This window comes from Schistocerca serialis, chromosome 3 (genome assembly GCF_023864345.2).
Source record: "Schistocerca serialis cubense isolate TAMUIC-IGC-003099 chromosome 3, iqSchSeri2.2, whole genome shotgun sequence".
Classification (NCBI taxonomy): Eukaryota; Metazoa; Arthropoda; class Insecta; order Orthoptera; family Acrididae; genus Schistocerca; species Schistocerca serialis.
The window spans coordinates 446,234,801-446,304,798 of NC_064640.1; the positions used below are offsets into that span (position 1 = coordinate 446,234,801).

Consider the following 69,998-nt stretch of genomic DNA (forward strand, 5'->3'; position numbering starts at 1 on the left):
AGCATACTTATTAATTCCATCACTGAGTTTGTGATGGAAATAGTAAAGAGCATTAGTTTCAGTGTTATTTAAAATGTGGATGTCATGTGAAAAAACAGTTAAGAGTACCCATAATGCCTATTTTCATTTTCACCTTAAATACAGATTCATATTCTAGGGTAACTTGACAGCAGTTAGGCGAGTTTTCAGAACAGAAAGAAAGACCATTAGAACCATAAAGGAAGTAAACCTAGAAACTCCTGTAATCCCCTGTTTAAAAGTTTAGGTATTCTACCTTTATTATGAATGTACACTTTGGAGACTCACATTTCTAAAAAAAACGAATGTTATGGGCAAGGAATGGCAGACTCTTTAAACAGTGCCAATCATCACCATAACAACCAATGTCTCGTTTGATGCAGCTCTCCACACTATTCTGAGCAAGCTTCTTCATATTCGAAAACCTGCTGCAACCTTCATCTTTTTATCTATTTACTGTATTTAAATTCTAGTAGTAGTAGCTTTATTCATTCATAGATCTCTTTTTACAAGGATATAGGACATTTCAAATTATTTACAAGTTTATATCAAATTAAAATAAGCTATTTTGTATACACATATATTTACAGACTTCTTGTTAAAGACAATCATTAGATTTACTCCTGGTATAAAATACTTTTTCTATAAATAACTTACTAAATAATTTAATGCCACACTGTTCACTCATATATCACTATCAGTCACTGCACACACTATACACACATTGTTTCATAACACTTCATTCACTACACACACACACACACACACACACACACACACACACACACACACACACACACACACTGGTGATCTCTGGGACATTTTCTGTACCGCAACTTCCCATTTGCTTATCTAAACAACTGAGTCAGCATCCCTCCATAATGAGTGAGATGTTAAGCTCACAAAGAGGAAGAGGTATTAGTATTGTGCTATACATAGCTTGGGGGTAAGTATTTCTAGAAAGGAAAGCAGAAGGATAAAAACGTAAAGTGAAGGTGTTATGTGGAATGTTGGATGTTTTATAATCACTATTATTATTATTTATCTGTATTACACTTTTTATCAAACCCCTCCTCTGTTTTATCTAAGTAATCTTTCAATGTACAAAATGTATTGCATAACAGGTACTTTTTAACTTCCTTTTTAAATAAGTGTATTTTTGCAATTTCTTTAATCTCTTTTGGTAATTTATTGTACCATTTTATTCCTTGGTAGAAAATGCTGTTTAGAGTTTTAGGTTTATTTTTTTCTTGGTAAATGTAAGTTGAGTCTGTTTCTTGTTGCATGGTCATGGACAGGGCTATTTGTGCAGTAATTACCAATGTTATTTTTGATGTGGACAACTGACTGATAAATGTATTCACATGGAGCAGTTAAAATCCCCAGTGTTTTGAGCAGATCTTTATAATGAGCTCGACTAGCATTTTTGGTTATTTTTCTTATGGCTCTTTTCTGGAGTTTGAAAATTGTGTTCATATTTTGCGTATTTTCTTCCCAAAAAAGAATGCCATAGCTATGAATTGAGTGTACATATGAATAATATACAACTAAAATACACTGCATGTTACACATGGATGATAGGATTCTAAGGGCATGACATGCTGATGACATTCTGTTTGCAAGTACCTTTGTGTATTGACACCACTTCAACTGAGAATCAATATTCATTCCTAGAAATTTTGCATTTGTTATAGAGGTGCCATCTACATGTAATTTAACACTGTCATTTTTCCTCTTCAAACTGAAATTCATGGCATTAGTTTTCTTTATGTTCAATGTCACTTTAATGCTTATTGACCAATCATAAACTTGCTTGAGAGTTTCATTTGCTTTCTTGGCAAGGAGTTCTCTTGTTTTCGCAGTGACTATAATATTGCTGTCATCAGTAAAGAGAATTTTTTCACCAGGAGTAACACTACTGGGAAAGTCATTGATGTATATCAGGAACAGTATTGGTTCTAATATGCTACCCTGCGGAACCCCTATATTAATGTATTTTGATTCTGATAAGTGTTTTACTAAAGGTTGAGATCTATTTTAAGTATGTGTTATCTCTACTCTTTGTGTCCTATACGTTAGGTATGACTGAAATCACTCATTAGGTACCCCTCTTATTTCTAATGCTTCTAATTTATTTAATAGAATCTTGTGGTCGTCTGAATCAAATGCCTTAGAAAGATCCAAAAATATGCCTGTGACACACTCATCTTTATCAAGATCATCAAGTACAACTTTTGTGAATTCTACTATGGCTGACTCCGGGTTGTTGCCACTTCGGAAACCAAATTGTGATTCGCTTAAAAGATTGTATTTCTTCAAGTAATTCATTAATCTGTCTTTCATAATTGCTTCTATTATTTTTGAGAATACTGACAGCAGGGAAATGGGCTGGTTATTTTCTATGTCTTCTGTATTACCTTTCTTAAGCAAAGGTACAACTCATGCCTGTTTCAACTGCTCTGGAAATGTCCCTGATGCGAAGGATTCATTTATTATATTTGTCAAGGGCCTTGTATAATCCCTATGCATTGTTTCAGTGCACACATTGGTACTTCATCTAAGCCTACTGACTTTTTACTTTTTGGTTTTTGAACAGTTTTATTGACTTCATTGTCTGTGGTTGGAAGTAACGTCATTGTATTTAGGTGCAACATTATTTACAGGTGTTGTGTTTGTTTTGGGGAATTTTTGCTGTAACTTCTCTGCTATACTTGAAAAATGCTCGTATAAATAGTTTGGTAAGTGTTGTGGGTCATTTATTACTTTATCCCCCTCCTTTGGCAATGGCCTTGTCGCATTGGATACACCAGTTCCTGCGAGATCACTGAAGTTAAGCGCTGTCGGGCGTCGTCAGCACTTGGATGGGTGACCATCCAGGCCGCCATGCACTGTTGCCATTTTTTGGGGTGCACTCAGCCTCGTGATGCCAATTGAGGAGCTACTCGACCGAATAGTAGCGGCTTCAGTCAAGAATACCATCATAACGACTGGGAGAGCGGTGTGCTGACCCCATGCCCCTCCTCTCCGCATCCTCCACTGAGGATGACACGGCGGTCGGGTGGTCCCGGTAGGCCACTCGTATCCTGAAGACGGAGTGCTTTTTTTTATCCCCCTCCCTTAGCAGTATGTTATTCTGCATTTGTTTGCCTCTCCCCATTTCCTTTTATATAACATCCCAAACTGCTTTGCTTTTATTCTCTGCATTATATATTATTTTGTCATTAAATTACTTTTTTGCAGCAATCAGCACCATCCTATAGATCTTTTTGTATCTATGATAGGAATTTAATAATTCTGGATCATTGCAAATCTTTTTCATGGTACTGAGGTGTTTAAGTGTTTGGGAGGACTTCTTAATGCCTGCTGTTATCCATCTGTTTTTGTGAGCTGTTGATACAGACATGCATACTTTTGGAAATGCCTTTTCAAAGTTCAGTTTAAACAATGTGGAGAATTCAGAGAATTTCATGTTCACAATGGTTTCCTCATACACTTCATACCAGCTTTGTTTTTCTAGTTCTTTTGAAAAATCTTTTATTTCGATTTCTGATAGATATCGTTTGTAGGCTTGTAGTTTAGGGAATGATTCGATGCCTGATTTTACTGTTGTTATTTACAGAGATGGTCTGATAGTCCGAGATCTTTTACAGCTACATCATATTTTTCACTGTCTATATTTATGGCCACATGGTCAATTACTGATGCAGTCGTTGTAGTAATCCTTGTTGCACTATTGACCAATAGAGATATGCCAAAACTTTAAAGGATGTTTATGAAGGTGCTGCTGGATTCATTTATGATATTAGTGTTGGTGTTAATGTCCCCACACTGAATTATGTTGACTTTTGTACCTGAGACTTTATCTAGAATTTCTGTTGATTTATTGAAAAAAGTGTCCACACTACTACTGGGAGATCTATACACACACAAAATGATTAATTTCTTGGCGATATCAAGCCCTGTTAATTCAATAGGTGATATTTCAAAGTGTTTATCTGCACTCACTGTACTGAAGTCATGTCTTGATTTGAACTGTGTTCCTTTTCTGACATAAATGCATGATCCTCCACCCCTTGAAGTAGTTCTGTAGTAGAGTTTGCCTTTTCATACGATGATAATACTACATGTTGGATTTCTGTGTCTCTACACCAGTGTTCAGTAATACAAACTACTGTACAGTTCAAAGATTGGAGCTCAACTTCTAATAGTTGTATTTTATTTTTTATTGATTGCGTGTTTTTATGGAGGACTTTTAAGTCTGTGAAATGCCCCATGTTACTCTTTCCAATGGTTTGTTTTTCTTTGTGTCATCTGGTGTATGTGATATTTGAAGTGTTGAAATCTGTTTTGTGGACGATTGTTTCAGTATTTTTTAAACTGCTGGAGATACTATTTAGGCATGGGAACCTGTTGTCTGTTCTTAATAGTATACACTGTATTTATAAAAGTAAATTCCAGCAGGGAATATAACACAGAAAACAAGCGAAATGGGAACAAGTAAGCTACATGGGAATAGGAAAGTGTAGCACACGTCTTAGCAGCAAGTTTTAGAACGGTAGACTGATGACCATAGATGTTAAGTCCCATAGCGCTCAGAGCCATTTTAAACGGTAGATTGGTGGAACACTTGCAGACAGGTGTTCTCTGAAGTCAGTCTCTGAAATATGATCATTTGACGTCTATTTCCAGCCAAAAGCGTCAGTGCAGCCATGCTGGTGTGAGACACTCTCGTACTCACAGCACCTCTATTTGTCTCAATCCAGGGTTCTTTGTGTTATCAACTAGTGCGGCGATATCTCGCAGGAGATTCGATGTATTACTTGTATGTCATCTCTGTCGTTTTTAAACGTCAGGATGTCGAAGTGCATTTCACGATATCTTCCCGCTGATTGTTTTGCTGTTATGTTACATCTTTGGAAAACACGGCCAGCATCATCTGCTGTCGCACGAGTGTGTCGTTTTGTAGTTGTAGAGTAATAGTGTAAATTTCTGTTTGTGTTGACTTTACAAGAAAGACAAAATGGTTTTAGCAGATCTAGGACGAAAAATCACCTCGGCATTGAGGTCTCTAAGCAATGCCACGGTCATTAATGAAGAGGTAACACTCTTTACTATAAAAACATTCATTGTTGATTAACAGCTGGCACTTTATTTGTGATTTACTGTTGTTTGAAATGACTTAGTTTTCTGCGCTAATAACATTATATAAGAAAATATTAATTAAAAGAAGGGTTACGTCACCTATACGAGTGATTCAAATATTTTTGTATTTACTTTGTGGGGGAAAGATTTTCTGAATATACATAATTTTTTTCCAATTGCTTGGGCAGAGACAGTCATAGAAGTATTATACCAGCGTTATGTTCCTCAGTCTCTTACCTTTAGTTGCTAGAAATGCTGTTGTTTTGGAATCTATCAAACAGCGCAACAAATTCTAGTTATTACTGGAGAGGTGTTCATCTCGAATTAATTGTTGAAGAACCTGTATTGAAATTTTCTGTGTGTATACCCACTGCTGCTAATGACTTGAGCGTATCACATAATAATTATAATCTGTGTTGTCAGAATTACCTAACAAAGGATTATGATAGAAAAATGTTATATTTTGTAGATTTTTATCACATTTAGTTCTGGATACAACTTTTTCCTCTGTTGTTATTTCCTTTCGAAACTTGCCAACAGTCATAATCTGAAAATAAAACACTGAAGTACAGTTTATTTCCTAAAATCACATCAGTCATATGACATCCTATTGAAGTAGCAAATAGTACAGTGTAATTTTTAAAATGGAGATTGCCCAGATATAATCAATAAATACATATGCTCTCTTTGTTTTCAGAGTTTAAAGACCTGTAATCTTCCTCTTAGACTACTGAGATTAGTTGTCATGATATGAAATCTCATTGCTTGACTCCACTTTTAAGTTTTCACTCGTGTGATTAAGTTTAATGGAGCATTGGCGGGTATTTTGTATGCATACCAACATATGTCAAATCAGTGTTAGTACAGTTTTTTTTAAGCTAAATGGAAGCTTTCTTAAACTATATGCCTCTCATAAAAGGTAATAATTCATGCTTGTTGCTCTACTCTGTAATTTTCTTCGCAATCTCCAGATAGTCTTCTGAGCTATATCCATTTCTGAAGCCAGCATATTCATTTCCTCATTAAAATCTGATAGTTTTTTTGCTGCAGATGATCATAGTTTATTGACAGGGTGTTAACAGAGCTATAGAAGTTGAATGGTTACTTCATTGTGCTTGTACCAGGTTTTGAGAATGGTCTTCTGGAGAAATTCCTTAAACGAATTTGAAAGTTCCTTTTTTTAATATTTTCCTTCCAGCTTTAACATTTTCTTTTGAAATGCCTTTATTTCTTTGCCCCTTAGCTCATGTCCCATGCTTTACCTGGCATTACTTCTGGAATTTCATTTTATTTATTTATCTACTAACTGTGTGTATGATTCATATCTTGAACCACACAGAGACATAAATAAATTTTAAAATGTTTGTAGGCTACAATTTTATGAGAATTGTTAGTTACTTTGTCACCTGTTATCTTATAAATATAGATACTTCATTCACCTTTGAATGTCTTTACGTGCAGTTGATCTCTTCAAAGATAATTATTATCTGCGAAAATATATATAATTTATAAAACAAATACTCTCAAAATTGTCACTAAGTTCAAGAAGATAATACAAGGTAGATGCACTGCATAATTAAGTAAATGACTCCAACAAAAAATAATTACATAACAGATCAACTACAAGATAAATGCTCTATAGAGCATGATGATATGATAAGTGCAAGATGATAGTAAAGTAGTAACACAAAATGGCATATGTGATTACATAATGAAATTGGTTGTTTATTTGTATTTCATTCACATCAGAAATGTAGGTAATTTGTTACATGCTCTTGAGCAGAGTAAAATCCTTTACGTTTTTTCCATTTTACTATTCTAGATTGAAATATATTTATTGGCACTCTGTAGACACTTGGGTAATTTTTTGAAGTGGACAGTGCCAAGGTAATATAGCTGTTAAGAGTCATTGGCAACCTAAAATATTCCATCTTAATTGTATGCCCACTTTTTGTGTTATAGTCATGGGTTTGACCTTAGGTCATTCATACTTAGGTTTTCTAACAAAAAGACAAGGCAGTTGTCGACATAAATGCTAGCTACTGTCATTCTATTTAGTTGTTTGAAATAGTCTTTACATGGCAGTACCTCATCTCCTATCTTCCAAACTTCGCAGAAGCTCTCCTGCGAATCTTGCAGAAGTAGCATTCCTGGAAGAAAGGTCCCGAGTTTGAGTCTTGGTCCGGCACATAGTTGGTCTGCTGGGAAGGTTCATGTCAGCACACACTCCGCTGCAGAGTGAAAATGTCATTCTGGAGTCTGTACATAATTCATATGGTCTTTCTTTTACCATGTAAACACTAATTTTCAGGCACAGATTTACTCCTTAGTAGCATTTCATAACACGTTGGAGTGGGAGAGTGCAAAATATGGATATAATGATAGTTCTTTATTGACAGTGCTCTTCAGCTTGTAGAGTAGATAGATGACAAGTATTAGTCAACGACATACTTTTCTCTTTCCGTGTGTGGGTATCTTGGATGTTGAAATGTGGTGTCTAGCCGTACAAGTGTTTTTGTCAGAAGCATTTCAGAATAGTTTCATTTGTTTCACTGTATTCTATCATGTTCCCATTATCATTTCCATCAAACTTTGGTGTTGGGTGCCTCTTTGAGTTTGTGATTATTTCCATCTGCTCTCTTGGTACCTGCAACTTCTTTTGGTTTTTGCGTAAGTGAAGTTGTTAAACAACAGCTCTTTTCATTTGGTAAGAGTTACTTAGTGCCATCCTCCTGGGATACTGAAAGAAATGTGCTTGAGGCTATATTTTCTAACAGTTGATTGTGCACTACCGCCATAATGCTCTGGACATCAGCTATGTCCCCGTGCCAGTATCCAGGATATTAAGGACCAGTTAAAACAGTTGTAGCCCAGTTTACCTCAGGAGAAGATGCAACGGCTTTATGATACACTTTCCAAAGTAATCAGTGTGTGCATACAGGTCGGAGGGCATATATCATCATACTGATAATGGGCTCATACTGCCAAGTTCTTTGAAATTTATCTGGATTTTGTAATTACTGAAGTAATGTCACATATATTCTCCACCCCTTGAGTTTCCTTTTGTTTTCTCCTCCCATTCTGGGTGCTTCGTTTTCTTCTTCAAGCAGGGTTGTATTATTCCCTGTAAGTGTTACAGAGATTAGCACAGTGAACTAATTTACAGTTTTTGATGCAAAGCTCCATGGTTCTGAAGGCAAAGGAATAGATGAAATGTAATCATACCACCAAAGTTCCTTCTTAGCTGCCCTTCAAGGTATCTGCTGCTTATTCTCAGCAGATGAATAACTACAGGACATTTATTTATGTATCACATTCTTTGGGATCATGCAAAAGACCATTGATCATTGAACCGATCAGTACAGAGTTTACAGAATGCTGATTAAAAATTTTATAACAGAGCAAGGTGGCACAGTGGTTAGAACACTGGACTCACATTTAGGAGGATTACGGCTCAAATTTGCACCCAGCGACCCTGGTTTAGGTTTTCTGTGATTTCCCTTGATGCTTCCGGCAAATGCCTGGATGGTTCCTTTGAAAGGGCATGGCTGACTTCCTTCTCCATCCTTCCCTAATCTGATGGGACAGATGACCTCCACATCAAAATGATCAATTTGACTGACACTCAGACTAGCTTGGCGACAATAAAATTTAACTTTTGATGTAGTTATGTATTGGGAACTGTATGCATTGCATTCTGTTCTCTGAAAGCCATTGCAGATGTTATTGACTACCATGTTAGCTGCATCATTTATATTACATATATTTCACAAAAACAATGGTGTCATTGACAAAGAAGAATTTTTTGTCATCTGTCACATTTAATGGCAGATAATTGATATATATCAAGAAAAGCAATTGGCACACATCAAAACTCTGTGGTATCCCCACTTCATGCCATCCTGTCACATTCAAACCTCTTCCCAGTTATATTAGTGTACAATTTTCTGCTTCCTACTTTCTGGATATGAAGTAAACCATTGTTGAGGCTTTCCCCTAATACTATAATGTTCCAATTTATGCAGAAGTATTGCATGCTTCACCAACGAAATGCTTTAGTTAAAGAAAATACTGTTCTCAACCTATCATTGAGGCCTGATAGTGTGTCTTGTGCAAAAGAATAAACTGTTTTCTGTACATACCTTTTCCTGAAGCCAAATTGCAAGTCTGACAGCAAACTGTGTGCACTGAGGTATGACATTACTCTCTCATTCATTGCTTTCAAAAAACTTTTCAAAGCAGAGGAAGCAAAAAAATTGTGTGGCAGTGGTCCACATTCCCTTTTTCATCCACATTCCCTTTTGCATCCTGTTTATAAAGTGGTTTCACTGAAGAATATTTCAGTCTCGTCGTAAAATTGACTGTGCCTGAAAGACACATTGCACAGGTGAATGAATACAGAAGTAATGTGTGGTGAGTGGATCTTCATAACCATACTTGAAGTTTCATCGTACCCATGGGGGCCCACTCTTTAATGATGTAATAATGGGTTCAATTACATCTTTTATTGTTTCCCATAATAATAATGGATTCAATTACTTCTTTGTTTGTTTCCTGTAACTGCATGTGATGTAGTTCTGTCAGAGCACGAGCTTCTAAGAGTTTGGCATATTTACCTGTACCAATAAATTTTTGATTTAACACGTTGGATAAGATTGATTATTAAATATTTTTCACATTGTTGACGGATCATCAGTAGTTCCATTCTCACACAAGATGGGTATAAAATGCCGAGTACCCACATTCTGCCCTGATACCTCATTCACAGTTGACCGTATAGCTTCAATTTTGTTCCGAGAGCTTTTTATTCTCTTCGTATAATGCATTGTTTTAGCCCATTTGATGACATTCCTCAGCATGTGTTAGTATTTTCTCTAGTGAGATTCTATTGCTGGGCTGTGGTGACTGCCCTTCATATTATAGTTCAGTCCCTATTTCCTCCTACATGAAATTTTAATGCCATTAGTAATCCAGACCAGTTTTATATTAGTGTTCCTTTTGGTTTCTGTAAAAGTTGTTGAGGCATCTGAAAGGGAAGCAGTGGTTGATAAGATAGTGAGACAAGGTTTTAACCTATCCCTGATGTTGTTCAATCCGTACACTGAGCAAGCAATAAAGGAAACAAAAAAGAAATTTGGAGAAGGAATTAAAGTTCTGGGAGAAGAAATAAAAGCTTAGAGGTTTGCCGATGACAACATAATTCTATCAGAGAAGGCAAAGGACTTGAAAGAGCAGTTTAACAGAATGGACAGCATCTTGAGAGGAGGATATAAGATGAACAATAACAAATGTAAAACAAGGATAACCGAATGCAGTTTTATTAAATCAGGCGATGCTGGAGAATGAGATTAGGAAATGAGACGGTTGGAGTAGTAGTGTTTTGATTGGTTGGGTTGTTTGGGGGAAGAGACCAGACGGCAATGTCATCGGTCTCATCAGATTAGGGAAGGATGGGGAAGGAAGTTGGCCGTGCCCTTTCAAAGGAACCATCTCAACATTTGTCTGGAGCGATTTAGGGAAATCATGGAAAACCAAAATCAGGATGGCTGGACGTGGGATTGAACCGTCGTCCTCCTGAATGCGAGTCCAGTGTGTTAGCCACTGTGCCACCTCGCTCGGTGTGTTTTGGTATTTGGACAGTAAAATAAGTGATGATGGTCGAAGTAGAGAGGGTATAAAAGGTGGCCTGGCAATTGCAAGAAAATCTTTTCTGAAGAAGAAAAATTTGTTAACATTGAATATTGATTTAAGTGTTAAGAAGTATTTTCTGATGGGTTTTGTCTGGAGCATTGCCATGTATGGAAGTGAAACATTGATCATTGCCAGTTTTGACAAGAATAAAATAGAAGCTTTTGAAATGTGGTACTAAAGGATAATGTTGAAAATTATATAGATAGATAGCATAAATAATGAGGAGGCACTGAATAGAATTGGGGAGAAAAGAAATTTGTGGCACAACTTGACTGGAAGAAGGGATTAGTTGATAGGACACATTCTGAGCCATCAAGGAATCACCAATTTAGTATTGGAAGGAAATGTGTGTGTTTGACTACATAGGCTTTCCCAGTGTAATAAGTTTTGAAAGTCTCTTCAGGTGTGCTGCCGGATCCTAAAATCAAGCAGCAAACCCGAAGAGACTTTCAGTGTGTGTGTGTGTGTGTGTGTGTGTGTGTGTGTGTGTGTGTGTGTAAAAGGTGTAGGTTGCAGTAGTTATTGTGAGATGAAAATGCGTGCACAGAAAAGAGTAGCTACACCAACCAAGTTTTCGGTCTGAAGATCACAACAAAATCAGTACTGCATATCTACCTGCAGTTGTTTCTATATGGAAAGAGCTAAAAAGAATGTGATAAAGGTTTTAAGAAATGTAATATATTTGTTCTTCAAACTGTAGAATTCTTTCCGAGTTGGCCCTTCGATATTGACTTTAAATGTGTGCATTGTAAATTGACTCATATCTCTAAACCTTTTGTTCACTACTTTAGGATATGATTCTGCCTTGAATCCTTTCTGTATTACAACACGTGCATCATGACCTGATAGGCCAGTGCTTGTTTTTCTCTCACTGACCCCTTCAAGTAATCTATGACCATTTATTTTATTTACCTATTCATCCATCTATCCATCCATTCAGGGATCATTACCCATTAATATAAAATTTGCCATCACAAGACAACAAAAATAATGATCTCCAGTACACATACACACAGAATATTTTAGTATGTTTATGAGGATACGAGAAGTGGTAAGCCATGGTCTTGCTGAAGGAACCTTTCCTGCATTTGCCTGAAATGATTTAGGAAAAACGAAATCAAAATGGCCAGAAAGAGCAAACTTAATCCTCTCAAATATGAAATCAGTGTCTTAACAACTGCACTTCCCCCCTGCAGGACTGGGGGTAACAATAGGTCTGAGGTATTCCTGTCTGTCATAAGAGGTGACTAAAAGGAGTCTCTCACATTTCAGCCTTTATGTGATGGTCACCTGTAGGGTTTGGCCTCCATTCTTCAAATTTTTTCCAAAGAGCAGTTCAATTGGGGAAGGGCACCTTACATCGTGCCTTGAGATCTGTTGCCCACTTTCTCGTCGTTGCATTGCAGTCCCGCCCATTCTCCATCTCTTGGGTGAGGAAACCTTCCTGGGTGCGTTTTCCACCACACACTTTGCAGTGTCGCTTTCTGTGCCGACGATGACCATGGACTTGTTTGCACCTGATATCCAGCATCGTAGTCAGCCTATTGTGGTGGGTCTGTCATGTATCCTATTGGTTGTAGCCCCCTGACAACACAGGGATCGCTCTGCTGAGCCTGCACCATTAACTCCCCACGTATGCCAAGGAGTAGATGCCTGTCACCCTGGGGCATCGGGACTCCCGGCAATGACCATCCTGCCAGGTGGCCTTTGCTGCAGCTGGGTGGCACCCGTGGGGAGGGCCCCTGGCCGGAGTGGGTGGCACGTCATCACTTGCTGGTGATCAAACACCAGCAGTCTCTAAGCATTCTAAGTTTCAGTAAAATGCAAGGAAATACGACTCTAAATCATTCCCCTCCTGGCCACACCATGGGAGGAATGCCAGGCTGAGGATGGCAGCAAACCTTATTCACCCAGGTACCTCGTATGTACGAGAACTGATGGGGACTCCTTTGTTTTGATGAAGCCACATTTTTTTAGACCATTTAGAGGACAAGTTTGGGGGAGGTGGAGGACCTGTCCAAAATGCGGTCAGTGTCAGTCTTGATAAAAACAGCATCCTGTGCCCAGCCACGGGCATCACTTGCTTGTCACAAGCTGGGGGATGTTTCCGTTACCATCACACCCCATAAGAGCCTAAATATGGTCCAGGGTATTATATTCCACAGGGACCTTCTTTCGCAGTCTGATGACGAACTGCGCGTCAATTTAGAGCAGCAAGGTGTTCATTTTGTCCAGCGCGTCCATCAGCGTCCGAGGGATAACCAAGTTGTGCGTTCATCTTGACCTTCGAGGGTGACACATTGCCCGAGAAGACCAAGGTGATGGTATACCGCTCTGATGTAAAGCCATATATCCCTGCCCCCTATGCAGTGCTTTAAGTGCTGGAAGTTCGGCCATATGTCTTCCCGCTGTACTTCCAGTGTCACATGTTGAGATTGTGGACGTCCATCACATGCCAATACTCCATGTGCCCTATCTCTCATCTGTGTCAACTGCAGAGAGCATTATTCCCCTTGCTCGCCAGACTGCAGGATTTTACAGTGTGAAAGGAAAATCATGGAATACAAGACCCTGGACAGACTGACCTACACTGAGGCTAAGAGAAAATTTGAGCATCTACATCCTGTGGCTATGACCTCCTCTTACGCCGCCGCTATGAGAACAGTTGTAGCCCCATCCATTCCACAAATTCCGGTCAGCTCTCTGAGCCAGAAGATTACACCTGCTCCCTTGATGGTGGGGGGCACTTCCCTCCCTGTTGCTCCCACACCACCTACCTTGGGAGCACTGCCCCCCCCCCCCCCCCCCCAACCATTGATTGGGGACGTCAGTCCCCACTTCTCAGCCGGAGAAGTCTTCTTTGGCACCTTTCGCTAGGAAGAGGTCACTCCCTTCCCAGGTTTCTGCTAGTGGGAAAGATGACTCCTGCCAGTGGCTGAAGTGCCCAAAAGTTGCTGGTCGTAGGGCTTCATGATCATCCTCAGACTGAATCAGTCAAGCCCTCCCAGCCAGAGAAACCCAAAGAGCAGTGAGAGAAATCCAAAACCCCCAAGACGAAGGGACTTGCGGTGGCACCCACACCATCACTATGTAGAAGCTTTGATGCTGAGGATGAGTTAGAGATTCTGGCGTCCGCTGAGGACATAGATCTCGCCAGACCCTCAGACACCCTGGCTACAGACTGCTCAGGAAATAAATAGGTGGCAGCAGGTGACCCTGGGGCGTAAACTGCCTCATTGAATGTTCCATGCCTTCCCAACCTCACGATTACGTTATCCTCCAGTGGAATTATGGCGGTTTTTTCCAACGCCTGGCTGAACTATGGCAACTGTTAAGCTGTACACCTCCTTTCTGCATTACCCACCAGGAAACCTAGTTCCCAGCAGTGCAGAACCCTGCCCTCTGTGGCTATAAAGGATATTACAGGAACTGTAGTTACAATAATCGAGTGTCAGGTGGCATTAGCATCTGTGTCCTGAACTCAGTATGCAATGAACCTGTGCCTCTTCAAACCCCTCTTGAAGCTGTGGCTGCCAGGATAAGGAGAACATAGGAAATAACTGTCTGCAATGTATATCTTCCTCCTACTTTTGGGAGATTTTAATGCTCATAACCCCTTGTGGGGTGGTACCGTGCTTACTGGCCGAGGCAGAGATTTCGAAAATTTACTGTCACAGCTCAACCTCAACCTCTGTGTGCTAAATACAGGTGCCCCCAAACATTTCAGTGTGGCACATATTCAGCCATTGATCTCTCGGTTTGCAGTCCTGGCCTTCTCCCATCTATCCACTGGAGAGCACATGACGACCTGTGTGGTAGTGACCACTTCCCCATCTTCCTCTCACTGCCCTGGCATCAGGCCCACAGACGCCTTCCCAGATGGGCTTTAAACAGGGCGTACTGGGAAACTTTCACCTCTGCTGTCACCGTTGAATCTTCTCCAATGGTAACATCGATGTGATGGTTGAGCAGGTGACTACAGCTATCGTTTCTGCAGCAGAAAATGCGATCCCTCGCTCTTTAGGGTTCCCCCTGCAAAAGGCAGTCCCTTGGTGGTCGCCGGAAGTCACTGAAGCAATTAAGGAGCACGGGCGAGCTCTACAGCGGCATAAGAAGCACCATTCCCTGGAGCACCTCATAGCCTTTAAACAGCTCTGTGCCCACATTTGCCATTTTATCAAACAACGGAAGCAGGAGTGTTGAGAGAGATACGTTTCAACCATTGGGTGCCATATGTCACCTTCCCAAGTCGAGGCAAAGATCAAACATTTTTTTAGGTAGCAGACCCCAACAAGTGTTCCCGGTGTTAACATAAATGGCGTGTTATCTACCAATAAAACACAATTGCTGAGCACTATGCTCGAGCCTCTGCGTCGGAGAATTACCACCCCAGCCTTTCGCACTCTCAAAACAGCGGCTGGAATGGAAACTGATTTTGTTCACTTCATGCCATGGTAAATCCTATAATGCCCCATTTACAGAGTGGGAGCTCCTCTGTACCCTGGCACTTTGCCCCGACACAGCTCCTGGTCCAGATCGGATCCACAGTCAGATGATTAAACATCTCCTTGTCATCTTCAACTGGATCTGGTATGATGGCATCTTTCCATCGCATTGGCAGGAGAGCACCATCATTCTGGTGCCCAAACCCGGTAAAAACCTGCTTGATGTGGATAGCTATTGAACTATCAGCTTCGCCAACATTCTTTGTAAGCTGCTGGAACGTACGGTGTGTTTGTGATTGGGCTGGGTCCTGGAGTCATGTGGCCTACTCGCTCCGTGTTAGGGCAGCTTCCACCATGGTCGCTCTACCACTGATAATCTTGTGTCCCTTGAGTCTGCCATCCGCACAGCCTTTTCCAGATGCCAACACCTGGTTGCTATCTTTTTTGATTTACGAAAAGCATATGACTTGACCTGGTGACATCATATCCTTGTTTCATACCAGCACACACTCCACTGCAGAGTGAAAATCTCATTGTGGTATCCTTGCCACATTATATGAGTGGGGTCTCCGAGGCCTGTTTCTGATTTTTATCCAGAATTTCCTGTCGCTTCATACTTTCCGTGTCCAAGTTGGTGCCTCCCATAGTTCCATCCATACCTAGGAGAATGGAGTCCCGCAGGGCTCCGTATTGAATGTATCTCTATTTTTAGTGGCCATTAACGGCCTAGCAGCAGCTGTAGGGCCATCCGTCTCACCTTCTCTGTTTGCCGGTGACTTCTGCATTTCTTACTGCTCCTCCAGTACTGGTGTTGCTGAGCACCGCCTACAGGGAGCCGTTCATAAAGTGCAGTCATAAGCTGTAGCCCACTGCTTCCAGTTTTGAGCCACTAAGTTATGTGTCATTCACTTCTGTCGGTGTCGTACCGTTCATCCGGAACCAAAACTTTATCTTACTGACGATCCACTCACTGTGGTGGAGGCATATCTATTCTTAGGACTGGTTTTCGATGCCTGATTGACTTGGCTACCTCACCTTTGTCAGCTTAAGTGGAAATGCTGGCAGCACCTCAATGCCCTCCGCTGCCTCAGCAACACCAACTGGGGTATATTTCGCTCTATGCTGCTGCAGCTCTACAGAGCCCTTGTTCAATCCTGCCTTGACTATGGGAGTGTGGTTTACAGCTTGGCAGTGCTCTCAGCGTTGCGTTTACGCGACCCAGTGCACCACTGTGGCGTTTGCCTAGTGACAGGTTCTTTTAGAACAAGTCCAGTAATCAGTGTCCTTATGGAGGCCGGAGTCCCTCCATTGGCGGTTAGGCGTGCACAACTGCTCACCAGTTACGTTGCACATGTTCGTAGTTCTCCTGCACATCCGAATTACTGTCTCCTTTTCCCACCCGTGGCAGCCTGTCTCACACATCGGTGGCCCAGGTCAGGGCTAATGATTGCGGTTTGCATGCGATCCCTTCAGTGTGAACTGGAGTCCTTCCTTTTACACTTATACTTGAGGTCCATTCATATACACCTCCATGGTGTACACCTAGGCCGCAGTTTTGCCTGGACCTTTCACGTGGCCCTAAGGACTCAGTTAAACCTGCAACTCTCCGCTGCCTCTTCCTCTTGATTCTCTGCAAGTACCAGGGCCATGAAGTGGTTTACACTGATGGTTCAATGGCCGGTGGTCACATTGGCTTTGCCTATGTTCATGGAGGACATATGGAACAGTATTCCTTGCCCAATGGCTGCAGTGTTTTCACTGCAGAGCTGGCAGCCATTTTGTGCTCTTGAGCACATCCACTCATGCTAAGGCAAGTCATTTCTCCTGTGTACTTACTCCTTGAGCAGCCTACAAGCGATCGACCAGTGCTACCCTTGTCATCCTTTGGTAGCGACCATCCAGGAGTCCATCTATGCCCTGGAACGGTCCAGTTGTTCAGTGGTGTTCGTCTGGATCACAGGTCACATCGGAATCCCAGGCAACAAACTTTCCGACAGGCTGGCCAAACAGGCTATGTGGAAGCTGCTTCTGGAGATGGGCATCTCGGAATCTGACCTGCATTCTGACTTATGCCGCTGGGTTTTTCGGCTTTGGGAGACGGAACGGCATAACAGTACACACAACAAACTGTGTGTCATTAAGGAGACTACGAATGTGTGGAAGTCTTCCATGTGGGCCTCTGCCAGCTCCACATTGGCCACGCTTGGGCGACCCAAAGTTACCTCCTGTGCCATGAAGACCCGCCTCAGTGTTGATGTGGCATGTGCTTGGCAGTGACCCATCTTCTGGTGCACTGTCCCACTTTGGCTGCCCAGTGACGGAATCTTCGGTTTCATGACTCGTTGCCACAAATTTTATCTGACAACGCCTCATTGACTGATTTAGTTTTATGTTTTAGTCGTTAAGAGTGGGTTTCATCATTTGATCTTAGTTTTTGCGTGTGCCCTTTGTCCCTCTGTTCCCTCCACCTTACTGCTTTTAGGGTGGAGGCTTTCATGTGTTGCAGAGTGGCTGGCTTCTCCTTTTTATTCTCGTGGTCTGCCAGCCATAGTCATCTGCTTTGTTGTTTTACTCTTTTCATCCCATTTCTTGCATTTCTGTGATTTTCTTGTCCCCCTTTGTCCATTTCCACATTTGTTGCCCTTCATCGTTCTTGTCATTTTTCCTTTCATTCCATTTTGTGTGTTCAGTCTCATTTGTTTTATTCTCACACTTGTGGCATTGTTTTCTTCGGGACAAGGGACTGGTGACCTCGTAGTTTGGTCCCTTCCCCTCTCTTGTAAACCAACCAACCAATCAAATGCACTGCTTTATTTGGCTGCTTCCTGGGCCACCCACATGTTGCTAAGGTTGCTTTGAGTATGTTGTAGAAGTTTTGCTGGGAAGCCCTTACAAATTCTCCATACAGTCCTGATCTCTTCTTATGCAATTTACATATTTTTAGGGCCCTGAAGAAAAATGTTTATGTGGGACGAATAGGTGAACGCCTAGGTGGAATCATAGTTCTGTAGGCAACCAAAACTTCTTTCCATGAAGGCATTGACAATCTTACCTCACATTGGGATAAATGTATGACATTTACAGCAGCTGCTTTTGAAACAATAAACAGTTTACTTACTTTTTTCCATCTGTCTCATTTTCATTTCACTGCCCCTTGTATTTTAGTAATTTTTTTTCATCTCATTGAGCAGATTGTTATATAATTTTGTTCCCTGTTAGAAAATGCAATTTTGAGTTTTCCCCCCTTGGTAAATGCTAGTTCAAACTAGCTTTTGTTAAATGTTTGTTTATAGAACTATTGCTGAAGTACTTACAATGTTTTCCCTCTCACACACAACATATTGATAAATGCACTCACTTGATGCATTAAGAATACCCAGTTTTTTAAACCGTTCTTTACAGTAAGCCTGACTCCTACTTTTGGTTACTAATCTTGTGGCCCTTATCTGAAGTTAGAGAACTTCATCCATGTTTTGCACCTTTGACCTCCAGAAAAGAATCCCATGGCTAAGAATTGAGGGCTTGGGGCACACCAATGTGTATGTGTTAATAAAAATTTATGCTCTACAGTACTGCTGTTTCCCTGAACATTTGTTGGAAAATATGTACCTGTTTGTAAGATTCAAGTAAATCCATCAACATTCTCTTCTCTGGGGAATCAGTCAGAAAGTTTATTTTGAAATCCTGATCCAAAATCAAGCTAGTGTCTCTCTTAAGAAGCAAGCTTAGCATAGCATCTAGTCTGGTGAGGAAAACCATGTAGTGTGAACTGGGGGCTCTGTAGAGGCCTACAATGAAAATTCCCCCCCCCCCCCCCCCCCCTTGAAAATTCAGACTCCTCTGCACAACCTTCAAAAATTTGGTATTTAAAATATTTCGACATGTCAGCTCTTTTGAATGAAACATTTTACTTAGCACAAATAGCCACTCCTTCTTTCTGCAATGAACTCCTTGTATAGAAATTGAGTAAGATGTACGCATCAAAGGAAGCCTTAATAATTTTTTCGCTGTGTGGATGGTGATGTGAGGTACTGATAATGTCAGTGTCCAGATCTGATAGCAGTTCACCTATTGTAACTTTAATTTCCCTGATATTTTGAGGAAACAAGCATACTGCACTTTCTGATCTGCATTCCTCATTGATTGCACCAACTTCCAGCATTAAAGTAGCCATTATCAATCATGGATACCCACTACCTGCCTCTATTCTAAAAAAATTGAGCTCGTCTCCCATGTCTACCTTTGGAGCTGGGAGATCTCATTCTGCTGGGTACTATAGTATGCAGGAATTCTGGGAAATTGAGCAATAAATGGAACCATTAAGAGTGTCTACATTAATAAAACAATGTCAGAATGTGTCATCCCCTTAGATGCTCTCACATTTATTGTTAAAACACAGAACCATGTGTGAGTGTGAAGAAAATTGGCTGATGTTAACAGTCCATTGAAGCCAACTTCTATGAAATTTCTCCATCCTGCTGCTTAACTGAGATGCTGCTTCTAAATGCACATCTCAGTAGGATGCAAGCATACAATTTGAACTCTTTATTTTAGCAGAAATGAAAGAAATGTTGTATGCATTTTAATATTTTGTGTTTTGTCAGATATCTTCCTTCCTAGTTTGGTGGGTAGGAAATTTTAGCGTGTTCTCAAGGTAATAAGCTTGTCCATTTATTTTGTAATTTATCATCCAGCCACATTCCATAAAATGTTTTAACCCTTATTCAGATGGCTATTCGTATTTTAAAACATATACTTTGTTAGAGTTTATGCAACTCATAGTGCCTGTGTAAACAGAAGAGACCATGGAAGTGTGTGTGGTTTTTGGTATTAGGCGGGTGTTCAGAATTAAAGCAACAAACTGCTATTTCCCCATCCTGCATTTAATTCTCAATATAATCATATAAATTGTCAACAGGTGTCATTACAACCGTGTTCTGCATGGAAGATGGCATTCCAATCAACAGACAACCATGACAGCAATGACAGTCAGGGCACGTATCAAGCGGGGTAGTGTTTGCAGAGTAGTCCCACCCACAGTTGCTGTGCAAAGTCACAGACAGTGCAGTATGGCACAGAGAATACTCCTACAGTCCCTCTGCTGTGGAGGGCCATCCGAAGAGTGAAAGCAGGAGAGTCGCAAACTTAATGTGAGTCATTCTGTTGTTTCTCGGATGAAGCAACAGTTTAGAGAGACCAAAACTGTATCCCAGAGACCAGGACAGGGCCAACATCATGTGACATCAGAAAGAGCGGACCATTATTGGTCTGTAGGGGCATGACAGTACCACCTTAATACTGCACTGCAACTGGCATCTGACCTTGCAGCATGCCGTGGACATATTGTATTGGAGCAGAGTGGCCTTTATTGTTGGAGACCTGCTGTCTGTTTACATCTGGTGTCTCTTCACTGAAGGGAGCATCTAAATTGAAGACGTCAACATGCCACCTGGATGGTCAAATGGTGGGTCGATGTTGTTTAGACAGATGAGTCCTGATGTGGTCTGGAGAGCGATTCTTGGCGGAATTGTGTGGGCAGGGTTGACCACTCAAACACCTCTTCATGGAATTGTATGGGTGAATCAGCAAGATTTAACTGCTGTCAGGTACCATGAGGAGGTCTTTGGGATCTCATGCATTGTTGTGAGAAGTGCTGCAAAGGAATGTTGAACATTATGGGAGCAGGGGTATTGGCTTAACTGCCTATATCATGAAGAAGGTACAACTAATGAGGGGAATGGGGGTTGGGGGAGGGGTGTGTGAATCACTTCAACCTCAAGGTGAGTTGTGTGCCATGAGGTGGATATTTCTTAAGTCAGAACAGTTGTTAGCAGACAAACTCTAGGTCATTTGTTGCATCACAGCTGTATCAGGCTTACTCAGTCTACAGGGCTCTGTAAAGTAGGGGGCGGGGTGGGGGGGTAAAAAAAACCCTCAGCAGAGAATGAGGAACATTGGTTAGTGCTAATACACAACCAATTATGATAACAAGTAAAAACTATTCTACAAAGCAGTTATTATTAATTGTAGCAAGATATGGCAATGTCTCAGACTATATTTTTTGAAACAGTAATGTCTGAAAGGGCCATTGGCTTCGCCAAAAAGAAAAATGTAGAATAAGTATTCAACATTCTTAGTTTGTACTAGGGTATTGTAACATGCAAACATCTGATGCACATCCCAGTATCAGACATGAAGGAGTAGTGCCTAGCAGAAAGTGTTTCAAATATATTCAACGTCAGGAAGAGAGAAAATGGAGTGTCACAAAGAAGTTGGTTTTCTTCTTTTCTTTTACACGCAGACATTATTTTAAATTTGTATTTAAAGGTAAGGTCCTGTATTCCAATTCCCATGCGTAACTATAATTCTCAAGAGTTTGGAGATTATATTGTTACATGTCGAGACAAAGCAAGATGCAAAAAATGTGTACCAGATCTGGTAAGCATTTGACGTGAAGCTGTATTATGATTGCTGAAGAAATCATATATTTTATTGTGAACCAAGAAAGTGAATACCACCCTAGTCTTTTGTATGTCATTTGCCTGAGCCTCCAAGAAAAATATAAAGTTGCATGGAGTCACAAGGACACATGATGGTACTGCATTGTGTACCCTGTGCACTTCCAAAGTAATATCCACTTCCAACATGATTAAAGCAGATGCCACCAGTGAATGAAAAGGCAGTTCCAAGTATAAAAATATACAGTTTCGCGAAGAGCCTTTATAAAATGCAAATAATGAATATCCATTGTTAACTACACCACATTCTCCAAGAAAAGAAAAGAGAGCAGGGAATGAAAAACTTGCATTAAGATGACAAATCCTTAAAATGTCAAAAGTTAAATCTCATACACGAGGTGGAGATGGCTGTGAAATAGCGCTCGACACACAGATCAAGAATAATAATGTCCTATGGCATCTCCTTTCGTCTTCATCATCACTCGGGTAGAAAGATAAGATCAAACTAGCCACTGAAATACCTCTATAATTCAGTGGAATATGAAGGTATCCAAGCTTCTTGTGGAAGAATTGAAGCTTCTTGCACATGCTTGTGTCCTACAGGAGATACATTTTAAAGACATTGACATACCTGTGCTGAAGAACTACAATCTACATAAAAGGCACGAACTTGTTGAAGACAGAGCCAAATGTCTGTCTACAGTTGGCTGTGTTTTCAAATGTTTACTACTCCTTACTGATCCAGCTTACTTGTTTCTTACTATTTTCAACAGAATCTGCACCTACACACATACTCTGGAAGCCACAGTATGGTGCATGGCGGAGTGTACCCTGTACCACTACTAGTCATTTCCTTTCCTACACCTCTCCCAAATAGGGTGAGGGAAAAACAACTGTCTGTATGCCTGCATATGAGCCCTAATTTCTCATATCGTATCTTCATGGTCCGTACGCTAAATGTTTGTTGGTGGCAGTAGAATCAGTCTGCAGTTAGCTTCAAATTCCATGTCTTTAAATTTTCTCAATAGTGTTCCTTGAATAGATCATGCCTTTCCTCAGGGGTTCCTTTTGAGTTCCCAAAATATCTCTGTAATGCTTGGGTGTTGTTTGAACCTTCTCCTTTACAGATAAACTACACTTTCCCAAAATTCTCCAAATAAATCGAAGTCGACCATCCACCTTCTCTGCCACAATCCTCACGTGCTCGTTTCATTTTATATTCCTTTGCATTGTTACACTCAGATACTTAAACGATGTGACGTGTGTGAAGCACGACACTACTAATGCTGTATTCGAACAGTTTACGGATTTGTTCTTCCCACTCATCTGCATTAAAATACATTTTTCTACATTTAGAGTTAACTGCCATTCATCACAGCAATTAGAAATTTTGTCTAAGTCATCTTGTCTCCTCCTACAGCCACTCAATGACAGTACCTTCCCTTACATCACAGCATCATCAACAAACAACTTCAGATTGCTGCTCACACTGTCCACCAGATAATTTATATAAATAGAAAATAACAGTGGTGCTATCACACTTCCCTGGGACTTTCCTGACGATACCCATGTCACTGATGATGAACACTCACCATCAAGATCAATCCATTACTTAAGAAGTCTCTGAGCCACTCACATAGGTGGGAACCTATTCCATATGCTCGTACCTTCGTTAACAGTCTACTGTGGGGCATCATGTCAGATGCTTTTTAGAAATCTAGAAATATGGAATCTGCCTGTTGTCCTTCATCCATAGTTCACTCTACATCATGTGAGAGAAGGGCAAGCTGAGTTTCGTACAAGAAATGCTTTCTAAAATGGTACTGATTCATGGACAGAATCTTTTTGGTCTCCAGGAAATCTATTTTCTTCGAATTTGGAATATGTTCAAAAATTCTGCAACAAACCAATGTTAAGGATATTAGTTTGTAATCTTGTGGATCCGTTCTTTTATCCTTCTTATATACAGGAGTCACTGATGTTTTTTTCCAGTTACGTGGGACTTTGCACTGGACGAAAGATTCATGATAAGTGCAAGATAAGTACGGAGCCAATGCCATAGAGTACTCTTTGTAAAGCTGAATTGGGATTCTGTCCAGACCTGGAGACTTAAGTTTCCAACTCTTTCAGTTGTTTCTCTATGACATGGATGCTCTATTACTATGTCGTCCACACGGGAGTCTGTGCAGTTGTCAAATGATAGTATATTTGTATGATTCTCCTGTGTTAATTATTTCTTAAACATTAGGTTTAAAACATTTTCCGCTGAAAAAATTGTTTGTTCTTTGTACCTGCCACATGCCACTGTAGACCTAGAGGCTCGTAGAGACTGTTGTAGACAATTCCCTAACCCAATCAACATCCTCAAAGAATTCAATGTACGTAATTTGATATGGGGCTCTATGAACATCTCAAGTGGTCAAATTATAGAGGACCTCATCCAAACTAAAGAAATTTGTTATGGGTGAAGGTTGCAAAGTAGTTAGCAAACTGAGTTTGTGTAGGTAGGTAGGTAATGTTTACTAGACACAATTCTCATATTTTTGTTTGTATCAGAAAGTAAATCGATTTTGTGACATTTTGTAAGTTCCTAACCAGGAGCAAATTATTTAGTCTCACCTGTGCACTTTGGTAATTTGGTTTTTTAATCTCTACATGTTAATCTAATTTATTAAACACAGTCCTTTCGTTTTTGGCAGTATGTACAGTAGAGTTCCACACTGCATGTTGGTAGTTCTTTGTTTGTCCATGTAGTGTAGTTTTCCATGGTCTTTAGTATGGATAGGGACTGTGATTGCTGTGTGCAGATGTGAGCCCCGTCAGTAACACTTTGCTCTCAGCTCCAGGCTGTGTGTTGCCTTTGGTTGCACAGCTTGAGGCTGCAGTAGATGGGCATTGCTGTTGTAGGATGGCAGTGGGGATCCAACAGACATCCAGCATGACCCAAGAGTCCAACGATTGGTCTGCACCAGTGGCCAACCCAGTTACTGCTTGCATTGAGGTTGACTCCTCGCCCGTGGTTGAGTGGGAGGTTGCCTAGAGGCGTGGCAAGCAGTGAAAGACTTCCCAGGGGATCGAACCTAAGGCCTCCCCAGTCAGTCTGACCAACAGGCTCCAGATGCTATCTGTGGCTAGATGCAGTCACTTCTCCTGTTTCAGAGGAAACTTCTCAGCCTGCAAGACCCGGGCAGTCACAGACGGTGGGATTATTGGTAGCTGTGAGCTCCAGTGTTAGATATGTTATGGAGCCCCTTAGGGATATGGCTGCTAAGGAGGGGTAGAAAGCCAGTGTGCACTCCATGTGCATACACCACCCGTGGAGTCATTCCAGATATGGAAAGAGTGTTCCGGATGAAGAACACGGGGTGCAGCCAACTGCAGATGGTGGCTCACTTTGGTACCAATGATGTGTGTCACTTTGGATTGGAAGAGATTCTCCCTGCTTTTTGAGCAGCTATCAGAAGTGGTAAGGGTTGCCAGTCTTGTTTGCAAGATGAAAGCAGAGCTCCCCATTTGCAGTGTAGTCAACAGGGCCGACTGCGGACCTCTGGTACAGAACAGAATGTAAGATCTGAATCAGAGGCTCTGGCAACTGTGCGACCATGTAGGTTGCAGATTCCTCAACTTGCACCATAGGGTGGTGGGGTTTTGGGTTCCACTAAATAGGGCAGGAGTCCATTACATGCAGGAGGCAACTACATGTGTAGCGGGGACTGTGTGGCATGGACTCGGCAGTGTTTTAGGTTAGAGGGTCTTGGGGAAACAAAAAAAAGGCTTCAGTCTCAAAGGGTGCAGTTTGAACCCAGGAATAACATTTATCTAGGATCAGTTGGTATAACAGCAGTAAATTGTCGTAGCTGTGTTGGGAGAGCACCAGAGCTCCAAGCACTAATGGAAAGCATCGTTATAGGCACTGACAGTTGGCTAAAGCTGGAGATAAGTTCAGCCAAAATTTTTGCAAAGGACCTAATGATGATAAAAAACAGTAGGCTAAACACACTTGACTCGTGTGATTTAGTTGGGTTAGAGGTCATTCTTGGCAACTGGAATAAAATAATAATTGGATCCTTTTACCGAGCTCCCAACTCAGGTGATAAAACACACTTTACCTCGTAGCAACAAATAATCCTGAGCTAATAATGAGCATCAAAATGTATACAGGGATTAGTGAACACAGGGTTGTTGTAGTGATACTGAATACCATAACACCCAAATCCTCCAAAAATAAACAAAAAATATATCTATTCAAAAAAGGAGGTAAAAATCCACTTGACAACTTCCTGAGAGAGAATCTCCACTCCTTCCATATTAACCATGTAAATGTGGATCAAATTGGCTTGAATTCAAAGAAACGGTATTGACAACAATTGAGAAATTTATACCAAATATATTAACAAATGACAGAGCTGATCCCCATGGTACACAAAACAGGTCAGAACACAGTTGAAAAAACAACCAAAAAAGCATGCCAAATTTAAACAACCAAGATTGGCCATCTTTTATATAATCTCAAAATGTAGCATGGACTTCAATGTGAGGTGCTTATAGTAGTTTCTACAATGAAACCTTGTCTCAAAACGTGGCAGAAAAGTCGGACAAATTCTGCTCGCATGTAAAGTATGCTAGTGCCAAGAGACAGTCAATGCCTTCTCTGCATGACAGCAATGGAAATGCTATCGATGACAGTGCTCCTAAACAAGAGTTACTAAACACAGCTTTCTGAAGTTCCTTCATCAAAGATGAAGTAACTATTCTGGAATTCAAATCAAGAACAGCTTCCAACATGAATAACTTAGAAGTAGATGTCCTTGGAGTAGTGAAGCAACGTAAATAACTTAATAGAAGCAAGTCTTCTGGTCCAGACAGTATAGCAATAATGTTCCTCTCAGAGAATGCTGATACAACAGTTCCATACTTCTAAGAATCAGATACAGCCGCTCGCTCAACGAAAGATCCGTACCCAAAAACATGAAAGTTGCGCAGGTCACACCAGTATTCAAGAAAGTCAATGGTTAATCCACTAACATACAGGCCCATATCATTAATGTCGATATGCAGCAGGATTTTGGAACATATATTGCATTCAAATATTATGTATTACCTCAAAGAGAATGGTATGTTGACACACAGTCAACACAGATTTAGAAAACATTGTTCTTGTGAAACACAACTAGCTCTTTACTCACACGAAGTGTTGAGTGCTATCGACAAGGGATATCAAATTGATTCTGTATTTCTAGATTTCTGGAAGGCTTTTGACACCATCCCTCACATGCAGCTTGTAATCAGATTGCATGCTTATGGAATATTGTCTCAGTTACGTGACTGGATTCATGATTTCCTGTCAGAGAGGTCACAATTCATAGTAATTGACAGAAAGTCATCAAGTAAAACAGAATGATTTCTGGTGTTCCCCAGCATAGTGTTGTAGATTCTCTGCTGTTCCTTACTTATATAAATGACTTAGGAGACAATCTGAGCAGCAGTCTTAGGTTGTTTGCAGATGGACTGTCATTTACCATCTAATAAAGTTATCAGAGGATCAAAACAAATTGCAAAATTATTTAGAAAACATATCTGTATGATGCAAAAATTGGCAATTGACACTACATAATGAAAAGTGTGATGTGATCCACAAGAGTGCTTGAAAGGAAGCTGTTAAACTTTGGTTACATGATAAATCAATCATATATGAAGGCTGTAAATTCAAGTAAATAACTCGGAATTACAATTATGAACTACTTAAATTGGAAAGTACACATAGAAATTGTTGTGAGGGAAGGTGAACCAAAGACTAGGTTTTACTGGCAGAACATCTAGAAGATCAACAGATCTACTAAAGAGACTGCCTACCCTACACTTGCCCGTCATCTTTTGGAGTACTGCTTCATGGTGTGGGATCTTCGCCAGATAGGGTTGACCGAGTACGAATCTTTAACATATTGCAGCCCGTCAGCAACTGTGAAATGTACAGAAAAAAACCATTTTTTCAGCCTTCAGTTGACCAAGTACATTGGGAAAGTTCAAAGGAGGACAGCATATTTTGTGTTACGAGAAATAGGGGAGAGAGTGTCATGGACATGGTACAGGATTTGGGGTGGACATCATTAAAACAAAAGTTTTTCTCTTTGCAGAGGAATCTTCTCACAAAATTTCAATCACCAACTTTCTCCTCTGAATGTGAAAATATTTTGTTGATGCTGACATACATAGGGAGAAATGATCATAATAATAAAATAAGGGAAATCAACAATCAGACAGAAAGATATAGGTGTTTATTTTTTCTGTGCACTGTTTGAGAGTGGAATACTTAGAATTATTTTGAAGATGGTTCGATGAATGCTCTTCCAGGCACTTAAGTATGATTCACAGAGAATCCCTGTAGATGTATACTATGTGATCAAAAGTATCCAGACACCTGGCTGAAAATAACTTAAAAGTTCGTGGCGCCCTCCATCGGTAATGCTGGAATTCAGTATGGTGTTGACCCACACTTAGCCTTGATGACAGCTTCCATTCTTGCAGGCATATATTCAATCAGGTGCTGGAAAGTTTCTTGGGGAATGGCAGCCTATTCTTCAGGGAGTGGTGCACTGAGGAGAGTTACCAATGTCGGTCAGTGAGGCATGGCACAAAGTCAGTGTTCCAAAACATCCCAAATATGTTCTATAGGATTCAGGTCAGGACTCTGTGCAGGCTAGTCCATTACAGGTGTTGTAATTGCGACCAGGACGGTCGCGGGGTAGCACTGGCGAAAGGCGCGGCGGGACCCGCGGAGAGGCCCGCGAACAACTACACAACGGAAAAGAACGGACACAACCAACGTAGGAGAGAATGAATATGACAAGACCGAACAACAGAGTCACAAGGAAACAAACTCATACACGAACCAGGAAGAAAGCAGTCTAGCGCAAGCGAGGTGCAAACCGACGTAAGCGAGATAAGACTGACAACGGAAAAGAACGGACACAACCAACGTAGGAGAGAACGAATATGACAAGACCGAACAACAGAGTCACAAGGAAACAAACTCGTACACGAACCAGGAAGAAAGCAGTCTAGCGCAAGCGAGGTGCAAACCGACGTAAGCGAGATAAGACTGACTTGATGTGCGAGTGGCCGGTGCTTAAGTACGCTCTCGGGGGTGCCGCTATTGGCCGCTGGGACCACGTGTTCCACTGGTGGCGCCCCCACACTAAAAGCAGGCCAGGAGGCGCACGCCGCCACAGCTTATGGTGCAGCGGCCTCTATGGGTCTTCGACGTCCATGACGTCTGGCACGGATCCAAATTCTGCGGCGCGCGGTACCAGAACAGGGATGTTACTATTGTGTACCACTCTGCCACAGGCCGTGCATTATGAACAGGTGCTCGATCATGTTGAAAGGTGCAGCCGCCATCCCCGAATTGCTCTTCAACAGTGGGAAGCAAGAAGGTGCTTAAAACATCAATGTAGGCCTGTGCTGTGCTCTTGCTGTGCAAAACAACAAGGGGTGCAAGCCCCCTCCATGAAAAACATGACTATACCGTAACACCACTACCTCCGAATTTTACTGTTGGCACTACACTTGCTGGCAGATGACATTCACCGGGCATTTGCCATACTCACATCATGCCATTGAGTTGCCACATTGTGTACCGTGATTCGTCAATCCGCACAATGTTTTTTCACTGTTCAATCATCCAAAGTTTATGCTCCTTACACCAAGCAAGGCAACGTTTGGCATTTACCAGCACGATGTGTGGCTTATGAGCAGCTGCTCGATCATGAAAACCAAGTTTTCTCACCTGCCGCCTAAATATAATAGTATTTGCAGTGGATCCTGATGCAGTTCGGAATTCCAGTGTGATGGTCTGAATAGATGTCTGCCTATTACACATTACGATCCTCTTCAACTGTCGGTGGTCTCTGTCAGTCAACAGACGAGGTCGACCTGTATGCTTTTGTGCTTCACATATCCCTTCATGTTTCTGCTTGACTATCGCTTTGGAAACAGTGGACTTAGGGATGTTTAGGAGTGTGGAAATCTCGTGTACAGACATATGACACGAGTGACACCCAATCATCTGACCACCTTCGAAGTCCATGAGTTCCGCGGAGTGCCCCATTCTGCTCTCTCATGATGTCTAATGACTATTGAGGTCACTGATATGGAGTATCTGGCAGTAGGTGGCAGCACAATGCACCTGATATGAAAAACGTATGTTTTTGGGAGTGTCTGATACTTTTGATCATATTGTGTATATATGCTAGGATGGTTCCTTTGAAAAGGCCAAGGTGAATTTCCTTTCCCATCCTTATCCTTTCCAACTTGTGCTGTTGTCTCTTATGCCTATCGTCAACAGTATGTTAAAACTTGTTCCTTTCTTCCATAAGGAAATGCGTCTTTTGTGCAGTGGGCAAGGGACACGCCTCAGCATTGCAACTGACAAGGGGAGGCCGCCAATTGTGAAATTCAGATTCGATTCATACTGCGCATAATAAAAGCTCATGGCCAGAGGTGTAATGTGGCAAAGCACCAAGATGCACTTCTCAGCCGTTGTCGAGAAATATGAAGACAATTAATAACATTTGTGAAATACAACTTTGTTTGCGGAAAACATAATGATGTTCGAAGTCGCCAGTTTTTCCACGACAAACGACTTTCAACAACTTATTATATGCATAATTGTTGCAACTGATTGCCGCGAATTTTATATATATATATATATATATATATATATATATATATATATATATATATATGAATTATAAAAAACAAATACTAAAAAAAAGGTTGCATAGCGTGAGATTCGATCCGGCGACCTTCGGATCACGAACCAGAACGCTTACCGCTGCGCCACGACGCTGTAGAGAATTATTAACCGTAGAGAGTATTTCACTGCAACGGTTTCTTTTAACTGTCGATTTTCTCAACAACGGCTGAGAAGTGCATCTTGGTGCTTTGCCACATTACACCTCTGGCCATGAGCTTTTATTATGCGCAGTATGAATCGAATCTGAATTTCACAATTGGCGGCCTCCCCTTGTGAGTTGATCTCAGCCATGGGCCTCTCCTCTTCCTTTTTCTTACTTGCTCTTGTGGATACTGTTCTTAGGTTATTGTAACCATTTGCATTCAAGTGACTACTTCCTTATGTTTACTTGCCTGCTTCAAAGGAGGTCATGAAGATACACACATTTCAGTGTGAAATGGATGCTGTTCGTCCAGCTGTCTGTATCAGAGTGATCCTCTAAGTCACTAAACCATTCATCAAAAAATCATTGAATCAGATTTGAAGATAGACTACCTTCTGACGTTAGGGACAAGCAGATTGCTCTGCAGAGGTCCAGATGCAAACTGTCAACGGAAGACATTGCAGTATTTCAAATAACAAGAGCAAAATCAAGTACAGCAACTATACAAAGCTGGAGATCATGATAGAAGTTAATAACATCAATCATTTGTTCCACACCAGCTACCACTGTATTGTAGTCTGTGGGATCTCTGGTAAAGGTAAATAAACATTGGTTGTTGCTGTGGCAAAATGAGGAAAACCAACCAGAAATAATACAGCTGTCACTTATCTATAAGGAATGTGAAATGCCTTCTAACATTGGCTAATGTTACAGTGCCAGGCCTAGAAACTAGAATGATGTATTGCAAAATCAACCTATAAAATCTGCAGGTATCCGTCTTGGACTTTTTAATTTTATTTGGCCTGAAAGAAATTACTTCAGCTTGTGACAGGAAGTCAGTAAAATATCTCTACTAAAGTGGGAAAAGGTTTCTATATCCTCTAGTATTGTAATGATTCTGTTGTTACCTGCTACATATGAAAGATTTTGGAACATGTGATGAACTGTCACCTAAGTTGTATTCTTGAACCTGTGTAACTCATCAGCCACTTCCAGACTGGTTTCAGTGAGTACTATTCAGTGCTGAACAGAGGCTGTGTGATACAGGAATTTTTCCCACAGAGGTTGCATCCTGTAGCCATCTTCTGCAACAGTCAAGAACTTACGATACAACATGAACATTTAACAGTTAGTGGGAGCTTTGCCAGTGAGGTTAGCATGGATGACTTTCAGCATATTTAGAATTCTTACCACTTGGATGCTGTAGAGTTAAGGCGGATAATGAGAATTACATCTGCCAAATAAGTATTAAAAGTTCAAGTACTGTGATGTACAGTGTAGTGTCTAAAATAAAGAGACACAATAAACCAACCAATGTATTACTGTGTGAGAACATAAAAGCATTTAATTCAAAGAATGGAGACAAGGGAGTAGCTGTCCAAAATCTTAAATGTGTGAGAAAGTGCTCTTGAGAGGGGAAAAACAAATTAGTAAATGCTGAACAACAGCTAACTGGAGGGAATATTTTTACGAACTAATTAACTGTTTAAATCCACAAGATACTTTCAGTATGACAATGGCCAAAACTGATATTTGAGGCAGGAACATCACCAAATGTATGATGAATGGCAACATGAATTTTTTTTAAAATTTAGCTGCCTGAAAATGATCAGACACCAGCAGGTATTAGAAGGAAGTTGGAATATACATGCACTCTTTAATCCATAGGCTTCACAAGTATGATATGTGAAATTTGGAGTTGGCTTGTGGAAATGAAACCTATTTAGAAAAGTAAAGGGTTGACAGCAAAAACTAGAAGGACCAATTTCTTAGCATAACTTACAAACCTCCTTCCCCATTTGCCCCTCAATCTCTGCTTTATCTTCTTGAAACCATACATTCCACTGCTGACAACAAAATTGTACCTTCAGCAACATTGGGTGTATAACAAAACTGTGCATTTCTTTTTCAATGATTTTTAGGGGGGGCGGTTGGGCATGGCAACATATGGTTGTTGTTTGTATAGAGACATGAATGTCTTTAACTGGCCAATAAAGTTTGCTAAGACGACTCAGTTGGACGCAAAGAGCTTACGAGTTGTAATCAAATTTTGAGGATCAACACTGTAAATTCTGTAATGAAGTAGGGTTATGAGATGTGGAGACAGTGGTTGGTTGTGGTTCTCCAACTGGATTGCATGGCATATAAATGTCTCATATATGCAGGTAACATAGTACTGCTAAGAAAGAAGGGTATATATTTTGTAAAATAATGTAATTCACAGTTCAAACATGCATGAAAGATTGAGTTAGTGACTAACCAAGATAAAATCAAATACCTAACACTTTCATAAAAATAAACTCAGTTAAAGCCTTAGAAATGGATAACTGCACAAGTGCCAATAATGGTGAACAGTTGTAATATCTTGGCAACTGGATTAGTAACTCAAGTGAAAGAATGGATTTAAATGGAAATGTTGTTGCAAGATCAAGATGCTTTTTCACTTTTAATACTTCAAGTTTAAAGCTCTGTCAGTTACCACCAGGGTAAAATATTGTATGTAATTGGCATGTGCCGGCAGCTGTGGCCAAGCAGTTCTAAGTGCTTCAGTCCGGAACTGCGCTGCTGCTATGGTCGCAGGTTTCAATTCTGCCTCGGGCATAGATGTTTGTGACATCCTTAGGTTAGTTAGGTTTAAGTCATTCTAAATCTAGGGGACTGATGACCTCAGATGTTAAGTCACATAGTTCTTAGAGCCATTTGAACCATTTTTTGTAATTGCCAAGTGTTCAGTACCAAAAGTACTTTGGACAGTTACCAAGTATGAAAAGGAAAAAACAGTAACTACTCATGGAATGTCAGTCAGCAGAATAGCTTAGTAAGTTGTTAATATTACCAAGATTGTGCAGAAATGATGTGCTTTCATTGCTTATTGTTTCAGGTCCTCAATGCTATGCTAAAAGAGATATGTGCTGCTCTCCTAGAAGCTGATGTGAATATAAGATTGGTAAAGAAACTTCGTGAGAATGTACGCTCGGTTATAGATTTTGATGAAATGGCAGGTGGTTTAAATAAGAGGAGAATGATACAGAGTGCTGTCTTCAAGGAGCTCGTTAAGGTTGGTTTTAAATCCCAGTGCATTACTGCCTCACACAGAGAGTGAGAATGGTACTTAACAAGGATAATCACATAATTTACCATGCAGGCTATTGTTATGTAAGAAATCTTTCATAATGTTCACATGGTGACATAAAATTAAATGTTTCATTAACTTAAGAGTCCCAGTCAAGTTAAAGAAGTAAACTATTATCATTTTGTGACAGAACATTATATTTTATTTATTTATAGTAATTATGTTCAATATTATTTAGTTTCCTTGCAGAAAAAAGTGGATTGTAAAATCAAAGTACTCTTTCTGTGTGGTGACTTAAGCAGATGAATTTGCATTGAAATACCCAGTATTTTAAAAATCTGTTAGTCAGCTGATACCAGAAGAGATTTCATCAGTGAAATTTGTTGAAGTAGCCACCATTGCCATATGTCAAAATTTTTTGTAGTGTTCATTTTTAAAAAGTGCAGTTTTCAGAATAAATCACATACAAAATCTTGTTCTCTGTTTCCATATTCAACAGCACTTTTTAAATCTAAGTTCAGATTTTCATTGTAATTTGACTGAAGCAGTATAACTGTCAGTGAATCCTCAGGTCCAACCGTATGTTGGTTTACATTCTTCTATTGAAAATGATTCACAAATTTTGTGTAATTTTCTTGAAGTTTGTATTCATTGTAATTACCTATTGGATTATATTACTGTCATGCTATTTGCTGTTTTCAGTTAGTCGATCCAGGTGTGAAAGCACACCAGCCTGTGAAAGGAAAACCGAATATTATAATGTTTGTTGGGCTTCAAGGTTCTGGAAAGACAACAACTTGTACAAAACTTGCTTACCACTATTTGAAGAAGAATTGGAAGGCATGCTTGGTTTGCGCAGACACATTCCGTGCAGGTGCTTATGACCAACTCAAGCAGAATGCTACAAAAGCAAGAATTCCATTTTACGGGAGGTAATATGTAAAACAGGTCTAAAAAGTTGATCTGCATGTAATTTTCTTTATTAGTATTTTCTTCTGTTTAATCAAATTTTGTTGCTTTCATTGAGAACCAACAAATAAAGAAGTATTGGGTGGATGTATGAGAACCATGATGAACCAAAAAAACATCCTCTTGTTTTAAATGGCTCTGCTTTGTCAGAAGGTGGTATTTGTGAAAATAGATTGTTCTCATAAGCTTTTATATCAGTGTCACTGAACTAGTAACATTCATAACATCAGTGATGGGTTTTCCAACTGGATAGATTATTTTTTGTTTTTAACTTATCAAAATGGGTGTTTTTACGATTGAGGAACTGCCGACCAAACATTATTTCATTAGTGAAACTGTCACATTTTAAAGAAATGCCTTAAAGTGAAAAGAAAAAAAAAACTGTCATTTACAACTCCCCCCCTCCACACACACACACACGTACAAAAAGTCTTAAACACATGGTTTCCAAATTTTAGAACAGAAAGACACTGGAGCTTCGACTTTTTAATACAACGTATCCATAAAGTACTGCTGTCATTTAAACAAATCATAACTTGGAAACTATTTAAGATAGAAAATCAGGGTTTGTTGTAAAAAAAATTAGCAGCTCTCATAGTTTTGTACTGCTGTGCCAGAATATCAGTGTGTGCCCCCACTCTCTCAAGATGATATTAGAGGTCTGCACTAGTACGAGTCAGCAAGTCAGCATTGCATCATCAATAGTTCTGATTGCAACATTTTATTTATTTTATTTAGATGTCAAGTTCCATAGGACCAAATTGAGGAGCAAATCTCCAAGGTAATAGAATGTGTCAGTATATGAAATTACAACATAAAAGTAATAACAGATAAAAATAAAATGTTTATGAACCCAAAAAAAGTTAGTCCATAAGTTCAAGTCAACGCAGTCAACAATACAACAAGAATCAGCTTAATTTTCAAGGAACTCCTTGACAGAATAGGAGGAGTGACCTGTGAGGAAACACTGCAGTTTCCATTTGAAAGCGCGTGGATTACTGCTAAGATTTTTGAATTCGAGTGGTAGCTTACTGAAAATGGATGCAGCACTATACTGCACGCCTTTCTGCACAAGAATTACAGAAGTCTGATCCAAATGCAGGTTTGATTTCTGCTGAGTATTAACTGAGTGAAAGCTGCTTATTCTTGGGAATAAGGTAATACTGTTAGCAAGAAATGACAGTAAAGAATGTATATATTGAGAAGCCAATGTCAAAATACCCAGGCTTGTGAACAGGGGTTGAACGACCCGTTTCTGAGCCAAAAATATCCTTTTAGAATGGGAAGAGTTACCCCAAAACATAATACCATACGACATAAGCGAATGAAAATAAGCAAAGTAGACTAATTTTTTTGTTGCACGGTCACTCACTTCAGATACTGTTCAAATAGTAAAAATGGCAGCATTAAGCCTTTGAACAAGATCCTGAATGTGGGCTTTCCATGACAGTTTACTATCTATCTGAACATCTAGAAATTTGAACTGTTCAGTTTCACTAGGCCTAATCATATGCCCATTCTGTGAAATTAAAATGTCAGGTTTTGTTGAATTGTGTGTCATAAACTGTAAAAACTGAGCCTTACTGTGATTTAGCATTGACTTATTTTCTACAAGCCATGAACTTATGTCATGAACTGGTCTATTTGAAACAGAGCCAATGTTGCACACAACATCCTTTACTACCAAGCTAGTGTCATCAGCAAACAGAAATATTTTAGAGTTACCCATAATACTAGAGGGCATATCATTTATATAAATAAGGAACAGGAGTGGCCCCAACACTGATCCCTGAGGCACCTCCACTTAAACGTACCCCACTCGGACCCCACATCAAAGCCATTCTCAACACTGTGAATAATGACATTTTGCTGTCTGTTGCTAAAGTAAGAGGTGAATCAATTGCGAGCTACTCCCCATGTTCCGTAATGGTCCAATTTCTAGAGCAATATTTTGTGATCAACACAACAAATGCCTTAGTTAAATCAAAAAATATGCCTAGCATTCAAAACCTTTTGTTTAACCCATCCAGAACCTCACAGAGAAAAGAGAATATAGCATTTTCAGTTGTTAAACGAATTCTAAAGGTGAACTGTACATGTGACAGCAAATAGTGTGATATAAAATGATCCATTATCCTTACATACACAGCCTTTTCAATAACTTTAGCAAACACTGATGGCATAGAAATAGGTCTAAAATTGTCTACTTTATCTCTTTGTCCCTTTTTATAAAGCAGCTTTACTACTGAATACTTTAATCGTTCAGGAAACTGACCATTCTTAAAGGAAAAATTTCAAATATGACTAAATACAGGGCTAACATGTGCAGCACAGTACTATAATGTTCTGCTAGGCACGTCATCATAACCATGAGAGTCCTTAGTCTTCAGTGATTTAATTATTGACCCAATTTCCCCCTTGTCTGTACCACAGAGGAGTATTTAAGACATCAGTCTTGGAAAGAAATTTGCCAAGAGAATTATATGATTCCCTGTAGAAACTAAAGTTTTATTTAAGTCATCAGCAATGCTCAGAAAATGATTGATGTATCTGATTTATCAGTAACAGAAATATTTTTACTATGAACTGACTGTATCGTCAACCTTGTGCTGCTGACCAGACACTTCCTTCACAACTGACGATATGGTTTTAATTTAATCCTGCTAATTAGCTATTCTATTTGCGTACCACATACTCTTTGCCTTCCTAATAACATTTTTAAGCACCTTACAATACTGTTTGTAATGGACTACTGTAGCTCGATTGTGACTACTTCTAACATTTTAATATAATTCCCTCTTTGTTCTACATGATATCCTTGCCCCACTACTCAGCCACCTGGGCTGCGTGTTACTGCTAGTACCCCGTTTAGAATGTTATAATGGAAAGCAACTCTGAAAGAGCATGAGAAATGTATTAAGGAAAGCATTACATTTATCATCTATGTTATCGGCACTATAAACATCCTGCCACTCTTGTTCCTTGACAAGGTTTAAAAAACTCTCTATTGCTGTTGGATTAACTTTCCTACACAGTTTGTAATTATATGTTACATTTGTTTGAGTACAATAGTGTTTCAGTGGTAAAATTTGTTCATCATGGTCTGAAAGGCCATGCACTCTTTTACTAACAGAATGCCCATCTAGTGATGAGGAATGAATTAACATATTGTCTATGGTGGTGCTACTGTTCCCCTGCACCCTAGTTGGAAAAAACAGTCTGCATCAGATCATATGAATTTAGGAGATCTACCAACATCCTTTTTCTTGCTCCATCATATACAAAATTTATATTTAAGTCACCCCATATAACTAATTTCTGGTACTTCCTACAACGTGAATGAAGAACGCTCTCTACCTTGATCAGCATCAATTAGAAGTTTAGTTTCACTAAATTCAACTGCTGCTGCACAACATTCAAATATCTATTCAGTGCAGTGCTGTGATACATCTATGGACTCAAATGGAATACTGTTTATAACGTACGTAGCGAATCCCCCACGAAGGACTGGTGTTGGCACATGTGATCCTTGATGTAACCCCACCAAATCAAGTCTAATGGTGTGACATCTGGAGAATGTAGGGGCATAGGGGCCATACAATGAGATCATAATGACCCATCCCTCTCCTAGGAAATATGTTATGTGGGGCATCCCACTCATTCAAATTCTGATGTTGTGGTACCCCATGTTGTTGAAATTCGATTTAAGGATATCTCTATGAAGAAAAATGGGCCTACCACCCTATTGCGCATTAGGCCATGCCAAATATTAAGCTTTGTGCTGTCACAGATGTGTTCATGCATGTTGTGTGGGTTGTTGGAGTCCAAAATCCCAATGTTGTGGTGACTCACATGTCCAGAAATGTGGAACATTGCTTCATCTGAAAACAGGCACTTTGTCAGGTAATTTTTGTGAGCATCTATAGAGACCACCATGGAAAACACAAATACCTACTGCAGATGGAGATCATTTGGCAACAATGCATGGACCATTTGCACTTTGTATGTAAAATGGTGTAATTGGTTACGTAACACGTAATGAGCAGTTGATCTTCTTTGCTGAAATTTGTGTGTTGCACAATGAAGTGACTTGTGCTGGCTGCATTTAAATACAAATTGTACTCTGTCAACATGTGCTTGAGACAAAGGGTAGATTCCACTTCGAGGAATGTCTTTGACACTGCTCATCTCTTTCAAATTTTTGCTTTTGCTTGCACTGCCCTCTGGTACTGGCATTGATAATTCTGCAGTACCGTTGTCACATACATGGATTCTGCGTGCCAAATGACACAGTGCATCTTCTCGTGGTTTATCACCATTTTCATTCACACTCATAAGTCAGATCTGCAACAAAGGGCAAACAGGAAAAAGTTTGAAAGCTCCTAAACATTTTACAACAAACATTTGTTCTCTATCTCTGATAGTTTCCAAGTTATGATTTTTTTGAAATGGTAGTGGGACTTAATCAATCCCATATATTTGTTTACAACAGAATGAGTGAAGATGGCCACTGTATAGTGGAGGTCTTCAGCAATAGGTAGGCACACAAACTAGGTCAAGAACATAGTAGTCCACCTTACCACCCTACAGTATTCCATCTTCCTTCAGATAGCAGCTGCTTGTCCTGCAAAAGTCTCTTCCTCTCTTCCTAGCTACTCCAGCCAATGTCCATCTAAACCTGCTTTATAATCAGGCCTCAGCCTCCCTCTATACTTTTTACCTTCCACACTTTCTTCCATTACCAAATTAACTATTCTTTCATGTGTCAAGGTGCATCATATCAGCTTTTCTTTGTCAAGTAGTCCCATACATCTCTTTTCTCCTCATTTTGTTTCAGTACCTCTTCATTGTTTATCCTAATGACTCATCTTATCTTCAGCATTTTTCTGCATCATCACATTTCAAAAGCTTCTATACTCTTTGCGTCAGCATTTTTTTATCATCTATGTGTCACTTCCACATGACACAACTCCAGGCAAATACTTTCTGAAAGTTTCTTGCTATTACCAGTCTACATTTTGTACCTGCTTTACTTCTGCCATTGTCATTTACTTTGCTGCCTAAAAAGAAAAACTCATCTATTGCCTTTAGTTTCTCATTTCCTAACCTAGTATTTTAATTTACTACATTTCCTCATCCCTCTTTTACTTTAGTTGATGTTCATCTCATAAGTTCTTTTCAAAAAACATTCTATTCTGTTCAACTGATCCTTCAAATCCTTTGCCATTTATGGCAGGATTACAGTGTTGTTGACAAACTCCAAAATTTTTATTTCTTCTCCTTTTTAAAATTTCGTCTTGGTTTCCTTACTGCTTGCTCAGTGTACAGATACAGTGATATCAGGGGTAGGCTACTACCCTGCCTTACTCTCTTCTCAATTACTACTTCCCTTTCATGTCTTTCAACTCTTAACAACAGTTTGATTTCAACATAAATTGTAGATAATCTTTCACCCCTTGTATTTTACCCCCACTACCTTCAAAATTTGAAAGAATGTACTTCAATCAACATCATGAAAAGCTTTCTCTAAATATACAAGTGCAATACATGTGGATCTGCCTTTCTTCATTCTACATTTAAAGAAAAGCTGTAGGATCAATATTGCCTCATGTGTTCCCATATTCCCCTTCACCCAAGTTTCTCCTCCCCAAGGGCAGTATCTGTAAATCATTCCATTCATCTGTTGGTAATACATGCCATTATTTTGCAGCCATGACTTATTAACTGATTGTTCTGTAATGTTCACATATGGAAGCACCTGGCTTCTGTGATACGGGTATTACTACATCCTTCTTGAAGTCTGATGATATTCCCTGTGTCTTGTATAACCTGCCTGCCTGGTGGAGCTATTGTCTGTGGTACGGGTATTACTACATCCTTCTTGAAGTCTGATGATATTCCCTGTTTCTTGTATAACCTGCCTGCCTGGTGGAGCTATTGTGTCATGGTTGGTTCTCTCAAGGATATTAATAATTTTAATGGTATATCATCTGCTCCAGGTGCTTTGTTTCAATATACATAAAAGTCATATTTATTTTTTTCTCATGTAGGTGGTTAAAAAACTTTCTAACTAAATGTGAAAAAGCACTGTATTAACTTTGATTACTACCATCTATCAAGCTGCTGTGCACTACATTTGTGACATAAATATGATCATAAAACCACATTTCCTTGTAAAAACCCTTGTTCTTTGATAGTTGCTTTTTATGCCATGGAAACTTATTGCGATTCTCAGATAAAACCTGTGACACATACTGCTTCTGTTCATTTTTTTTTTTTTTTTTTTTGAAAATTATTTACTGTAGTCCCCCATGAGCTAAATGCCTCTCTTATCTGGATCATTTACAACTTTCAGATTAATGACTGAAAATCTTTATTTTCCTGCCACTGTGAAGGACCTGTCTTACATAATTGTCACCCAAATCAAATTTGGTAATAAATACTACTGTTTTATTTGAAGCAAACTGTTAAATACCATTATTAAAATTTTCTGAGAGCTGATTGATGTCTACTTCAATTCTTCTAATATTTGCCTCTAAAGCAGTGCATATACCATTTCCATTTTTAACGCAGAAGATTAATGAGGATTAAAAGTGGCCAAAATGACAGAACAGGCGGGAGGTACCACAAAAGATTTTTCAGTTTTAATAATGCCATGTGTGGAATATAGTGGATCAACAAATGTGATTGTTATTTGGTTTTGGAAAAGGTACTGAAATCCAAATACACATAAATTGCTTTAACTTTTGAAGAGATGAGAATCATACTTCAATGTACACAGTTGTGAAAATATGCAAACTGCATTCTCTTCTTGTGGCCATAATTAATATTTATGACGGAACATACATATATTCTAATTATAAATGCATTTTGCCATCCACCCTGCATGATGGATGGCATCGGAGCATAGGTAAATACTCCACAAGATTCTGATTTGTTAAGACACATACCATCGAACTCTAAACCTTCCAAATAATACTCTGTTCTCACATTGTATCTCAAAGTAAAATGAGGATTCAAGACATATCAACTTGATCCCAGTGTTCTGTGACTGTCAGGACTGAATTGCGGTTTGGAATTTGTTAACGTTATTTGCTGACCTAATGTTTTGAATTGTTTTCAAAACTGATCTAGTCGGACCTGTGTTTCCACACCTCATCATTTCCACAAAAACTCTCCTAAGAATGATTTAATATATTTATGCCTGCAAGGTAGATACAAAAGGTCTTTAAAAAAATTCAGTCAAAGCACTTGCACCACTAAAAGTGCTTGTATTTGGTAGTTTTATCAGAAACTAATTCTTTAACATAGGACTAAAAACCTGATTCAACATGTTTTGTAGGCATTTTTTGTCTGCTCCTTTCCATAGTAAGTTAAGCAAGCAATATATGCATGAAAGTACCAACATTGAAAGAGAAGTGGTTTATAAGTGTTCTATAAGTTATAATATAAGTACATATATGCTGAATTGTAGAGATTCCGATTTGTTTCACTCTTGCTCTTGTCTTTTAAAGCTGTCGCTGCTTATTCAGAAACGCTTTTTCTCAAATGATTGGTAATCAGTCCCATACATTAACCTTGGCCCATCCTTCGGCCATTGAGTTATCAAAAATGGAGTATCCTTTTCATTATTAATGATGTACAAACTATTAACATTTGCTATTTCCTCAAGTTTTTTGAAAAACCCTGTTTCTTTTCACTTGTGAACCTGATTTTTTTTCTGCTTGTCTCCATCGATAATACAGAGCTTCTAATTTTGGTATTTAGTGTCATAGTGTCATTGTTGAAATTAATGCTTTTTCCCAATTAATCATCACATCTTGTATAGCTGGGACAGCACTTTGATGCTCAGTTAATTTGTACATGACAAATTATAAATGAAAACCATTCACATTTATTTGATATTGGCAGTTTATTTCATCAGAGTAATATCCTAGCAAATAAATTATGTACTATAAATGAACTATAGACGAATACATTGTACACTCTCCTCGGAGGTGAAAGACTGCTGGATTGGTCTAGGCTCGACCATCAAAAGGGGCAGCTCAGCACACTTACCAATGAGAATGCAATCAACAAAGAAAATTAAGTAAACAATCTGTCTATATTAGGTAATAATCAGAAGCAATATTTTGCAGAGGTTGATTTTTTGTGTGTTTACCAATTTTGAATGCCAAAATTTCACACTGCTCATTTTTACATAAGGTAGGAACAAACTAGGGGTGTAGCCCAAAAGAGTGCTAAATAAGAGCCACCATAAAGTTGCTGACTATAGCTGCTCTTAACATGGAACTCGTAAAATATTCATTTATTCTCTTCCTTAAAAGGCTGTAGATATCAGTGATGATTTTTGTTTGACATGCTATCTGTCAGATGACTATACTGAAGCCCTTGTTGTGCCAAATAGAAATAATTGTGGGAATTGCTGGGTTTGGGCCTAAACTTGGGATACAAAATTTATGGTAAAATAGTAACAAGGACATGAAATGTTTTAACATATACCATGATATTTAATTACCAACACGGCTTTTTAACTGGAAGGTCCTGTACAGGCTGTGTATTTAGTATGACACAATTATTTGAAAGACACAGATATATCCATAATCTTGTACATTTGTAGGCTTCGTAGATTATGTTAAAGCTTTTGACAAAGTGGTCAGACACAAATTGTGGAAGAGGAAGGAGCTTCAGCCCATCTACTAACTGTTTTTTAAAGCTGCTATTTAGGGTAAATGGGGGGGGGGGGACAAGCACATAACTGTGAGTAAAGGAGTCTGTATTATTTAACTTTTGTATGGACATCATCATTCACAACTGGAAAAAAGTTTTGCTCTGAAATATGATAAAGAGCTACCAAAGACAAACTGTTTGCAGATGATGTAGGTATTGTAAAAGATTCAGAAAATGATTTACAAAAGACAGTCCACAAACTGTATTTAATCAAAAAATTATATAACTTTGAATTATCTTTAAAAAACGTATATACAAGCATCTACAAGGAAATGTTTGGCAAAAGAAAAGCTCTTGATATGAGTCCAATATGTTGAAAAGGCAAGGTTTTAAATACATTGTGTACAGAGTGTTTCAAAAATACTTTTACAGTCTCTGGGGAGAGGTTGCTTACACCAAAACAAGGAAAAAAGCTATAAACATATGTCTGAAAATACTTTGTTTTCAAGTTATTAAAGAAAGTTAAAATTATAGGTGGTAGGAGCGCATAAGCATATAAACTCATAATAAATGCTCAAAACGTCCTCCTCTTGCTTGTAAACATGCATGCACTCATCAAATCATGGACTGTCGCACCATTTCAAATATTCTCTGATGGTTTTGAATGGTATTGCAGGCTTCCTTGTTGCATCAGTGAGGAGTTTCTGCATCCCGGTGATCTATTGCATAGACAGAACATGTGGGCCCTGGTACTGGCCATCTTCTACGTATCCATATGTCATGGTAGATACCAGCCAGTGCATCTCAAACAGTGAGACTGAAATGTGCTGGAATTCCATCATGCATAAATCACATGTTTGTTCTTGTGTGCAGGGGAACATCTTCTAGTAAGTCTTGGAGGATGTTCTGAGCAAAGTTCCTATAGGCAGCACTTATAGGACATGATGGGAGAACGTATGATCATCCCAGTCACCTATAATTCCAGCCCACATATTAATCGTAAACTGATGCTGATGTCTAGCCTGTACTGTAGCATGAGGATTGGTGTTGGACCATATTTGTTGGGTATGGAAAATGTTTTTCCATCTTTTCCAAATGTTGCCTTGTTTGTAAACAAAACTGAAGAGATAAGCAACGGGCTGGCAGTTCATGCAACAAACCATCAGCAAAAGGTCTCCATGGTGGGCGATTGGCAGGTGGAAGGCCCTGCACACTGTGTTGATGATATGGATACATAAGTTGCTCATGAAATATCCTCCATGCTCAACTTGAAGATGGTGCCACTGTTTCTGTCTCAGCAACACGATGATACGCAGCATCAAAGGTTGGATGACTCTGCTGTCTTTGGTCTGGAAACGCCATACAATACAGCCTTGCAGCCTGATGTCCATTACCATTTGTGTGGCTGCACATAAATATAATGTGTACCTGCCCATGAAATGAACATTCTGCCGTGTTTGAATGGAGAACTCAGAGTTAACTCACTACCTGTAGTACATGTGCAAAGTAACAACACAGCCCCATCTAGGATACTAGAAATCAAAGGGGTTCAGAGATAAGTGCAATTTTTGGGTTGTTCCTAGAAAGCCGTTGAAAGTCAGATTTCATTAACCTGAAAATGAGTGATGTTTTAATATTTGGAATATTATGTTTTTTTTCATGTTTTTCTGTAAGGAACCTGTCCCCAAAGTTTGCTAAAGTATTTCTGAAATATCCTGCATATTCCATTATCTTTCGGGCATGTGTCCAGTATATTATAAATTCTTGTTCCAATACGTCAGCTGACACTGTCAGCTATAATTTCAAGGTGAGTCTCTTACAAGGTTTTTAAGTTAACAATACTGTGGAGTAATCACGCATGTGTCAGAGATAACACTGTTAGTAAGAGGAGCGTAAGTCCTAGATGAAACTTTACACATCTGAAGAGTAAAACTAAGCAACTGCAGAGCCAGCAAATCCATGGTGCTTACAAAGTATTTGGTTGATTATTGTGAATGGTGTATTTTAGTATGCCAGGCAGTAAAGACTTGGAACAATATTTCCTTTTGAAGCACAGAGATGAAATTGTCTAGCTGGAAGCCTTCACCTCAGTTGAGCAGGTTGTCTGTTAATTATATTTCCATAGCTTCCTTAACCACTGAATCCCAGTAGGATGTGATTGGGGCCAGTCTCTTTACTTACCCATAATCCATGCAATAGCCAGTCAAATTACATTGTTTAGCCACTGCAGATTTATTAGCTGTAGAAGACGGATCTGTCACTGGTGTTCAATGTAACACACTTTTACAGTGCATGTATTTTGTCCTATGTACCTTTTACCTCACTCACAAGAAATTTCAGTGAGCACCTGAAATACACCCACCTTCTACAGACCAATAAGTCTGAAGTGGCTTAACACTGTATTTCCACTGCTCACTCCATGGATTATGAGAAAGTTAAGATACTGGCAACAGCCTCATCCTGCTGAGATCAAGTGGTCAAGGAAGCTCTTTAAATACAATCAGCAGACAACCTACTCAACTGAGATGAGGATTTCCAGCTCATCAAATTGCAGAAACTCATTCCATGTCATTTCACATCTGCACTTTCAAAAGAAATATTGCTGTAAGTCTTCATTGTGTAGCATCCCATCACATGCCATGTGTAATAATCAACCATATACTTCGTAAGAACTGTGTATTTGCCAAGTCTGCACTTGTTTTATATTACCCTTAAATGCATAAAATTTTGGCTATGACTGATGCTCTTGTTACCAACAGTGTTACCTCTGACATATGCATGATTACTGCACAGTATTGCGTAAAGTGATTTAAAAGTCTTGCAAGTGACTCACCCTCAGAACAGCTGAAAGGTTGTCAGTTGAAATGTCAGAAAAAGAATTAATAATATCCCAGATGTGTGACCAAAAGATGATGGAATATTTGATCTGCTGGGATAACCTAGTATATAATTAACATTTAGACAGTTTCAGAGATATTAACTTCAAAATAAAAGCATTCTATATCTTATGTGGCACAACTAAAACAAGTTCAAATGACAGTGCCAGTGTTGAGTTGGTGATGAAATTTTATAAAACTGTGGCAGTCCCTATAATCTTTAAAGAACAGAGTGTTACTTCTTAACAGTAAAACAAGAACAAAGGATCCAGGCAGGAGAAATAATTTTTTTATGTTCAATTTTTAGAACTCTGAAGACCTGATTGCCCCTGATATAAAGATACAGGAGTGAGATTAGACGTAAAGAGTAGCAACCAAAACACACCAGATGAAATGGCTAAACCTCTCAAAAGAATGAAGAGCAATAAATATTTTAAAACATTGCATTGCTATAAAGCCATCTGGTGACATATGTCATGGCAGTGAAGTGATGTGTACCTCACAATTAGTTGTATGGAAGCAGTTCAGTATGATGTGTAACGTGAAGACATGACAGAATGTCAGGAGGGAACTATCATGTTGGGATGCACCCATGATCACACCGTGAACGAAGCTACATGACTTTTTTTTGTCTATAAGAATGGTGTGCCACTAGCAGCCATCTAACATAGTGTAAGAAAGAGCAGTGGTTGTAAAAAGACAGTAATTGACAGGAACTAGAGGTGAGCGTCACAGCATGTCAGTGACAATCAGTATCAAACCTGACAGGAACTGCTGCTGTTAATGCATGCAGGTCAGTCTCAACCAGTTTCCAAGCAAACAATGAGGAGTGAACTACATGTAGTGGTCATTTGGAGTCGGGGTACCTCGCAAAAGATCATTGCTCATGTTAACTTCATTGAACCAAACAACACAGAAACTGGGCAGTACATGATTGGAAGCATGTAGTGTGATCTGATGAGTAACAATTTTGTGTCCTTTCAAGTGATGCAAGGTATCGAGTACATTGACAGCTCAGTGAGTGTGTGGAGCATCTAATTCAGACCAAAAGTGATTCTGTGAGATTTTGAGGTTGTTTTTCACACTGTGACCTTGGATCACTCATTCAGGTTACCGGGAACATAGGATGTTTATTTCAACATTCTTGGTGACCAGGTGTTGCCTTTCTGTAGTATTTTCATGGTGAATATGTTAACAACACTCCCATCTTCAGGGATGACAACAGCCCTGTTCACACGGGTGTGTGCATACATTCCATGTTTGACAAACACTCGGTCACCCTATCAAATATCGAATACCGTACTAAATCACCCGATCTTAATTGCATAAGACAGCCAATACATTATTTGCAGTTTGGTGCCTCCACAGGATTTAATTATCAATGGGTCACATCAGCTAGATGTAGCATACCTGATGAAAATTATGGACTCTCTTCCTTCCCAAATTCAGGCCGTTATCAAGTCTAGAGGTGGTGATAAAATGTGTTAGCAAGGTGTCTCCTGGTGGTGACAATTTTTTTTATCTGGTGTGCTTATATCCGTTTTTTTATTATTATCATAATTTTTGAAGATGTGAGTATTGTAATGGAAATAGTTACTTTTGATTCTCTAGTTGTTTAAATAATGTTACACTTTTTTAGTGGGAGAGTTGGGGGGGGGGGGGGGGGGCGATTGCTGATAGTCCAGGGCAAGTAAAAGATGGGAGAAAATGACAATCCAAACCTAATCCAATTTTTCATATAATCAATTTCATTAATAGAAAAATTGGAATATTCTCATCTGGCTTCAATCATGCTCATTGTCACTGGAATCTCATTAATATTAACAGTTGTTTTATAACAACTGCTGAGTGATTCACACAATAATTATTCATTATTTGGTCCACTGCATAACAGAATTTGAAAATGGTATATTTTGGAACTATTTGGGTTAGAAGAAGGTTAACTAACACAATGAACAGTGTGCCATATCAAAGGGATTTGTAACTGGAATTTCTCTAAAGCCATTTAGCATCATGTACATGCCTTACACTATTTGTACAGGTGTCTAAAATTAAAAAGGTCCAAAAAGCGTTTTCTGCATTTCATAACAATTGTGGTCATTTCCATTCGCTTCCATAAGTAGTAGTTCTCCTGTTGATTGAATAGTATAACTTATTTCACAGCAGGATTATAAATATTTTCTGGGCCAGTTTTATCTCAGCATTGTTGTTTGTGTATTGTAAGTCCTGCAAAGTTCAAAAAGTGTATTTTGCAGCATGCTCTTTTCTGTCATTTCATGTCTTCTGATGTCTTAGCATTGTTGTACCCTTTCCTATGATATCCCACTGAATAAATAATTTTAATTTTGATAAATATGTGCTTGGGTAGGAATCTAATGTTCAGATTTTTCAACATTTTTTCAGTATCACCTACTTAACTTTACCGTCACAGCAATTAGGAGTAAGTGGTTGGTGTAGATACTGTATTGTGGACTTTTCTTTTTTGCTGTAATGTTTATGATAGACATTCTTTTACTTGCTTGCAGTACTCCACAGGTATTCTTTGTTTGCTTTTCTTCAATGCGTGCAGGTGTCTAAAATTTGTTGAACTTCTGTTTCAGTGAGTCATCATCTCACATTACCTATTAAGTTAATCATTTATCTTTGTTTCTTTGATGCAGTTACACTGAAGTAGATCCTGTAGTTATAGCACAAGATGGTGTAGAAATGTTCAAGAAAGAAGGCTTTGAGATAATAATTGTTGATACAAGTGGACGACATAAACAAGAAGAATCACTTTTTGAAGAAATGTTGCAAGTTTCAAATGCAATTGTAAGTAATATTCTGAAACTTGTTGTTTGTTAATTATTTTATTTAACTAAACTCAACATATTTTTTATTCTCCTCAGAAACCAGATAATATCATATTCGTGATGGATGCAACAATAGGTCAGGCCTGTGAAGCACAGGCTCGTGCATTCAAGGAGAAGGTTGATGTTGGTTCAGTTATAATAACAAAGCTTGATGGACATGCTAAAGGTGGAGGTGCTCTCAGTGCGTAAGTGTTACTTTTATTTTGTAGATTTGTTGTCACTACCGTCTCAAATTGTGATAAATTTTCAGAGGCTTTCCTTTTTCTGTTTTAGTGTTGCAGCTACACAAAGTCCTATTATTTTCATTGGAACAGGAGAACATATTGATGACTTTGAACCATTTAAAACAAAACCGTTCATTAGTAAGCTTTTAGGGATGGGCGATATAGAAGGTTTAATTGACAAAGTAAATGAGCTGAAACTAGATGACAATGAGGAATTAATAGAAAAGATAAAACATGGGCAGTTCACATTACGTGATATGTACGAGCAGTTTCAGAATATTATGAAAATGGGTCCTTTTTCACAAATAATGGTGAGTTGCTTTCTAATAGTATATAAAATTTTCAAATAGTACAGAGCCGATAATCAGTGAGTCCTGTGTTTCCCACAGTCAGTATTTATCGATTGTCATTTCATCTTGTTTTAGGGTATGATACCTGGGTTTAGTACAGATTTCTTATCGAAAGGTAGTGAACAGGATTCAATGGCCAGATTGAAGAGGCTCATGACAATTATGGACAGCATGAATGATGGTGGTATGAAATAATTTTATTTTATTTCTATAAAAACCGTTTATCTGAAATAAAAATTGCCTTCACCCTAATTAATAATTCTCTATGTCTGCTCATTTTCCATGTGGTTTAATTTTATTTCAGAATTAGACAGCCGCGATGGTGCGAAACTATTTACAAAACAATCCTCAAGAATAGTGAGGGTTGCACAAGGTTCAGGAGTGACTGAAAGGGAAGTGAAAGAACTTATCTCACAGTACACAAAATTTGCTGCAGTTGTAAAGAAGATGGGTGGAATAAAAGGATTATTCAAAGGTGGTGATATGGCAAAGAATGTAAATCAAGCCCAGATGACGAAACTTAATCAACAGATGGCGAAGATGATGGATCCTAGGGTTCTTCAACACATGGGTATTTATTTTCATTCGTACATATTTATGTTTAACTGAATCTTCTCTTTTCTTCTTGGTGGTATATGTTGAACAGTTGTTGTAGTGAAGTGCACATGTAGAATATTGTTAAAAATTAGGCTTTCACTACATTAGTTAATTCACAAACAGAAATTGTTCAATATAATATCATCACTTCATCTTCAACAAAAAACATGTATTGATGTAGTGTATCTGAAGCTCTGCTTTTGACAACAGTTACATTTCATTATTTTGTGTTCTGTGTGATGATGATGCTTACTGTATTTTTTGAAACAGTTTGTAAATAATCACTGCAAAGTGCTTATAAGACACACAAAGACAAATGGACAGTTTATACACATAGTAAAGATCATAGTTGTATGTGTGCGGCAATAGCAACTGTTTCTCAAGTCATTGCCGCATACACAGGTCATGGGAGTAAATCATTGACCATGTGAAGCTCAAACAGTCCTGTTTATTTGTCCACTTAATCCTTTACTTTCTTTCTGTTGCCCTGTATCCACCTGATGCATGGTTAAGAATGATATGTTGCCTCTCCAATTTTGCGGAGAACCAGCCATATTTGTATTATTACCGTGGGATTGTCACTCCCAAAGGCATTTTGAAACTTACTGCCAGCCCCTCCTACCCCCACCCCCACCCTGCTCTTCCAGGACAGGAATCTGTGTACCCTTCAAGTGTGCGCATATGCCATGTGACAGTTTTTGAAGTGGTTGTGCATTGTGTAACTGAGGTGGGACATGGGAAACAGCCTGTTGTATATATAGAATGAAGTGGGAAACTGCCTAAAAATCATATCCAGGCTAACCGGAACACCAACCCCCCCTCATTAGTCAGCTAGGCAGATTTGATGGGGGCAATGTGCTCCATGGTCTCCTGGTAAGGGTCATATGATGCACTCGGCTATATGGATGTATTATTCATACACTTGCTGTGAACATCAAAAGGAAAATATGGTTCTTTGTTGCTAAGCTCAACATGAACAGGAGTTCAAAGATGTCAAATAGCTGAACATCAAGAAAAATCTAATAGTGCTTGGAGAAAGATGGAAGTAAGTTTTATGACAGCAGAGGATTTAAACTCTTCCAAGGCAGTGAACGCAGAGCTTCTAGGAAAGTGGCCATGCTTCACCAACCACTGCAGGGCACAAAAGTGGAACTGTGGGGACAATGCAAACCATTATAGAGCCCTGTCAATCTCAAGGTGTACTTTGTGTTTATGGGGTGAATGGCTGTTGAGGCAATTCAGTCAGGCAAGCTATAGGATAGTTTCCCCACATCTCAGCTTCATTTCACTTGCTTGAATATTTAGGATGTAAACAAATCACCAAATGAGGTAGCAAATAGTACACAAAAAATTCCAATGTCACAAAGACTAAACTTCAGGTCAAAAGCTAAAACGCTTAAAGACTATCTCCAAAAGTATCAGTGTGTTATATGCTATTTTTGTGTGACAAGAACCCATTTGTGGAAGACATGGAATTCCTTCTGAGGGACACAGGGAGTCATTTTATTTCCCTGTAACTGTAACACATATCTCCAAATATGTTGAGAGAAAAGAGGAGCACAAAAATACTTCACCAATAAAGTTGCTCCCATACTATTAATAATTCATGTGGAGGAATTGAGGCTCATGGCACAAGTGAGACTTGTATTGCCTTGTCTCTAAAAGATTAATTCTTAAACTACTAATGTCTCATTGCTAAAAGTTCTTAGCCTCTTGTGAAAGGGCCATCTCAGTGGAGGGAGAGCTGAATGTAGTGTGACTGACTTTACAAATGATGTAACTTCACATTTCACTCAAGTAGAAACATACGAGCAGTTCCTGCAGGTGTACATGTACCAAGTACAGTGATAATATGTTCCATTTACCTGCCCCCTAATGAGACTCCAGGCAATGAGCCTCTGCACAGATTTATCATACAGCTCTCCCAATCATTTCTCTGTGGGAAATTTTTAATTGCATTGTTCTGTGGTGATCTGCTACCGGCAGTCCTTAGGCTTGAGCTTCCAAAAGCTTGTTGTCAGAAAATCTTTCTTCCGAACCGAGCATGCATGTCAGTGCTTGCTATGAGACCCTTGTATGCTATCAGAATAGATGGTCATCAAGACTAAATAGATGCAGTATAGCACAAATATGATGTTAAGTTGATTCAAATGGTACAACACAGTCATAAAACATTTTAAACCAGCAGCATGATCTCTGTGTTGCAAAATGTATCAACATGCACTGGTAGTGCTTCTGCTGCTGAAAGCAGATAATCCCGTGGAAATGTTGTTGGCCTTCAAGTAGTATTTACAAACATTACATAGTTAAATTTCTTGAAACCAGGGTGCTCTGCTCAGCAGATGTAAATCAGTAAAATTCGGAACAATCCATGCTTAGTCTCCTCCCACTACACTTCGACATGATGACTGTGGGAGTAAAAGTTCTTTCAAATAAAGGTATCATGACTGATCACAATTGTTTTCAAATTGTTTTTTTCTGTGCATGCACAGCTTCATGATCATTATGACACCTTTGTGTGAACACTCATTGGATATGTTTTGTTGTTTGGCAATTTGTAGTGCTAGTTGACACCATTGCTCTCTTTCTGTTGCTCAAATGTTTCTGGCTTGAGTAATGAAACACTGCACCAGTTACAAATTTTTTCATGCTTAGCATGGCATGTTTCAAGAAGTTATTCTCATTGTCAAGTGCAAATATTTATGTAAGTGTTTTCTGGCATTTTTCACAAACAAATAGTGTGTGTGTGTGTGTGTGTGTGTGTGTGTGTGTGTGTGTGTGTACATGCAGTTTTCTGCATAATGGAGGAGGCATAGTATATTTTGTAACCTCATAAACATCATTACAGTGCAAGAGAGGCAGAACAACACACATACAATCAACCAAAATACTTAAGTACATATTTGCATTCAACCATGAGAGTAAGTTGTAGACACATCATGTTGAGCAGGAAAAAGTACATAACTGGTGTAGTATTTCATCATATAAGTAATGAATGAATGACACAGCTGCAGGCTTTCCAGAAACACCAATAATGTTTAATGAAATTTAGTCAAACATTTCAGCTTCCCAGACAGTTGCCACTTCCCTGTCAACTGCCACTTCCCTGTCAACTGCTAAACATAGTACAAAATTCAGATAACCTTTATTAGATAGTAAATGAGTCCCTGGCTAGGACTTTGATACCTATTATGTACATACAGGGTGTTACAAAAAGGTACGGTCAAACTTTCAGGAAACATTCCTCACACACAAAGAAAGAAAAGATGTTATGTGGACATGTGTCCGGAAACGCTTACTTTCCATGTTAGAGCTCATTTTATTACTTCTCTTCAAATCACAGGAATCATGGAATGGAAACACACAGCAACAGAACGTACCAGCGCAACTTCAGACACTTTGTTACAGGAAATGTTCAAAATGTCCTCCGCTAGCGAGGATACATGCATCCACCCTCCGTCGCATGGAATCCCTGATGCAGCCCTGGAGAATGGCGTATTGTATCACAGCCGTCCACAATACGAGCACGAAGAGTCTCTACATTTGGTACCGGGGTTGAGTAGACAAGAGCTTTCAAATGCCCCCATAAATGAAAGTCAAGAGGGTTGAGGTCAGGAGAGCGTGGAGGACATGGAATTGGTCCGCCTCTACCAATCTATTGGTCACCGAATCTGTTGTTGAGAAGCGTACGAACACTTCGACTGAAATGTGCAGGAGCTCCATCGTGCACGAACCACATGCTGTGTCGTACTTGTAAAGGCACATGTTCTAGCAGCACAGGTAGAGTATCCCGTATGAAATCATGATAACGTGCTCCATTGAGCGTAGGTGGAAGAAAATGGGGCCCAATCAAGACATCACCAACAATGCCTGCCCAAACGTTCACAAAATCTGTGTTGATGACGTGATTGCACAATTGCGTGCGGATTCTCGTCAGCCCACACATGTTGATTGTGAAAATTTACAATTTGATCACATTGGAATGAAGCCTCATCCGTAAACAGCACATTTGCACCGAAATGAGGATTGACACATTGTTGGATGAACCATTCGCAGAAGTGTACCCGTGGAGGCCAATCAGCTGCTGATAGTGCCTGCACATGCTGTACATGGTACGGAATCAACTGGTTCTCTCCATACAGTGATGTGGTCAACATTACCTTGTACAGCAGCAACTTCTCTGACGCTGACATTAGGGTTATCGTCAACTGCACAAAGAATTGCCTCGTCCATTGCAGGTGTCCTCGTCATTCTAGGTCTTCCCCAGTCGCGAGTCATAGGCTGGAATGTTCCATGCTCCCTAAGACGCCGATCAATTGCTTCGAACGTCTTCCTGTCGGGACACCTTCATTCTGGATATCTGTCTCCATACAAACGTACCGCGCCACGGCTATTGCCCCGTGCTAATTCATACATCAAATGGGCATCTGCCAACTCCGCATTTGTAAACATTGCACTGACTGCAAAACGACATTCGTGATGAACACTAACCTGTTGATGCTACATGCTGATGTGCTTGAAGCTAGTACTGTAGAGCAATGAGTCGCATGTCAACACAAGCACCGAAGTCAACATTCCCTTCCTTTAATTGGGCCAACTGGCGGTGAATCGAGGAAGTACAGTACATACTGACGAAACTAAAATGAGCTCTAACATGGAAATTAAGCGTTTCCGCACACATATCCACATAATATCTTTCCTTTATTTGTGTGTGAGGAATGTTTTCTGAAAGTTTGGCCGTACCTTTTTGTAAGACCCTGTATATCACACAAAAAAAGTTCCTTGAAAAGCTGGGCTCTACTGCATTATGTTTTTTGTTGTTTATATCAACAAAATGTGCTCTGGTGCATCCTTATTGTGAGACGAAACCCATTTTCACCATCAGAAGTAGAATGAAGTGGAACAAAGTTCAGAGCAGCATGTCGAGAGTTCTGCATGAAATTTCTCATAGCTGGTGAAAACTGGGAACTTACACATTTTCCATCATTCATTTCATAATAATTCTCCCCTTCCAAGATGTAAATTGTGGTTAATTTTGTCAAAAAAGTTTTATAATTCCCCATTGAAAATGATCAGCAAGCATATCCTGTGTGTCTCCTATCACAATAAATAAATGAACTGCCCCGAGTTTACTATAATTTTAATGGAGTATCTCTTAACACATGTTTAACTTTTTACAAGCTTTTCAAAATTTGGTTTGCAGGGTTTGTATAGGCCCAATTTTGGCTCCAATAATGTAGTCAGATTTTTGTGTACCTGATTACAAACCAAGCAAACATGAACTAATATCTCTCTGCAGACCCGGAGCTGTTGTTTAAACCAAGGAACATTGTGCTGCAATCAGCTTTTCAGATGAACAAGATGACAAATGAGCTATAGCACATTTGAATCAATGATCAAACTTAACTCTTAGTGATCAGTTAGTTGGTTTTGGACATAAGTGGCAGACTATGAGTTTTATGAGAGACCTCCTGCAGGACACAGTAAACTGTGTAAGCCTGGCAACCACTCGCAACATATACCAGACACTTCATTATGATTCTGTGTCGACAATAAGCAGACATACTAAAGAAATGTTATTAAAAAAAATCTAGATTCTTTGAGATCATGGTTAAAAATTTTGTCAACACAAAACAGGAAATGATTTGCACTTCGATAAGACTTCCTGTAATGTGGTATGTCAGGTGTACATAATAGGATTCTGTCATTGGATATTATATTTAAAGACTTGGTAACAACATAAACATAACACACCTTCAGTAAAGAATATGCGATAGCATGTATTATATCTGATATACTTTGTATTAATGAAATCACAAAATGAAAATTAATGTTACCTGTCTCTTTGTGCAAGTCTTTTTTATAAGTACTTGAAGAAATGTGCAGTAAGCTCCGGATTGTCCCGGTTAATACAAAACTCATGCTACAAAACATGGATAGTCCAAAATAAATATGTTTTTTACTGGGAACGGCAATTTTCTGTATCTAAGAAATAAGCCACATGTCATATTTGAAAGCCCACTGCATAGCTTACAGGTTACTCACCAGAAGCTGACAACTATTTTATAAAGTTACACTTAAAACACACTGTACTTTGTATCATCCATTCAATTTTGCAAAATAATCATCAGTTATTTTCTATTTCAATTCACATTTTTCCTGAAAATAGTTCTCATTTGCTAAAGTGCCTCCTTCTGGGACACAGGGAGGAATGCCAGCCCCAGATTGAATACTCGTGGATTAATGATATGGGGTGGTGTGCTGGTCAGCCTGGATGTTGGTTTAGATGGTTTTCCACATTCTCTTCAGTGAATAGTGGGTTGGTTCCACTACACACAGACAGTAGTAGTAGTAGTAGTAGTAGTAGTACACAAATTCCACCCCCAAGAGGAGAAAGGTAGCTGGCAGTAGCTTTAAAATGCCTTTGGGAGTGTTGTTGTTGTTGTGGTCTTCAGTCCTGAGACTGGTTTGATGCAGCTCTCCATGCTACTCTATCCTGTGCAAGCTTCTTCATCTCCCAGTACCCACTGCAACCTACGTCCTTCTGAATCTGCTTAGTGTATTCATCTCTTGGTCTCCCTCTATAATTTTTACCCTCCACGCTGCCCCAATACTAAAGTGGTGATCCCTTGATGCCTCAGAACGTGTCCTACCAACTGATCCCTTCTTCTAGTCAAGTTGTCGCAAACTCCTCTTCTCCCCAATTCTGATAAATACCTCCTCATTGGTTATGTGATCTACCCATCTAATCTTCAGCATTCTTCTGTAGCACCACATTTTGAAAGCTTCTATTCCCTTCTTGTCAAAATATTGATTGTCCATGTTTCACTTCCACACATAGCTACATCCCATACAAATACTTTCAGAAACGACTTCCTGACACTTAAATCTATACTCGATGTTAACAAATTTCTCTTCTTCAGAAATGCTTTCCTTGCCATTGCCGGTCTAAGTTTTATATCCTCTCTACTTCGACCATCATCAGTTATTTTGCTCCCCAAATAGCAAAGCTCCTTTACTACTTTAAGTGTCTCATTTCGTAATCTAATTCCCTCAGCATCACCTGACTTAATTTGACTACATTCCAGTATCCTCGTTTTCCTTTTGTTGATGTTCATCTTATATCCTCCTTTCAAGACACTGTCCATTCTGTTCAACTGCTCTTCCAAGTCCTTTGCTGTCTATGACAGAATTACAATGTCATCGACGAACCTCAAAATTTTTATTTCTTCTCCATGGATTTTAATACCTACTCTGAATTTTTCTTTTGTTTCCTTCACTGCTTGCTCAATATACAGATTGAATAACATTGGGGAGAGGCTACAACCCTGTCTCACTCCCCTCCCTACCACTGCTTCCCTTTCATGTTCCTTGACTCTTATAACTGCCATCTGGTTTCTGTACAAATTGTAAATAGCCTTTCACTCCCTGTATTTGACCCCTGCCACCTTAAAAATTTGAAAGAGAGTATTCCAGTCAACATTGTCAAAAGCTTTCTCTAAATCTACAAATGCTAGAAATGTAGGTTTGACTTTCCTTAACTTATCTTCTAAGATAATTTGTTGGGTCAGTATTGCCTCACGTGTTCCAATATTTGTACGGAATCCAAATTGATCTTCCCCGAGGTCAGCTTCTACCTGTATATGCAGATACGATTGGTTCTCCACACAACAGAAGCAGCATCATACCAGTCCCAACATGGCACTGACCAGATAAAGGGCACCAGACAGGAAGGAAGGAAGAAGGAAGGTAGCTTCTCATATTTTGGAGAGTTCAAACATCAGTGCAGTCAATCAAAATTTGTTTGGCTTACTGTAGTGACAGATAAACACATTTTTGTACTCCTATGTATGTGCTGATTGGCTTCCAGATGGCCGCATGTTTGCTCTCGTCTGTTACCGAACATGCTTTGTTCACTACATGCTTTGTTCACTACATCCATGTCACATATCGGCTCAGATCCAGGTTCAGAGACATTACTATTAAACCAGTCACACATTTATTCCTGATCTACTGAACCACCAGAAATTTATGTTCTAAATGAAAATATTGGTTCTGATTATAACAATACTTCAGACTTCATTTTTTTATTTTTCAAAATTTGTCAAACTATGCATGGATAATCCTCACCTTGAAGAACAGGAGCTTGCTGTATACGATGTGTACAACCATGTAATAATATTAGTTTCTTAGACAGAAGAACAAAATTTGAAGTTGAGAAAGTTACATACTATTGTATTGAGCTTGTGAATATTTGTAGAACTGGATGAAAACTGTAGATACACCAACAGTGCAAAATGTTATATGAAAATGTACTTCATAATGATGTAATGGCTGAATTTATTTATGCCACTGAGATATTAAAGAACAAAAATAGAGGCCACAGTCTTTGCTGTACTGAGAGTAAAATTTATTTATAATATGTTTCAGAAAGTGTCAAAGAGATTGATTGTACTGTCAGCTTTTAAAAATCTGCTCATTACTATATATTTTCTCTTCAGGCAAATATCGTCAAGAGTGTATTCTTTATAGAACATGCAATGATTTTAAACCCAAGTGTGATAACTATGAATTATGTAGGAATAAAGAAGACAACTCGCTGAAAGGCAGAAGCCCTGCATCATCGATAGGTACACAAATAAAAGGTAGAGAGCTTGGCTAGCTTTTGGAATGCACTTCCTTTTCAAAGCTTGTAGGGAAAACACACACGCGCACAAACGTCTCTCCCTAAATTGTGCTCAGTTGACTGCCAGCTCTTTCCCGTCCCATGGTGAGTGTACTGGGGTGAGGTGGGGTGAGGGATGGAGAGAGGCGGGATGGGGTTTGTGGGAAGCGCCTCGTGAGAGAGTGGGGAACCATCTGTGGGCCAGCTACCGCCTTGTTTTTGGCAACAGTTTGGCAGTGGCCATTCATTCTAGTTGACAACTGGTGGTTTGTCATATCAATGTAAAATGCTGTACAGTGGTTGCACCAGAGCTGGTACATAACATGGCTACTTTCACAGGTGGCCTTGCCCCTGATGGGGTAGAATAAGCCTATGATGGGTGGGTGGATTGGGCACGTCTTGCATCTGGGTCTTCCACAAGGGTATGATCCGTGTGGCAGAAGATCGGGGGTGGGATGGCATAGGGATGGACTAGGATGTTGTGGTGGTTGGGTGGGCAGTGGAATGCCACTTTGGGTAGGTTTGGAAGTATCTTGGCTAGGATGTTCCTCATTCCAGGGCATTGGGTGACAATGGGTGTGCTTATTTAAAGCATTCATGCAAGTAGTTCAGTAGCTAAGATCAGCAAGAAAAAGAATGTAAAGCTTGAGACTGTAACTGGTTCAGATAAGTTACAGGTATTTTCATTCTTACGAGCATATTATTTTGCATGTGTTTAAATTTTTAACATTTCCCTGTAGTAATTTACATTATTTTTTTCCTTTCTGCTTTAGGTGGAATGCCAGGACTTCAGAATATGATGAGGCAGTTGCAACAAGGAGCAACAGGAGGTCTTGGAAACCTAATGGGTTTTGGAAATAAGTGATAATAGGTTTAACAGTGATGACACATACTGCATATTTATTGTACATTCGAGTATGAAAATTGCAGTTTGATTTATTTATAACTTCCAAATAATTACTCAGTGCAAAAAAAGAAATGAAGAGTATTCTATCTACGATCTTAATAGTTACGAAATTTGCAGAATGGTATCTAGAATTTGGACATCTTTGCATGCCTGTTACAAAATTGAATGTCTTCTCAAATTTAACATTTGAAATGGTTTGAATGTAAATTGAGAAAATGAGAGTAAAAATAGCAAGAAATAAATTCAGTGGGCCTGCATGTACAAGTTGTTGATAAACTTTCAAAAGTATCACATACAAATTTTTCTACTAACTAAAATCCAGTAAAGAGAAGTGTACCCCACTCACCTGATTAAAATTTTGTGTGGCAGGCAAAATGAATTAAGTATATCTTTCTTTTGAAGAGACACACAATGTATGAAGTGAAAAGAAATTTACAGTCATACTGTAATTTAAGGGTATAAAGTGAGAGATTGGATCAATCCTCCATGATTTAGGTGAAAATGATGCCTTGTCTTGTAATTTTTTCCATTCAGATTTCATGTTCGAGATCTTTGTTCCCATTTCACAGTAATGACTTGTCATAACAACATGGATAGCTGGTCATCTTAAATATATTTTTCAGTGTGTGTGTAACCAAGACCCACAAATGCTGTGAGTAGATCTGGTTCATGAAGAATTGTTGTGGTTTTGTTACCACAGAGTTGTTACTATGGCAGGCACCTGACTGGTTCCCAGGAAGGAGACAATTTCTTCAGTATCCTAAGGCACTGTGGGAGTCTCGTAAAAAAAAAAAAGACACAGCATGTGTGCATTTCCTATGTTTCTGTAGATGATTGTGTCTTTGACAGGTTGTATGTATATAAGGATGTGTCACTAGTTACAGTTCCTGGAGGGTAATTTTGCATGACTGTTGCACTTTTCTGTACCAGAGTCCAACTCTGGTAAATAGCAGCATTCTAACAACAAATACCTTAATTACACAGTATTTGTTGTTCTAACTGATAAAGAGGTCTGTGGGCACTATACAGAAATATAACACTCTGATAAGTGGAATTTTATGGTGCTTACTATGCTTCAACATCTTTATATCACTCCTAATAGAAGTCACCATTCAGTAGTACCTATTATTTGTCCATCATCTGCCTGCAATATCATCTCATATTTGTGCTAATGTTATACCAATCATTCCCAATGGTTTTACAGTATTCGTTTGGTTTGTTTCAGTGTGTTACAGTTTTCTCAAAATGTACTAAACATTTTGTGCATCACACAATGAGCATGATCGTCAATTTGTCATCTAATAATTTACACATGGTTTTTGGAGTGCTAATGTGATTATTATTATTATTAGTGCAAAGCAGACTTAATTTTATTGTGTGATTCATAGCAGCTACTTTAAGTATGTGCTTGCATTTGTATTTTTGGTTTTGCTTTTCGTGAGAGATCAAATGGGTATCCATCAGTTAAGACTTTGAAGTTAAACTGTAAGAAAAAATACACTGATACTGCATGAGACACCCATAGTGTGTTGTGTGGCAGTTTATCTTTCATCCTAACATATTTTAAAATAATAATACTCACTGCTTTGACAATCCAAGCAATATAAAGAAACACTTTTTTCATGTCTAATGTACAGATCTTCATCTGTGCTATGTCTGCCTAATGATACTCAGTATCCTGTTGTTGCATAATTTCAAAAAGTCTTTTAGTTTTGCTTATTGTTACCACTAATTTACATTCATAAGGGAAGTAAGAAAGAATGAAAATGGAAAAAAAAGCAATCCAGGGCACCACTAGATTGAATGTTGCCCTCATAATTGTACTACATACATGCTCAAGTTATTAGACTAAAGTCATTTACCTTGCAGAAGATAAATTTATTACAAACCTATACACAAGAATTGACATTCATGCACTTAATACCAAGCACGCCTTTATTCATCATATAAAGTTGTGCTGTGGAATTGTTTTCATCAACTTTTCACATGGTATGAAAATATTTCCTGTAACATTTCTTCTTTAAAGTTACAACTACACATTTAAATTGATGATAATTGTGACAACAGACATTATAATACCTGATTAACATTTAAAAAAGTATAAGGCACAGGGACATAACAGCCAATGACTTTTCTCACAAACAAGAAGTAATGCTGTTTATACCACTAAATCACTATGTGTCCACTTAGAGGTGCACTAGTAGTGTGCCCACACTGTGAAAATTAAATCATTGTGTGATTTATTACAAAAAGAGGTGCATCTGCAGCACTCAAAAATGTCAACATCAAATAAAAAGAGGATATTTCTTTAACTTATGCAGTTTAATTTCAAAGTATTACAATAACGTGCTTTAGTCTAATAATTTGAATACACAGTTTTCTTAATTTGTGCAAACAGACTGCATTGTCATTCTTTGAAGAAGTACCTTCAAAGGCAGCTCACTTCAATTTTAAGTTATGTAATTTTCATTTGGTTCCCTCTTGGCTTCTGCACTGCACAACTTGAGATGTGTGGGCCCTACCTTTGTCTGAAGCAGTAGGTGTAGAGTGAGTGTGTGTGTGTGTGTGTGTGTGTGTGTGTGTGTGTGTGTGTTGTGGGGGTGGGGGGGGGGGAGGTTACTAGAGTTCTGAGTATTCCTTGCACTGCAAATACAGGAAATGTAAATACATTATGTTTTGTAATTGGAGGCCATTAATACTACTGAAGCATTGAGTGCTTATACGACTAATACAGTGTGTGTATTATTATATTCTGGAGACACAGCTTTCCAGTAATGATGACCATTATTCCTTCATCATGTATTAATACATGATACTGACAAAATAGCTGCAGTGAGAAGTCACCTAAAGTCTAAGGATGACTAGTATAACGATGATGATGATGATGATGATGATGATGATGATGATGATGATGATGATGAATTATTCCAGTACTAATAATGAAGATCTAAGTGCAAATTTTGAGATGGCCAAATTTAGGTGGTCATCCTTTTGTGACAACAGAAATCACATTATACTCTGTGTAAATAAGAATTCAAATGTATTTCTACAACCCTCTGGCTTGGAAAATAACTTGACCGTTTGCTAAGACAGTCTGTTGCGACAGTGTGATGAATGTTCAGAACAGTATGTAATCAGGAAAGAATAATTAAGATCTCTACTGATGCTGTGAAGAAAAAGACTTCATTGCTTGCTAATATTAACTGTTCGCAGGTTATGAGACCAGAACACCGCAGTATGATTTTGCTGCTTGTCGCAATATCATACATGCATCAACAGTTATATCTGTATTACATATCTAAATATTTAATCCAGATTAAATTGTGAAATGAAGAATTTCTGCAAAGGAATAATTCAAAAATTATTAATTTATTTGAAGTTCTGAAAGCAAAATATTTGCATAGCACTATCCTCAGTGCACAACATTCAACAGAATCTAACATACGTGCAAATTATTTTCTGTTTCATTAATCACTGTCATTATACGTGTTACTTAACCATTTTGCTGCTCTGATCTTGTGTACACATCCTACTACGCTGTTCCCCAGGTGCTGCAGACACGTATACACGCGCCGCTTGGGTTTTCGTACAGTCCTATGGATATTTGGATGCGTCCTGAGCTGCTGACTTGTCACTGCTGCAGAGAAGTTACTTCCATATCTCTGTGGATAAAAAAGTTTGAGTATTTATTGTACAACATGTGTACCTCATTGTGTGCTATTATTCACAAAAAAACCTCATTTAGGTATCTTGAATCATTTGAGATATGACGGTTGTCATAAGCACGATTTGTGATGCGCAAGGACGTGAATGGGTGCATCACATGCGGGCATCCATTAGATATGAAACCCAATAACTCAAGAAGGAAGTGAGATACCATTCTGCTCTCAATTTTAAATAATATTTTGATATATATATATATATATATATATATATATATATATATATATATATATATATATATATATATATATATATATATATATATATATATATATTCACTTCACTGTATGGGTTAAAATCAGCCATACAGAAAGCTTACGTAGTGTGTTTAACCTCTGCAGAATCTATAAATTTCGCTCGGTGCTTTACTTAATTTTCTGCAGTGCAGTAACTATGGCACATAATGAAAAGAAATTCAGCTCTTTATAAAGCACAAAGATATCAGTCAGTAAGATGTGCAAAAATCAATTTGTTTCATGTAATAGTTTTTAAAAAATTGTATAAGTATTTCATATCGGTCGGAATGCTGTCTCTCAACACAGGTACCAGCATTTGGCAAGCAATGTGGCCATAACAAAAGCCATCCTCAGCATGAAATGCAGAAAGCACATCTGTAGCAGCGAAAGGGTTAACAATATTTACTGATGAAAATTTCCCAAAACGAGGTGTCACAAACAAAAGAATATCATGGCCTTTAGCTTAATAGTGTTCCTTCTCTTACGTAACTCCCTACCAGTTCTTGCATCTTAGCTCACGGAGGACTTGAAAAGTTATTTTGGCTTATAGTTTATTCAAATCACTATTCCCCCATTCACAAGCTAGTACATTCTTCCTCATTGTCTTCACTTCGTGATAGAAAGCAGCCGGAATACATGTACGCTAGAGCTGTATCTATTTTGTTCAGTTATCATGTTACAAAAATAAGACTAATCACAAATAAATTGAAGGAAATGGACTCTACATTTTATATACGGAACTGGAATGAAGTAAAGGCACCAAGAAAAATATGGACAAGTAGATGAACACTTGGACTGCCTCAGGATAGTGCATTGTAAACATTTGGCATAGCCGAGATAACTCACAATGATGAACCAAGAGGTTGAAAAGTATTGGCACTGGTGTCATTTGATTTCTCTCCCCATACATCCAAATTTGGAGACGAGTGTCAATATCACTTGCATACTTCCATTATTTTCTTAATACAATCCTTTTGTGAAGTTTTGATACTAAAATGCTTACAGAATGTTTGTTGAAACATGATTACTATAATTTCCTCACTAATCAGCTCCTTTCACATGGCAAATTAAGTCCAAAATAAACCATATAATTTAGATTTAGCTGACAACCCTGTACTAATTACATAAAATGTTACAAAACATACAAAAGTTGACATATGATGTGCATTACATAATCCTCTTACACAGATGTTACTGTCTGTTATTTCCATCTGTGCTGTTAGTTTTGTGTGCTCTGCTTTCTGCTTTGCATAGCTGCTATAAGATATACACTCATTAGCAGTTGAATGAGAGGTACATACCGAGTAGCGTGTAGCACGCTGTTTTGACCTGACGATACTGTCATGCTACAGACATTGAGGCGCTAAAAGGAATTTTTGTGGAGAGGGGGAGGGATGGGGAGAGACATACTGACCGACAACCGCTCAACCACTGGCCACGACTAATGGAAAATAGACAGAGCTGTTTTCAAGGCATGCATCTCACATGATTAGTGTTCTACATATGCTCAATAGGGTTCATTTCATGTGATGGATGGGAGTTGGAGCTGAGGAGGACGAGGGGGAGGGGGAGAACGCACAAGCAATCTCATGATTGTAGAGTGTTCTTCAAATGATTCTGACATTGTTGAGGAATGATAGGATGGTGGAGGTGCTTTGTCTCGGGGGCACACATTGCTTGCAGGATTCTGTAAGCAAACTAATGTATGCATGTGGCTGGATCGTTTGGTTTTGTATTTTTCTGTAGTGGAAGATTAAGGCACACTAATAGGAGCCCTATTTAATCCTGTGTAAACATCCTCCACATAAGAATACCTTTACTACATGCTCCAGTGGTGCCCTGTTGATAAGTGTGGTGCATTGTTTTATGTTGTTTTTTATGTTGTTTGGGGTGTATCAGCATATACCATTACTCCTTAATCCCAGGTGACCTTTCTCCGTGCTCTGGAAGTCTGATGATGGTGGTTGTGCACCCATGCTAATCTCTGCACCCTGTGACTTGCCGTGTACAGAGGTACATATGTGGGCCAGTGGCTTCTGTACCCAACAGCATGTTGGTGTTTCTGGAATGATACTGCTTCTCACTGGTTATTGTTGCCCAACATTAACTTAATGAGTGATTTGCTTCACTGTGGCTTGTCTAGTCACAGTTAGAAACCACAACAGTTGACCCTAGCAGCAGCGGTCTTCCTAGAATCGAGATACTCTGTTTAGACTTGACAATAACATCTGAAAATCGCAGTGCCTGCATGGCCTTGGATATGAAAGGTTCCACGCATAAGGAAACAATAATTTGGCTGTGACTAAACACACTGATGTTGCACATCTTGCACTCAGCTGTCATTCGAGTGGCCAGTTTGAGGTCAGTCGACTTTTCAGTCATGTGACCAGCTATTTCTAATGTTACTGCTGTTGAGTGTCTGATGTGATAGACTTTAGGTACATATATTCCACATTACATGCAAAACTGTAGCCCCCTCGCGTGCCCTCTACTAGCTGTGTGAACCAGTTCACAGGTCAGATGATACCAAGGACATGCAGTGTCCAATAGAACAATACCTAGTAAAGAACTGTGTTGTCAAACTAATGTAGAGGCTGGTGACTTTTCTATTTTATACATTAAAAATTAAATCCATTGTTATCATGTTGTGGTAGTTTTAAACACAGGACTTAGTAATAGATACATATACATTTAGGTGTTAAGTGGAAATAGTCCACAACATTCAGTTCATTTGGAGAAAATATTGTTGTGGTAACATTACTCTATGAATAGTTTGATAGAAAATTTATCAAATGCTAAATCTATCACATAAATTGTATAAGTAATTCTGACACTTGTGAGGCAGACTGATTGCTGGTTCTGTTCTGTACCTTCTTCTTCTTCTTCTTATTATTATTATTATTATTATTATTATTATTGTTTGATAGACTTGTTCCTTTGTATAAGATGATAATGTCATTTGCCTGCTGTGAGAGTATCACCTTTTCAAGTCTGCAGATAGATATTTAGTTCTATGTCTCATATTAAGTAACATAAATCTGTACCAAGGACTATTACAGCCTGTGTTATTGTCCACTGAAAGACGTTTCACATTTTCAAGTTTGTGTGTGTGTGTTTGTGTGTGTGTGTGTGTGTGTGTGTGTGTGTGTGTGTGTGTGTGGGCGCGCGCGCATGCGCACACACACATTGGTATTCTTGAAGTTTTGGAGAGACGTTGATGCTAAGCAATGTCATTTCATTTAACACATATATACTTGAAAACTGAAGTCTTTCAGACAATATTTGTCATCATCATCATCATCATCATCATCATCATCATCATTATTATTAGATAACCTTGCAATGTATAGGTGGTTTTAATATGACTCATTATATAGTTTTACTTATCTTGTACACATTGGGGAGTTAGTTTTCCCCTGCTATAACTGGGTGCCACACAAGAAGACAACAGCGTGATACATTCTGTGCAGAGAGTGACAGAGTTCCTTGTGGTGTCACTAGTGTTCTCTGTGTGTCTGCCCCATGCTCACACTCCAGTCATTGCCAACTGGCAATGCATGGGTGAGCACTACACCCAGCCACTGTTTCTATTTCTGATTCTGCCTAGCAGAATTTACATGCTCGGGAAACTATCAGTCACTTCTTGATGTAATACTCATAATGTTTGCTTTATGTCACACATAATGAACACTACAGTGGCTCAGTAACCTCACTATACTTACACTAACATGAGAATGAATGCTAAATGTTCACACACAACCCGATGCACATGCTACTGACAGATGTCGCAGAATTATGCTATTGGCTGGTGTGTCACATGGTTCACTGATCTTGGTCACTGCGCATCACCCCACCACCTGCCTTCTTGTGTGCGCACCAATATAACATCATATCACCTACATTTCTATTGTCATGTGAACATTTGCCTCAGAAACCTGATATTTACATTCCTAGCAATGATTACTTGCACATAATTATTTTTCAGGTTTGTAAATTTCTTTTTTCAATTTTAATTTTTTTTTCAGAAAGTCCATAAACCATGTGTCCTTTTTAGCCTTCTTTATATAGTTTTCTATCCTGCCACTCTTACATGTGCATGCCACAGTGGACAATACAGACAAATAAATTAATTTTTAGTAAAAGTATTTCTTTTTGCAATTTACCTTTTCATCAGTTTCTGCAATTCACCAAAAAGCCTTCCTGCAATGCATTTATTGTGTTGGGGTAGGTTTTATATTTATTTCTTTTCAGATTTCCCCTCTAGTGTCTTCCATTGCAGCTGCTCAATTATAATGGCATATCACATGTACATTTTCTGTATAGCCAGTTTTTGCCCACAGCACTTCTAACAAAATGCTAATGTATGCCTCAGATTGTTATTTTCCTACTGGAGCTGATCATCATTGTCGTGAGTGCCCATTGATATGCATCTGTTGTAAAGAGATTGCTGCAAATCCAGTAGTAACCAACAACCTCTTAAGTAGTCGGAAAATTATAGTGGCCTGCTATTACCATTGTACTATCACAGAAATTTTGCTTGAAATATTCTGCGGAAGCAACTGCTGTTTTCTTAGTAAATAAAAATGTCCTGGTACTAATTATTACATACCTTAGACTGTTTCAGATACGCAATTCGTACATTCTGTGTCATATATGACCTTGCTACTTCTGAAATTATACTACACAAACAACTATCTTTTTTTGATGATGTTTGTATTTGTGATGAAATTATTAAATTACATCATTATTCCTTTATTGACCAAAACTGTATATGTCAGAAACAATATGTAAGGGATCGAGGGTAGACAATTTATGATAGTACATAAGTGAGTGTAAATATAGTCAATGTTAAAAAGTAGCGTAAATTTTGGTGTGTACTGTTATCTTTTTAAAGCCACATTTACACCGAGTTTAAAAACACTTTTCTGTACATAACATTGTTTCTGACAAAATCTGCAACATGTTCGCAGCTATGTTCATTGTTTGTATCTCCATCTGCCCTAGTAAAAAGTATTTATGTATGTTTATTAGCATCATCTGTTATGTCAATGCTAGTGGCAAACACTTCATGTTGTGTGTTTGAATTGCATTCTATGCTATGTCCAACAAAAATGGTGAATTAATTATACGTGGTGCTGCATTAATAATAATGGAGAATATAAGGAAGCATTGGTGGTTAAAAACAGACTATAAAAAAATGTGGCAGGAGTTACATGCTGTGCAAGCAGAATTTGGAGGATGGTGCTGATTTTTGTAACTTCACCAGGAAATCACCGTCCGGTTTTGAAATTCTAAAGAATATGATAGAGCAATTTGTTTCAAAGAAAAACACACATTTCAGAAAATCAGTTCCTGTAAAGCAAAGAGTTTTTGTTGCTATTTATTTTTTGGCAACAGTAGCTTGGTTTCAAAGCCTTGAACATTTATTCAGTTCCTCAAAGCCAGGTATAGCTTATACAGGATGGTCAGAAACAGTACGAAGAACTTGTGAGTGTTGTGAGGTAGGTTGTTCTGAGAAACAATTGTTCAGAAGAAAATTAGCTAGTGCATCATTTGTGACGTAATTAGCATGGCCAATCAGGCCATTGTGCATGCAAATTCAAGTGGTCCTAGAGAAAGTGTTTTTTTGTTTGGTTTCCTTAAAATGAACCTGACAGCAATACAAGAACTGGACATAGGACAGTAGTACGGACCAAACGTGAGCCAAAACCTCAGCACTTTTGTGCACTGTTGTTCGTGCTATGAGAACAACCGACACTAATTGTATTTGGTGGTCCACTTGAATTTGCATGCGCAATGGCCTGATTGGCAAACGTTAATGTTAATTAACTCGGAAACAGTGCAACATATTGAATTTTTTTCTTAACAATTATTTCTCTGCACAACCTACCCTGTAACACCCTTACAAGCTTTTCAGATTGTTTCTGACCACCATGTATAGTTGCAGCAGTTTGTCAAGGCAATTTAAGTATGTAAGTAACATTGAGAGACATGTTTTATTGCAAATAAATACTTTCAGTACATTAACAAAGACAGTGAGTCCATAAAGTCATGATCCAGTTTTGATCAGTAACAGAAAAGCAATTAAACAACACAGAAATATGAAACAAGAAGGAAGTGAAAGAAACACTCTCATCATGTGTCTACCTGTTCAGTGCAGTTCAATGTCACTTCAATTTGTTGCTCTACACACATCTAATTGGTA

General features: G+C 38.9%; 1 protein-coding gene across 1 annotated transcript; it reads left to right on the forward strand.

The window, feature by feature from the left end:
* Positions 1–4,936: 4,936 nt before the first annotated feature.
* LOC126471634 (signal recognition particle 54 kDa protein) lies at positions 4,937–60,091 on the forward strand. Its single transcript, XM_050099869.1, has 9 exons — positions 4,937–5,116; positions 33,533–33,709; positions 34,427–34,656; positions 48,900–49,050; positions 49,128–49,276; positions 49,365–49,626; positions 49,741–49,849; positions 49,970–50,236; positions 59,701–60,091. Exons 1-9 carry the CDS (start codon positions 5,039–5,041, stop codon positions 59,790–59,792), a joined length of 1,515 nt encoding a protein of 504 aa, XP_049955826.1. The 5' UTR covers positions 4,937–5,038; the 3' UTR covers positions 59,793–60,091.
* Positions 60,092–69,998: the final 9,907 nt, after the last annotated feature.

Coding starts and splice junctions, on each gene's coding strand:
- LOC126471634 (XM_050099869.1), top strand. CDS start 5,039: ATGGTTTTAGCAGATCTAGGACGAAAAATCACCTCGGCATTGAGGTCT. Junction 5,117..33,532: donor CCACGGTCATTAATGAAGAG/GTAACACTCTTT, acceptor TTATTGTTTCAG/GTCCTCAATGCTATGCTAAA. Junction 49,850..49,969: donor GGACAGCATGAATGATGGTG/GTATGAAATAAT, acceptor ATTTTATTTCAG/AATTAGACAGCCGCGATGGT.